The sequence below is a fragment of the Scyliorhinus torazame genome, chromosome 11, assembly GCF_047496885.1.
Source record: "Scyliorhinus torazame isolate Kashiwa2021f chromosome 11, sScyTor2.1, whole genome shotgun sequence".
Lineage (NCBI taxonomy): Eukaryota > Metazoa > Chordata > Chondrichthyes > Carcharhiniformes > Scyliorhinidae > Scyliorhinus > Scyliorhinus torazame.
In genome coordinates this window covers 127863090-127935178 of record NC_092717.1, presented here as the reverse complement: position 1 = coordinate 127935178, position 72089 = coordinate 127863090, and the positions used below count along the sequence as shown (strand labels likewise).

Sequence of the window (72089 nt, the reverse complement as noted above, 5' to 3'; positions counted from 1 at the left end):
AACTCTCATTATAGCACTCAAATGCACCCAAATTAAGCACTCATATATAGACAAAGTCAATGATGCAAGCCGATACTTTGAATGGGAGTCTTTGCAGTTATTAAGTATTTACAGGTCCAGACGGTGCAACTGAAGAGAGGGATAATCACAGATTAAAGAGGTGTGAACTGTCTCAAGCCAGGTCAATTGGTAGGATTTCACAAGCCCAGGCTAGATGGTGGGGGGTGAATGTAGTGAGACATAAATCCAAGGTCCCGGTTGAGGCTGTACTCATGTGTGCGGAACTTGGCTATCAGTTTCTCCTTGGCGATTCTGCGTTGTCGTGCATCCTGAAGGCCACCTTGGAGAATGCTTACCCGAAGATCAGAGGCTGAATGCCCTTGACTGCTGAAGTGTTCCCTGACTGGAAGGGTTCATTCCTGCCTGGTGTTGTAATACTTCTTACTGTATTGAGTCCCAATATTGACTGGGACTCACTTAGTGCTAGGGCTTAGACGGGGCAGAGTTTGTAAGGAGCATCCAGGAGGGCTTCTTAAAACAATATGTAGATAGTCCAATTAGGGAAGTGGGTGTACTGGACCTGGTATTGGGGAATAAGCCCAGCCAGGTGGTAGAAGTTTCAGTAGGGGAGCATTTCGGGAAGAGTGACCACAATTCAGTCAGTTTTAAAGTGCTGGTGGACAAGGATAAGAGTGGTCTTAGGGTGAATGTGTTAAATTGGGTGAAGGCTAATCATAACAATATTGGGTGGGAACTGAAGAATCTACATTGGGGGTGGATGTTTGAGGGTAAATCAACATCTGACATGTGGGAGGCTTTCAAATGTCAGTTGAAAGCAATTCAGGACCGGCATGTTCCTATGTGGAAGAAGGATAAATACGGCAAATTTTGGGAACCTTGGATAACAAGAGATATTGTAGACTTCGTCAAAAAGAAAAAGGAGGCATTTGTCAGGGCTGGAAGGCTGGGAACAGACGAAGCCTGTGTGGAATGTAAGCAAAGTAGGAAGGAACTTAAGCAAAGAGTCAGGGGGGCTAGAAGGGGTCACGAAAAGTCATTCGCAAATAGGGTTAAGGAAAATCCCAAGGCATTCTACACGTACATAAAAAGCAAAAGGGTAGCCAGGGAAAGGGTTGGCCCACTGAAGGATAGGCGAGGGAATCTATGTGTGGAGCCAGAGGAAATGGGTGAGGTACTAAATGAATACTTTGCATCAGTATTCACCAAAGAGAAGGAATTGGTGGATGTTGAGTCTGGAGAAGGGTGTGTAGATAGCCTGGGTCACATTGACATCCAAAAAGATGAGGTGTTGGGCGTCTTGAAAAATCTTAAGGTAGATAAGCCCCCAGGGCCTGATGGGATCTACCCCAGAATACTGAAGGAGGCTAGAGAGGAAATTGCTGAGGTCTTGACAGAAATCTTTGGACCCTCGCTGTCTTCAGGTGATGTCCCGGAGGACTGGAGAATAGCCAATGTTGTTCCTTTGTTTAAGAAGAGTAGCAAGGATAATCCAGGGAACTACAGGCTGATGAGCCTTTCGTCAGTGGTAGGGAAATTACTGGAGAGAATTCTTCGAGACAGGATCTACTCTCATTTGGAAGCAAATGGACATATTAGCGAGAGGCAGCATGGTTTTGTGAAGGGGAGGTTGTGTCTCACTAACTTGATAGAGTTTTTCGAAGTGGCCACAAAGATGATTGACACAGGTAGGGCAGTGGATGTTGTCTATATGGACTTCAGTAAGGCCTTTGACAAGGTCCCTCATGGTAGACTGGTACAAAAGGTGAAGTTACACGGGACCAGGGGTGAGCTGGCAAGATGGATACAGAACTGGCTAGGTCATAGAAGGCAGAGAGTAGCAATGGAAGGGTGCTTTTCTAATTGGAGGGCTGTGACTAGTGGTGTTCCGCAGGGATCAGTGATGGGACCTTTGCTGTTCGTCGTATATATAAATGATTTGGAGGAAAATGTAACTGGTCTGATTAGTAAGTTTGCAGACGACACAAAGGTTGGTGGAATTGTGGATAGCGGTGAGGACTGTTAGAGGATACAGCAGGATTTAGATTGTTTGGAGACTTGGGCGGAGAGATGGCAGATGGAGTTTAATCCAGACAAATGTGAGGTAATGCATTTTGGAAGGTCTAATGCAGGTAGGGAGTATACAGTGAATGGTAGGACCCTCAAGAGCATTGAAAGTCAGAGAGATCTAGGTGTACAGGTCCACAGGTCACTGAAAGGGGCAACACAGGTGGAGAAGGTAGTCAAGAAGGCATATGGCATGCTTGCCTTCATTGGCCGGGGCATTGAGTATAAGAATTGGCAAGTCATATTGCAGCTGTATGGAACGTTAGTTAGGCCACACTTGGAGTATAGTGTTCAATTCTGGTTGCCACACTACCAGAAGGATGTGGAGGCTTTAGAGAGGGTGCAGAAGAGATTTACCAGGATGTTGCCTGGTATGGAGGGCATTAGCTATGAGGAGTGGTTAAATAAACTTGGTTTGTTCTCACTGGAATGACGGAGGTTGAGGGGCGACCTGATAGAGGTCTACAAAATTATGAGGGGCATAGACAGAGTGGATAGTCAGAGACTTTTTCCCAGGGTAGAGGGGTCAATTACTAGGGGGCATAGGTTTAAGGTGCGAGGGGCAAGGTTTAGAGGAGATGTACGAGGCAAGTCTTTTACACAGAAGGTAGTGGATGCCCGGCATTCACTGCCGGAGGAGGTGGTGGAAGCAGGGATGATAGTGACATTTAAGGGGCGTCTTGACAAATACATGAATAGGATGCGAATAGAGGGATACGGACCCAGGAAGATTTTAGTTTAGATGGGCAGCATGGTCGGCACAGACTTGGAGGGCTGAAGGGCCTGTTCCTGTACTGTACTTTTCTTTGTTCTTTGTACTATACCTAAACGAAGCACTGTCGAAACCCACCAAGGCTCTTTCGATAGCACCTTCCACACCTGTGACCTCTGCCACATAGTCGCACAAATTGGCAGCAGGCGCATGGGAACACCATCACCTCCAGGTCACGCACCTACCTGACTTGGAACTTGGGTTCAAACACGCCTCCAAAATACATCTTGTTAGAGAGCTGAGATGTGAGAAAAAGGTGAAATTATCCCAGATCTCTCCCTGCTGGTAACACCTTCATGATTGCGTGTGCAAAGCAAAGGAGCTGATTTGTTGACATCCACAGAAACAATTTGGAAAGAACCAGGGTTATAAAGGTTAAAAACCACAATGACCTTCATTGGCTCAGACTGTGTAGTACAAACCGTGGTTTTGGACTTCTATTCTCACTCCAATAGCTGGCACAGGTCTTACACAATATTCCTCTCTGAGGTTCAGGCATGATGTTATTCTCAGGAATTCCCACATGGAATTGAACCCTACCTTCTTTCATTCTCTTCTTGCAGGCAATGGTGGTCGTTGCTGCCTTTCTTGCTGCTGCTCCTTGTTGGGAGCCTCAAGGCTGGACCCACATTCAACAACTGAGAACACCTAAATCATAGAATCATAGAATTTACAGTGCAGAAGGAGGCCATTCGGCCCATCGAGTCTACACCAGCTCCTGGAAAGAGCACCCTACCCAAGCCCACACTTCCACCCTATCCCCATAACCCAGTAACCCAACACAACACCAAGGGCAATTTTGAACACTAAGGGCAATTTATCATGGCCAATCCACCTAACCTGCACATCTTTGGACTGTGGGAGGAAACCGGAGCACCCGGAGGAAACCCACACACACACGGGGAGGATGTGCAGACTCCGCACAGACAGTGACCCAAGCCGGAATCGAACCTGGGACCCTGGAGCTGTGAAGCAATTGTGCTATCCACAATGCTACCGGCTGCCCACTCATGAAATCATGTGACACAGATCTGAATCTCTCACTCTGCAAACCTATTGGACAGACCAACATGCTAAATCAGCCAAAAACCTGAACCTAAAGCAACCTATAATCCTAAAACACCTAAGCAGAGACTTACCTTAATGGAGATAAAGATCCTGTGGTTGGGGGGCAAAGGTAGTGATATTTGAGCAGCTCATAGACAATAATTTCACAAGTTTCAACCACATGATATTTATTAATACATTTAAATGATGCTTGCATTTATTACAAGCAGACATCAGAGATATTTATTGAGCATCTTTGAGCCAACATGGTTTCAGGCACCATTCCGATGAGAAACATTTGTTTGCTAAATTCCACTTACTGGTGCCCTATTTTGGATCTAGAAAATGTGTGAATGCCAACTCACTGAATTAAAAATAATTGCATCATTTTGCACTATTTTGTTACTTTAAGAAATTAATTTATTTTGAATTGCTGCTAGAATTATTGAATTTCTTTTTCAGAACTCAAGATATATATTAAGGATATATATATAACTGAAGTTACTTCCCCAAAGATGGCTTATGTTTTTACACTAAATGAGTAAGTAAGATTTTCAATGTACATTATGTTAATGCAGCACTGAAGGAGGACATTCAATGCTTAATTTATGGGTTTTTTAAGTTCATTTATGGGATGTTAGCTTCGCTGCACATCCCTAATTGCCCTTGAGAAGTTGGTGGTGAGCTGCCTTCTTGACCTTTTGCCGTTCATGTGGTGTAGGTACAACCACAGTGCTGTTAGCAAAAGAATTCTGAGATTTTGACGCATCAACATCGAAGGAACAGTGATATATTTCCAAGTCAGGATGGTGAGTAGCTTGGAGGGGAACCTCCACGAGGTGGTGTTCCAATGTACCTGCCATCCTTGTCCTTCTACATGGTTGTGGCCATAGGTGTAGTGATATGCATAAGCAATTGTACATGTAAAAAGGTTTGACCTCCAACAACTAGGTGGCAGGCAAGTTAGACTGTGTGACACTGTAACCTAGGGGGAGCCTGTAGGAGAAGTCCTCATGGTTAGTTGTGTTTGTGATTGTTCCAGTTTGTTAGTATTAGTTTCCAACCCACAGTTTGTTATACAATAATAAATTTGACTAGTTTAGAACTAGATATTCTTTGGTGCACTGACTCAATCATTGTCCATGCACTAGAATATAACATGGTACCAGAAGTGATGATTTACAAAACTGAAGATCTTAAGTGTGAACATTTGAAAGACATGGGGCGGGAGTCTCAGACAGCCGACCCCAAAATTTGGAAAGGCAATTGGGCGGAGAATCGGTTCCGATGCCATAATCACAGCAGGTGCCAATTTGACGCCAGATTGCAATGCTCCAGCATCTGGACAGCGAGGATACAAGGATCCTACAGCATGATCTGGACAGGTTGGGCGAATGGGCAAATCAATGACAGGTGCAGTATAATTTGGATAAGTGTGAAATTATTAACTTTGGAAGCAAAAACAGAAAAGCAGATTACTACCTGAATGGTTGTAAATTGGGAGAGGGGAGTGTGCAGTGGGACCTGGGTGTCCTTGTGCAACAGTCGCTGAAGGTAAGCATGCAGGTGCAGCAGGCGGTAAAGAAGGCTAATGGTATGTTGGCCTTCATTGCGAGAAGTTTCGAGTACAGAATGTGTTGCTGCAATTATACAGGGCCTTGGTGAGGCCACACCTAGAATATTGTGTGCAGTTTTCGTCTCCTTGTCTGAGGAAAGATGTTCTTGCTCTCATGGGAGTGCAGCGAAGTTTAACCAGACTGATTCCAGGGATGACAGGACTATCATATGAGGAGAGATTGACTAGGTTAGGATTGTTCTCGCTGGAGTTCAGAAGAATGAGGGGGGATTTCATAGAGACTTATACAATTCTAACAGGACTAGACAGGGTAGATGCAGGGAAGATGTTCCCGATGGTGGGTGTGTCCAGAACCAGGGGTCACAGTCTGAGGATTCAGAGTAAACCATTTCGGACAGAGATGAGGAGACATTTCTTCACCCAAAGAGTGGCGAGCCTGTGGAATTCATTACCACAGGAAGTACTTGATGCTAAAACATTGAATATATTCAAGAGGCAGCTGGATAAAGCACTTGGGGAGAATGGGATCAAAGGCAATGGGGAGAAAGCAGGATTAGGCTATTGAGTTGGATGATCAGTCATGATCGTGATAAATGGCGGAGCAGGCTCGAAGGGCCAAAACCCCTCCTCCTGCTCCTATCTTCTATGTATCTATGTATCATACTGGAGGGCCCCTCCAGAGCAGTCCAAGCACCTGAATCACACTCCTGGTCGCTGTATGGGCGTTTTTGTAGTGAGCCTCTGCGCGGTCTATGGCCTCCGGATAGGTGTCATCAGCCACGGCGGCAGTGGTTAACCCTAGTCACCCAGAAGCCAACAACTGGGGGGGGGTGGGGGGGGAGATGCCGGTGCCCCCCGAACATGTCAGGAATCACGGAGTGGAGGGGGGCGGACCCACGAACGTGTCAGGAATCACGAATGTGCCAGGATGAAGGAGTCGTGCACAGTGCCTGGGTATCAGGCGCAGACATGCATAATGCGCAGCTGATGGTTCCAGACCAGCTGAACGTTCATTGAGTGGTACCCCCTTCAGTTAATGTAGAGCGGCCTGTTGTCCGCCGGTGCCCGTAGGGCAACATTCATCCCATCTATCGCCCCCTGGACCTGGGGCATCCCAGTGATGGCAGCGAACCCTGCTGCCCGGACACCTGGTGGGCCGGTTCAAATGGAAATGGATGTTTTGCTCCACCTGGGCATATAGGGCCTCCGTGACAGCGTGGAGGCACCTGTGCGCTGAGGTCTGTGAGATCCCGGAGAGATCCCCATTCGGCGCCTGGAAGGACCCTGTGGCGTAGGGCGACCATCACCTCGACGGCCACTGGGAGCAGATGTCCTCCCCATACCCTCACAATGCCAGGTATGCCATCATCTGGCAGATATGTCGCAATGTCTCCCTGCTCATCCAGATTCTCCGACGGCATGCCCCATCAGGCAAGTCCTCGAATGACAGGCGCCATGGGTGCACACGAGGCCTCATGCAGCACTTCCCTGGCATCTCCTCCTCCTTGGCTTGTTGGGTGGCCAGTCCTCCAGCCTGTGTGGCCGCCACCTGCCCCTCTGTAGCCCGTTTCTCTGCAGCCCGTTTCTCTGCTGCAGCTCGCTCTGCTGCTATAGCTTCCCCCACTTCTTCGAGCTGCTCCCGCTCACGCGGCCACAGGGCATCTTGCAGAGCTCCAACCATCACCACGGCAGCCAGCATTGCTGGTTGATGGCTAAATGCCATTGTCTGCAGGGAGTGGAAGTCCAACATGTTAGCATAGCGCATACTCCCGTGCACAACCAAATTTGATGGTCTACACGGTGGCCCTGGTTGGCACTGTGAGCTCAACCTTGGCATGTCCTTCCCTCAACCCCACACCCCTGCCCCGTCGGTTTCCGGCCCTAACGGTGCCCCCGGTCCTGGCGCCCACCCTGCTGCCAGGGGTACCGTTGGCTGGCACTGCCCTCACTGGGGGCTGCCATGTGTGTGGCCCTGGGTGGTCCCCCGGTGGGTGGGTGCCGGTTGGGTGGGGTGTTTGGGGGTGGGAGGGGCCATGCTGTGGCGGGGAGGTGGGGTGCGGTGGTGTGCGCACCCAAATGGCCGGTGTCACTGTGTAGAACCAAGGGCAGGGGTGGGTGGTCAGTGGGTGCGCAGCAAGATGGCCGCCATAATGGAGGTCAGTGCGTGGGCACCACCCCAGTCCTGTGGGGGGGCACTCCACCTGCTTTGCCTGCCACCTCCCTTCCCCCGGCCCGGGAAGGGGACCCCCCCCCCACCGCAGCCAGCACGGCCGGTGTCCGGGCCGGCAGCCCACAATCACTCCACGCCATTTCCTACCTCCTCTCTCTCGCTCAGCAACCTCAGCCAGGTTCATGATTTTTAAAACCACAAGTGAATGATGCCGTCGGGAACTCAGCCCATCGGAGGCGCTGAATCTCGGAAGCCCCGGAGAATTGTGGGCAGGATTCTCTGATCCTGAGGCAAAGTGTTGACGGCGTCATGAACACCGTCGCGTTTCTCGATGGCGTCAATATGCCCTCAGGAGCAGCGATTCTGACCCCTACAGGGGGCCAGCACGACAGATGGGCGCCGCTGTTCTGCGCATGCGCAGTGGAACCGACGCCAACGCGCGCATGCGCAATGTCTCCCTTCCCGCGCCGGCCCTGACGCAACATGGCGTAGGGCTACAGGGGATGGCGCGGAACAAAAGAGGTCTCCAGCCCGAGAGGCCGGCCAGCCGATCGGTAGGCCCCGATCGCGGGCCAGGCTCCAGCGGAGGCCCCCCCCGGATCGGATCCCTCCTCCCACCCCGCCAGGCCGCCCCGAGGTGCATGCTGAGATCCCGCCGGGTGAGAGCACACGTGGATGGCGCCGGCGGGACTTGGATTTTTTTTACAACCGCTCGGCCCATCTTGGGCGGTGAATCGCCCGGGGGGGGGGCCGTGTAGAGCGGCCCCCAACCGGCGCCATGCCGACTGCGCCAGCGCCAATGGTGCCAATTCTCCACTCTCCAGAGAATCGGCTGACCAGCGTCGGGGCGGAGTCGCGCGATTCTCCGGCCCAGCCTGGGGCTGAGAGAATCCCGCCCAGGGTGTCAGACCCACTAATGATATGCCTACTGTACTTTAGCCCCGCGCGGCGAGCGGCGCATTTACACCATTTCCGGGGTGCCGGAGCATCCCGATTTGGCGTCAAACTGACACTCACCGCGATTTTTGCGTCGGAAGCTATTCCGCCCATTCACGTGTTGCAATTTTGGCGTCGTCAAACGGAGAATCCCACCTTTAGTCTCAGAAACGGAGAATCCTGCCCACAGTCTTCAAATTCGGAAACGGTCATACAAAGAAAACAAATGGGGAACATCGAAATAAATCTCTCAGAATGCTAAACCGGTGAAAGAAGAAGATGCAAAGTTTGAAAACGCCTCAGTATGTTCGAGTAACTGGTAATGTGGATGGCAATTAGCATGCATTTAAGCAACAGTTCACACTGTATGCGGCATCATTAGATTATAAGCGCAGCCAGATGAATAAAAAATAGCATTATTGCTAACTGTAGCAGGCCCCCAGGCGATAGAGATTTACAACACATTTTTTTGAATGGGAGGAAGATAGTGAAAGCTTCGGTGTCATCATTAAGAAGTTCGATGAGCATTGTACACCGAAAAAGAATGAAACTTTTGAGCGGTACATATTTAGAATGCGCATGCAGAAGACGGGCGAGTCCTTTGATAGCTTTCTTACCGACCTCAAGTTGAAAGCACAAACTTGTAACTTCACGACGTTAAAATCCTTGATGATTCAAGATCAGACTGTCTTCGGAATTAATAATGATACAGGAGAATGGGCTTCAGTTAGAAGACGCAATCAAGATTTGCCATGCGAGTGAATTAGCTGCACAGCATATAAATGCGCTCTGGATCCGTGGAACACATACAGGTCACCAACACTTGAACTAGTGCAACACTATTTTATTGAGTCATTAACTGTTTAACATACTCTCACTGTGGGTTAACACGATATTAGTTTTAACTAAAGACCTTTGCCTTGTCCTAACCAGTCGATGCACTCAGCACATGGTGAATGTCAGTGCTGCAGGCTGTGAGCTCTGTCCTACTAGGAAGCTGCAGCTCGAATGAGCGGGATCTCTGATGCCCCCTGTCTTTATAGTGTGTGTGCTCTAACTGGTGATTGACTGCGGTGTTGTGTGTGTTGATTGGTCCCACTGTGTGTCCATCAGTGTGTGTGGCTGCACCATGATATACTGGTGTATATTATGACAATAAACACATTGAATGCACAGAGTTTTGGTGCAATAATCAGGAGCGATGCCGACGCCATTGATGTTGTGATGCACTCGAAGGTATAACGTGGTCTGAGCATTGGTGGCCATTTTAAACACTTGCCAGAAGCAGCCATTACATGTAAAAGATGTGCAAACAGGCACCTACCGAGGCAATGTCCAGCATATGTAAAACTTTGCACGGAGCACAAAGGTAAAAAGCATTTTGCCAAACAATGTTTCACAAACAAGAAAGTTAATCTGGAAAAGTCCATCAATACTATTGATGATATTAACTTAGAGGACACATTTTTCATCGATGTAGTCTCAAATGAAGACAGGGCCAGCGAAGCCAAACAGAGTAAAATGATGCCTATAGAAACAAAAAGTTATAAAAATGATATTGCAACAGCAACAAAAGATAACTGGACAGTTCTGTTGATAAATAAATCACTCATCAATTGTAACTGGACATAGGAGCGAGCGTGAATCTCATCAGCATCAGTGATATTGAAGCTATGAAATTTAAACACAGAATATTAAACAAGCCAGTCTTCTTAAAGGACGAGAATGGTCAGAAAATGACACATTAGGCATGTGTGACCTTGAAGTCCAAGTAAAAGATAAAGTTCACAAAGACAAATCCTCCATAGTAGTTAAAGAACACGGGCGAAATTCTCCGGAAATGGCGCGATGTCCGCCGACTGGCGCCCAAAACGGCGCAAACCAGACGGGCATCGCGCCGCCCCAAAGGTGCGGAATGCTCCGCATCTTTGTGGGCCGAGCCCCAACCTTGAGGGGCTAGGTCGGCGCCGGACGAATTTCCGCCCCGCCAGCTGGCGGAAAAGGCCTTTGGTGCCCCGCCAGCTGGCGCGGAAATGACATCTCCGGGCAGCACATGCGCGGGAGCGTCAGCGGCCGCTGACGGCATTCCCGCGCATGCGCAGTGGAGGGAGTCTCTTCCGCGTCCGCCATGGTGGAGACCGTGGCGGAGGCGGAAGGGAAAGAGTGCCCCCACGGCACAAGCCCGCCCGCGGATCGGTTGGCACCGATCACGGGCTAGGCCACCGTGGGGGCACCCCCCGGGGCCAGATCGCCCCGCACCCCCCCCAGGACCCCGGAGCCCGCCCGCGTCGCCTTGTCCCGCCGGTAAGGTAGGTGGTTTAATTTACGCCGGCGGGACAGGCATTTTAGCGGCGGGACTTCGGCCCATCCGGGACGGAGAATCGAGCGGGGGGGCCCGCCAACCGGCGCGGCGCGATTCCCGCCCCCGCTGAATATCTGGTGCCGGAGACTTCGGCAACCGGCGGGGGCGGGATTCACGCCAGCCCCCGGCGATTCTCCGACCCGGCGGGGGGTTGGAGAATCTCACCCCACGAGTCGCTGCTAGGCATTGAAGCGTGTGAAGCACTGGAACTGGTAAAAAGAGTGTATAGCACTGACTGTGCACTGCACACACCCAGTGGATTGGTGGAGTCCATTGTGCAGACTTTTCCAGAAGATTTTCAGGATTTTGGTGCTTTGCCTTTCACCTACAAGATTCAACTCAAAAGTAATGCTCAATCAGTGATACATGCTCTGAGAAGAGTTCCAACACCCTTACATGACTGTCTGAAAGCTGAATTAGACAGAATGACACATCTTGGTGTGATCTAAAAGATCGAAGCGCAGACAGATTGGGTCAATTTGATGGTCTGTGATAAAAAAATGAAATAATGATCTCAGGATGTGCATGGATCCTAAAGACCTCAATGCAAACATAAAAAGGGAACACTATCCGATACCTGAGCGAGAGGAGATCAAAAGTGAGATCAGCTGGTGCAACATATTTCAGCAAACTTGATGCTTCACAGGGATTCTGGCAACTCAAGTTAGATGAAGAGTGTACTAAGTATTGTACATTCAATACTCCGTTTGGTAATTATTGCTTTCTTCGTATGCCCTTAGGCAGAATCTCAGCGTCAGAAATTTTCCACAGAGCAACATATTGTTGAAGGCATTCAGGGTGTTGCGAGTATATGTCGATGACATCATCATTTGGGATTCCACACAAGAGGAACACAATGACCAGGCTAATAAGAGTATTGCAGAATGTCAAGAAAAATGGGCTATATCTTAACAAGGCCAAATGTCAGTTTGGTGTGAAGGAAATAACATTCCTAGGAGATAGGTTGTCTGCTCAAGGAATAAAGCCTGATGACATGAAAATGCAAACCATTATGAATATGCCTCAACCTACAGATAAAAAGGCAGTACAGAGAGTGCTAGGCATGATTAATTGTATTGGTAAATTTATTCCAAACCTCTCAGCGAAGACAGCGTGTCCTAGAGAAGTTCTAAAAAACAGTGAATAGCTTCACTTGGACAGACAAACATGAACAAGAGTGGATCACATTGAAAACAGCTCTAACGACAACTCCAGTTCTAACATTCTTCGACCCGACCAAGAACGCCAAGATTTCGACAGATGCATCGAAGGATGGTTTAGGTGCAGTTTCGATGAAACAGGAAAATGGTAGTGATTGGAAACCAGTAGCATCTGCTTCCAGATCAATGACAAGAGTCTGAGTGTCACTATGCTCAAATTGAAAAAGAATGTTGAGGATTAGTCAACGGATTAGAGAAATTCCGCAGTTACGTGTATGGTCTACCTACTTTCATTGTAGAGACTGATCGTTGGTAGCCATCGTCAAGAAAAATCTTAGTGAGATGTCACCTTGCATTCAAAAGATGATGATGAAACTTCAGAGGTATGACTTTGAATTGATCTATACACCGGGCAAGCACATTGTAGAAGCAGATACGCTATCGAGAGCTACAGCAGCACTAGATGGCAATTCCATGGGAGAGGATGTGGATATGATCACAAAGACACCATCAGTGTCAGATTGTTGCAGAAACAGAAAAAGATGAAGCTCTGCAAATGATGATACATAATCTCAACAATGGATGGCCGAAAGTTTCATGCTCCAAGTATCATAATATACGATCAGAGCTAAGTGTAGCAAATGGCTTGTTACTAAGACAACAGAGAATTGTTATTCCATAGTCTCTGCGCAAGCACAGCACTGGAGCGACTCACGCAGCTCCAGCTGCCAATACCGGTGTCAAACGGGCGCCGCGGGTCTGCGCATGCGCGCTGCGGCTGGACGAATTTGTGCATGCGCGCTGTGACCGGTGCGAGCTCGTGCATGCGCACTAGTTTCCTTCTCCGCACCGGCAGCAACATGGTATAGAGCTAAAGGGGCCCAGCGCGGAGTAAAAGTGGCCCCTGCCAGGAGAGGCCAGCCCGCCGATCGGTTGGCCGTGGGGTCGGAACCCCCTCCCCCCCACCAGGCTGCCCCCGGCAGGATGGACGGCGAGGTCCCACTGAGTAAGACCACATGTGAATGGCGGCGGCGAGACTCGGCCTATCTCGGCGGCCACTCGGCCCATCCCACGCAGAGAATCGCCGGGGTGGGAGGTGCGTAGAGCAGCCCCCGACCGGCACTGCGCCGACCGCGCTGGCGCCAATGTCGCCGATTCTCTGGTGACCGGAGAATCGGTGGACCGGCATCGGGGTGGCTTTGCGTGAATCGCGCCCAGCCCGGCGATTCTCTGACCCGGTCCGGGGTCAGCGAATCCCACCCCCAATCTCTGGTACCATTCCAATAAATCTCCTCTGCACCTATCCAAAACCTTCTGAAACAGCACTGTCTAGAATTGGACACCAAACACTAGCTAACCATGACCAAGAATTTATAAAGGTTCAGCATAACATCCTTGTTTTTAAACGTTCATATGTTCTCTTTTTAACAACTTTACCAACTCTCATTCTGAACCTTTAAAGATTTGTGCATGTCAACCTCTTTAAAATTGTACCATTTAGTTTATATTTCCTCTCCTCATCCTTGCTTCCAAAATGCATCAGTTCATATTTCCCTTTGCCTTAAATCTTTGTTTTACCATTTCAGCACATACCAAAGACTCCTGAAGACTGCTGCTACCCTCCTAAATCTTCACGGCGCTTCCAAGTTTTTTGTCATTGACAAACTTTGAAATTGTGCCCTCCATCCCATCAAAAAGAGCAGTGGTCTTAATGATGACCCCTCGAAATATCACTATGTAATCCCCTGTGGTATTAGATCTAGTATTTAGCACAACACTTTGATTTATGGCCTTTAACCACTTCTGCATTCATGCTGTAACTGCCTCATTAATACCAAGCACTTTCTGGCATCGACCGAGGCATAGTTAAATTACTGTCGACCCTGCAAAGCCCTCGTTACTGAGATTTGGAGGATTGTGCAAAAATTAGTAGAGTTGTCCCATAGACTAGCCTAGCAGCAGCTTGACATAAGCACTCTCACAGAATCACACAGACAATGTTCCAGACACCACCATCACCATCCCTGTGCATATCCTGCCCCAGGGAGAAGACAGATGCATCAGAGGTGGTAGCACAGTGATATATAATCAGGAGAAAGTTACCCTGTAAGTCCTCAACACTGACTCCAGACCCCATGAATCTCAAGGCATCAGGTTACATAAACATGGACAAGGAAACCTCCAGCTGATTACCACCTACCACAGCCCCTCAGCTGATGAATCGTGTTGGGAAGAAACACAGAGGATGGCATGGCCACAGAATGTACTCTGGGTGAGGGGACTTCAATGTTCATCACTGAGAGGGATTCAGTCGCTCCATTACTGGTCGAGCTGGTTGAGTCCGAAAGAACATAACTGTTAGACTGGGTTCAGCAAAAGCAGAAGGGCTTCCCGATGGCCTTTGGCAGCAATGGTGATCCGCCACATTTGTTCCCACTGTTGATTCCTGCCATTGGGAAACTGACTTTGCAGAACCTGGGTGATTGTCTACGCCCACCTGCCATGACTCATGCCAGTTACAGGGAATGGTCAATTCCACCTAATGTCCCAGCCAACACCATCACCATCCCTGGGCTTGTCCTGTCCCATCAGGACAGACCCCGCAGAGCTGGCGGCACAGTGGTACGCAGCTGGGCAGAAGTTGGCTTGAAAATCCTTACGATTCACTGTGGACCCTATGTAGTCTCTTGGCATCAGATCAAACATGAGCAAGGAAACCTCCTGCTGATTATTACCTAATGTGCCTCTCAGCTGATGAATCAGTACTCCCCGATGTTGAATAATTGGCAGAAGCACTGAGCGTGGCAAAGGTGCAGAATGTACTCTGGGTGGGGGACTTCAATGTCCATCAGCAAGAGTGGCTCAGTAGCTCTGCTACTGACTGAGTTTGCCAATTCCTAAAGGACAGACCTGCTAAACTGGGACTGCGACAGGTGGTGAGGGAACCAACATGAGCGAAAACATACTTAACATCACCCTTATCAACCTGCTTGTCACAGATACGTCTGTCCAACACAGTATCAGTACAGTCCTTTTGGAGACAAAGTTCGACCTTCATATTGAGGATACAATCCATTGTGTTGGGTGGCATTCCCAGTGTGCTAAATGGGATAGACTTTGAATAGATCTAGCAACTCAAGATTGTGCATCCATGTGCACAATTCGATAAAGATAGATAGTTTTTTAAGAATACAGGGATTAAGGGTTATGGTGTTCGGGCCGGAACGTGGAGCTGAGTCCACAAAAGATCAGCCATGATCTCATTGAATGGTGGAGCAGGCTCGAGGGGCCAGATGGCCTACTCCTGCTTCTAGTTCTTATGTTCTTATGTGGCATTCAATGATATTAGCATCGCTAAATCCCACACTATCAACATCCTTTGGGATATCATTGACCAGAAACTGAACGGGACTAGCCATATAAACACTGTGACTAAAATGCAGGTCAGAAGCCAGGAGTTCTGCACCAAGTAACTCACCTCCGGATTTGCCAGATCATCATCTGCAACGCACATGTCAGGAGTGCAATGGAATACTCTTCATTTGCCTGGATGAGTGCAGCTCCAACAACACTCAAGAAGCTCAACATCATCCAGGACAAACCAGCCCGCTTGATTGGCACACCATCCATCAGCTCAAACATTCACTCTCTCCACCACCAACGCACAGTGTGTACCATCTACAAGCTGCACTACAACAATTCACCAAAGCTCCTTCAACAGCACATTCCAGACCCAGGACCTCAACTTCCAGCAAAGGACAAGGGCTGCAAATACATGAGAACACCACCAGCTGCAAGTTCCCCTCCAAACCACTCACCATCCAGAATTGGAATTACATCGCTGTTCCTTCCGTGTTGCTGGATCAGGATACTGGAACTCCCTTCCTGACAACATTGTGGGTGTACCTACACCACATGGACTGCAGCTGTTCAAGATGGTGTCTCACAATCGCCTTCTCAAGAGCAATTAGGGATGGACAATAAATTCTGAGTCAGCCAGTGACACTCACATCCTGTAAAAGACTAAATACAGACTAAGACCCCTGGAGATCATCATAGGTTTTTAAAAAAAATTTAGAGTACCCAATTATTTTTTTCCAATTAAGGGGCAATTTAGCGTGGCCAATGCACCTTCCCTGCACATCATTGGGTTGTGGGGGTGAAACCCACACAAACATGGGGAGAATGTGCAAACTTCACACGGACAGTGACCCAGGGCCGGGATTCAAACCTGGGTCCTCAGCGCCGTAGGCTACAGTGCTAACCACTGTGCCACGTGCCACCCAATCATCACAGGCTTGAGCTGATAAGCTACAAGGTACATTTGCATCACACAAGTACCAGGCAACAAAAGTCCAACGATTTCCCCGAGACGTTTAGCAGAATTCCCATCACTGAATCCCCAACTATGAACATACTGGGTATTGCTCTTGATCAGAAGGTTAGCTGTTCCAGCCATATACACATTGTAGCTGCAAGGGCAGGTCAGAGACTGGGTGTTCTTTGGCGAGTAACTCAACTCCTAACTCCCCAAAGCCTTCCCACAATCTAAAAGGCACAAGTCAGGAGTGTGATGGAATACTTTTCACTTACTCGGGTATGCTCTGTGGAATTGCAACAACACTCAAGAAGCTCAGCACCATCCAGGGCATAGCAGTTTGTTTGATTGACACCCCTAATACCACCTTAAATGTAGTTCTCAACCTTTTTTATGTCATGGCTCACCTTCATACAATAAAAAGATTTTGAGGCACAGTTCCTAATTTATCCAACTGAACTGTCCTCTAGTAAAAGCCATTTATCTCTAAAACCTCCTCAAAATAGATGAAGCCACCATCTAATACAGTTTTCATTACTTAAGCAGTTTACAATAAAAATCTTATCAGCAGTTGCCTGCCAAATGTTTTTTCTGGATAGTGTACACAATTTAAAGTGTTTCCCCATCAAAAATTGCAATTGGTTTCAGTTTATTTTTCCTGGTCCTCTCTTCCATGTTTGACAGCACACCCTGTCCCTTCGCTTGCCCCTGGATTTTTGCATCCTTTTAGAGATTTTGCTCTTTGTACAGGTACATGGGACCATTGTCTTCAGCTCTAAGCTTGGCACCTCGAAGGTCCAATGAACCTGTGGCCTCCCATGCATGTGTGCTAACCTGACAACCATCAAGAATAGAAGCGCGCGGCAGCATGGTGACGCAGCGGTTAGCACTGCCACCTCATGGCGCCGAGGTCCCAGTTTCGATCCCGGCTCCGGAGCACTGTCCTTGTGGACATTCTCCCCATGTTTGCGTGGGTTTCCCCCCCCACAACCCAAAGATGTGCAGGGTAGGTGGATTGGCCATGCTAAATTGGCCCTAATTGGAAAAAGTGAATTGGGTACTCTAAATGTATATTAAAGAAAGAATAGAAGCGCGCATTTGCAGCCTGTTCCTGCCTGGTGCACGCATGGGAGGCCCAAAGTTCATCTGGGCTTGTAAATGCCGACCTCGGAGCTGGAGATGAAAGTTAGTTGGATTTCATAAAAACATACAAGCATTAATAATTTTGACCTTCATGGCATATCAGTGTGACACAGCATGCCGGTTGGACACCACTGCTCTGCAACATGCAATGCAGCAACCACCAAGGTTCCTTAAAGTGCACCTTTCAAACCCATGACGTTTACCACCGAAAAGGACAAGGACAGCCAACATTTGGAAAAACCAAAACCTGCAAGTTCTCTTCCACGCTACACACCATCCAGACTTGGAACACATCACTGTTCATCACTGTCACTGGGTCAAAATCCCAAAACTGGCTTCCGAGCTCTGGGTGTGCACAAATCAGATGAACTGTTGTGATTCAAGTTGGTACCCACGTGGCCAAAATGTTGGAGAAGCTGATGGGGCGGGGGGGGGGGGGGCTTTGACCGGCCTCTGGAGGTCGACCGAGCACACAGGGCGCTGATGAGGCCGCAGGCGGATATGCTGCCAGGGCGATGGTGGTGCAGTTCCACCGCTTTCTGGATAAGGGGAAGATTCTCCAATGGGCGAGGCAAACTAGGAACTACACATGGGAAAGGAACGAGCTGAGGGTGTACAAGGACCCGGGAGGAGAACTGGTGAAGAGGAGGGCCAGGTTTAACTAGGTCAAGGCTGCCCTCTTTAAAAAGGGGATAAAGTTCAGAGTACTGTGCCCGGCCCACCTCTGGGTGACTTACCAGATGCGGGAGTACTATTTCGGCATGCCAGAAGAGGCGATGGAGTTCATAAGGGTCAATGGAATGGGAGGAGAGTGATGACATAGAATTTTAGAGGGGTTTGAGCATGTGTTTGTTTCTGAAAAGATTTTTCTTCAAAGAGTTTTTGATGACGGGCTTCCTGGACGGCAGGCTTTTCATGGCGGAACGTCGAGGGCGTGTGTAGTTTTTATTGCTCTATAGAGGGGTATGGATGGAGGGAAGGGGAATTGGGGGTACCAGGGAAGTTAGAGGCCTTGGGCAGGGGCCGCCATGCTAGCTGAGCGGGCTAGTTAATGGGAGTGAAGTAAGGGGTTGTCAGGAGGTAGGCGCAGGAGGGGGAATGGGGCTGATGTCTTGTTTAAGTGTGGGGGGAGGATTGCTGACAAGGGTTTGGTTGATGTGGCACAGTTGGGAAAGGATCGATGATGGTGGACATCCGAGGGTGGGCCTGGAGGGTCGACTGACGCGGGCCGGGGAGCTGGCCCAAAAAGGGATATGGTTGATCAGCAGGAGAGGGGCTGGTCAGGCGGAACGTGAGGAAGCTGAATGGGCCGGTCAAATGGTCACTTTCGTTCGCACACCTGAGGAGACAGGGGTGTCCGCTCTCCCTGTTGCTCTTTACTTTAGTGATAGAGCCACTGGCGATGGCGCTTAGGGCGTCGAGAGACTGGAGAGGGATTGTGCAGGGGGGCACCAAGCACAGGGTCTCGCTGTCTGCGGACGACCTGCTGCTGTATATTTCAGACCCATTGGTTAGTATCGGGGACATTATGACTGTGCTGCCAAGGTTTCTGTTTGTGTTTCAAAACCTCCCTATCTTAGTCCCAAAGTCGATTTTCAAAAAGGTGAATGCGGTAATACTCTGGGTTTGTGTGGGCGGATTAGGAGGGTTTTCCTGGAGCAGGAGTGAGGAGTCGGGGGGGAGGGGGGGGGGGGGGGGGGGGGGGTGGTGCTGGCGTGCCGAACATGATGAGCTACTACTGGGTGGCGAACATCACCATGGTTAGGAAATAGGTCGTGGGGTAGGGGTTGGCATGGGGTCGGATGGAAACAGCATCGTGTGGGGAACGGGTTTATGGGCTTTGTTGTCAGCGCCTCTGCCATTCTCGCCAGCTAGGTACTCAGTGAGCCCAGAGCCTTGTGGTGGTATCGTTATGAAGGGTGTGGGGCCATTGGAGGCAGCATTGGGAATGGAGAGTGCCTCAGTTGGGCACAAATCTGCAACTATATATTTTTGCATTTGGGGGAGTGTGGTTTGAATTGAGGTTTCATGGGTGGTGGCAAGCGGGGATTGAGCCATTTGGTGACCTGTTCATCGGGGGCAAGTTTGCAAGGTTGGAGGACCTGGAGGAAGAGTACGAGCTTCCCAGGGGGAACGGTTTTAGGTACCTGCAGGTCTGGGATTTTGTAAAGAGGGAGGTGTCGCCCTTCCCTGGGTTGCAGGACAAGGTACTGTCGAGGGATGAGATAGGGGAGGAGAGGGTGTCCGAGGTCTACAAGGAGTTGATGGATTGGGAAGGGGTCCTGGTGGGGGGCATAAAGCGTAAGTGGGAGGTGGAGCTGGAGTGGAGGTGGAGGCCGGCACATGGGCAGAGTCCCTGAGGAGGGTGAATGCATCCTCATCGTGTGCGAAATTAAGCCTCATCCAGTTTAAAGTAGTCCACAGGGCACATATTACAGTAGCAAGGATGAGTTGTTTTTTTGAGGGGGTAGAGGGTAGATGTGGGCATTGCTCGGGGAAGCCTACGAATCACATCCACATGTTTTGGGCATGCCTGAAGCTGAAGGGGTTCTGGCAGGATTTCACAGACTGTGGCCCGAGTCCAGAGGTGGCGATATTCGGGGTATCGGAAGACCCATGAGTCCAGGGGATGAGAGAGGCTGATGTTTTGGCCTTTGCCTTCCTGATGGCCCGGAGATGGATCTTGCTCGGGCGGAAGGACTCGGAGCCACCAAAAGCGGGAGTGTGGGTGAGCAACCCGGTGGAATTCCTAAGGCTGGAGAGGGTCAAGTTCGTATTGAGGGGGTCGGTCAATGGGTTCACTCGGAGTTGGAAGCCATTTATTGATTTCTTTAAGGAGGTTTGAGGGTTCAGCAAGGGGAGGGGATGAGAAGGTAAGGAGGTTAAAATGGGGAAGGCAGGATGTGGAGGTATTGGGGGGAGTGGGGTGGGGGGGGGGGAGAGTGGTGTTGGTTGTTTATAATGTTACATGGTTGTTCTTCTGCTTTTGTCTGTATATATGAAAATGCCTTGAATAAAATATTTTCATAAAAAAAGAAAAGAATGACCTGGAGTTATAGAGCACTTCTTCCCAAAGCATTTTACAGGCAATTAACTACTTCTGAAGTTTAATCACTATTGTTTCGGAGGCAAACAACCTACAATCTGCACACAGGTTCCTTTCAAGATGTCACTCTCACTTAATTTAATTGTGTCTTGTGTTTTCTAGGAATGTTGCTATTCAGTCCAAGAAGCCTCCCATTGTGAAGAAAATTCCATTATCTGGCATGCTTAACCATGAGCGCAAAAGCACACCTTCTCTACACTCAGTAAAGGATCCAAATAGTAGAGAAGCACTAAAAGAGTTAGATGAATACTTGGTCGAAATTTACACTGGAGACGAGTTTGGAGACAGTACAAATGCTAATGTTTATATTGTCTTATTTGGTGACAAAGCACATTCAGACAAGATTCTTTTAACAGAATCGCTTGATCATGTGAATCTGTTTCAAAAAGGACAGGTAGGGAAACACCTCAAACTGGTCAAAGAATAAAAATGTGCTGTTTCTACTTTGTCCTAATTTAACCTTCCATTATGTATTCCTCTGATAATTATTTAGGTTGACAAGTTCAAAATCAAAACAGATCTATTGGGGAGCCTGTATAAAATTGAAATTGGTCACGATACAGGGATACCTGGTGAGTAGAGCATGGAAGGAAAACATAATCCCAATTGGTGTGCTAAAGCCTAGGGAAACCATTACATTTGTTATATGGTTCTCAACATTTATCTACTTGCTCAAGTTTCTAAAGTATATATTTCCTTACAGGAAGTGGCTGGTTCCTTGAAAAGATTGAGATAACTAATACAGTCACCAAAGAAAACCTTATCTTTCCATGTAACAGGTGTGTTAATAATACTATATATCTTTAGATTGCTTGACTTTTGGTTCCAGTTGAACTTTGACAAGATTTTTGACTATTAAAAAAATATGAAATTATTTTTAACCAGGAGAAAATTCAGCATAGCAGCCTTTCTGTGATACCACTGTTTACAGGGACTAGCTCTGGGAACTCAGTTAAATTATATTGCTGAAAGCCAATGTGATACTTTAGATCATTGGTTCAATAGTTTGGAGTCCAGAAAAAAAACAGGCTTCTCAATTTGGTACCCCGGCCTCGACAGCATTATCTATAGAGCACAGACTACACTTGGGACTTCTACACATACCCTGGAATCATGGGCCGGGTTTCTCCCCTACCCGGCGGGGCAGGGGGTCCCGGCGGGATGGAGTGGCGTGAACCACTCCGGCTTCAGGCTGCCCAAAGGTGTGGATTTCTCCGCACCTTTAGGGGCCAAGCCCTCACCTTGAGAAGTTAGGCCCACGCCGGAGTGGTTGGTGCGCCGCCGGCTGGCGGGAAAGGCTTTTGGCGCCACGCCACACGGTTGGCGGAAGTCCGCGCATGAGCGGGAGCTTCAGCGGCTGCTGACGCCATCCCCGCGCATGCGCAGGGGGGGGTCACTTCCACATCAGCCATCGCGGAGGCTATGGCCGAGGCGGAAGGAAAAGAGTGCCCCCACGGCACAGGCCCGCCCGGGGATCGGTGTGCCCTGATCGCGGGCCAGGCCACCGTGGGGACACCCCCGGGGCCAGATCGCTCCTCGCCCCCCCCCCGAGGACCCCGGAGACCGCCTGCACCGCCAGTCCCGCCGGTAAGGTAGGTGGTTTGATTCACGCCGGCGGAACTGGCATGACAGCAGCGGGACTTCGGCCCATCATGGGCCGGAGAATTGCCGGGGGGGGGGGCCCGCCGACCAGCGCGGCGCGATTCTTGCCCCCGCAAAATTTTCGGTGCCGGAGCATTCGGCGGCCGTCGGAGGGGGGATTCACTCCGCCCCCCCCGGCGATTCTACGACACAGGGTGGGGGTTGGAGAATCCTCCCCATGATTCTGGCTAGTGATCATGACTCCAGGTTTATACCTTGAAGATTTTGCATCCTTAAATACACCTCCCCATCACCATTTCCATTGTGAAATTTACTCAAACTCAAAAGTAATAAAACTTACTGCTATAAAAATCATAATTTCAGGAGAAATTTAAAACACTCAGCCGCACAAAGGGCACTATTCTAAAAAATTGGGAAAAGAGACCCGTAGTACGCAAGATTAGCTGGGTGATTCCCGGCGCTCAGAACGCCGGGAAACACCATGCATCGAACGGCCATTCGGGTAGATTGGAGTCTCAGCAGGAAACACCTGGCCGAGGCCGCACTCAGCTCCATCTCCTGTACTGAGGAGCTCCACTCACCAGACCTCCTCAGTGCAGGATGAGATCTGAACACCATTTTCTCTCGACCACCCAATGTGACCCCCAACCCCACCAAAGCCCCAACTCACATATAGGAAAGTCCTCAGACCCCCCCCCCACCCATCCCCGCACCCACCTGCACCCGCGCAGGGCATCCCCGAGCCCTAACCCTGTTGCGGGGAAAATGCCAACCTAGCACCTTGCTAGGTTGCCCACCTAGTACCTTGGTAGCACCTCTGCCAGCTGGCCGTGCCACCTGGGAACCTTGGCAATGCCAGTCTGGCATACCAGTGGCACTGCCAGGATGGCAGGCCAGAAGTGCCAAGGTGCCTGGGTGGCAAGCAGTGCACGTTTACAAAGAAACAAAAAGGCAACTTAAAGGCCCGGGACCTCAAGGTCTTCTTTCTTCAAGGTACCTCTTGAATCAACTGTAAGTAGGAAATCAAAAAAAGTGAATGTTAAAAGTGCAACATGCTAACTTCAGACAAAATCTAAACTCAACAGCAGCCTCACACATCATGGAAGAGGACTGTCCATATCTCTTACACCCTCAGAACAGAAACACATTTTTTTTGACAGTCCATGTTGTCATAACATCTTTCTCATTAACATCAATTAATAAACGAATACAGCTTTCAAAAAAACATTAAACAACCAACTGTTTTAAAACCAGGTACAAAACCAACCACAAGTGGTTGAAGAACTTTTAAGTGACACAGACACTGGATTGCAAAAGCACAGAGAAATCAAAGAGACAACTCACTCAACAGAACAGTACGAACTATTGGGTTTAACACTTCCAACATTGACTCAGTGACAGACACTGGAGCACAGACATACAAAATCAAACAGGACACTTTTAATAACACAAAGAGAAACTGAACCCACTCACATACACACAAGTATTATTTTACTGAACACACAGCATTTGAAAACCTAACGTGTGATTCTTCCGATTTAACTTAACTCTAGCCATTATCTCTCAATCCGATACGTTTCCTTTTTTTTAGCCCCTTCCCAATAAGTGCCTGTTATCAGAATGAGTGCTTTTTCATTTTTTTGTTTTGTTTACCCCATGTCCCACATTTTCCCTGATCAGCGAGTGAGTCAATTGGTTTCCAATTGTTCCTTATCATTTAGTCTATCAAATTCTTATTTTTGCCGGCCAAATGCGGTGTCAGTGATCCCTCCAATCCCCACTCAAGTTCCTCACTACTGGCCATCTCCGGGTAAGACAGTCAAGGTATAGGTGTCATTGGCAGTATGGTTTTACCGGGTCTCCTTGGACGAACTCCTCACTTGCAACTAAAACTGAATGTCATTATAACAATGTACAATAGAAGCGTTTCCACTCCAACCCTTGAAGCATTGCCTGGAATCTAAGTTTTGAATTCAAGAGACACTTCCTGGGCGGGGACGGATTCAGATTTAGTATTAAGAGAAATGTACTCACAGTGACTCGAGCCGGTTCCCCATTGGTGTCCTGTGTCTGTTGTATCTCCCTGACTACGCAAATTGAAAGGTCCGAGAAATTGTAAAATTCCAACACTCGGAGTTCAGATGCAGGTTTTATTACATATGTGGGAGCAAGCCCGGGACATCCAGACACTTCTCTACTGGGGTTCAAATGAGCATACTTCATATATGTTTTCATTATCAGTTACAACGTAATGGTATTAAATATACAAAGGCCACAGCACAATGGCCTCTTGTGGACTGATAACTGTATTCCGGTACAGTAATTGCCATGCAGAGACTTGAAGCATGGTCTAGTGGAAACGGTTGTCATTTCAGGTGGATTTGGCTGGGAGTTACTCCCCAGCTCTGACGGCGTGTTCCCCACCACTATCTAACCACACTCAGTCATTTTTTGGGCCCTGGGGAGCCTGATCCAGCCCACACTTTAAATTTTTAAATCACTGGCTAACTGAACTTGCTCCTTTTGAAAGGGTGCCCCGATCTCTAAGTGAGCTTGAGGGTTCCCCCATAACACCCCAACCATGGGCAATGTCAACCCCCACACACATGGGCTTTACCCCACAACCCCCCCCCCCCCCCAAGTAAGAACACCCCTCCCCCTTTTCAGATCTTCCCACACACCCTTTTAGGCCCCCCCTTTTCAGGACCCTCTTCATCCCTCTGTCGTCCAGAGGCCACTTCAACCCCCCAACCCTCCATCCCCCTTTTCATGGCATGGTCCTCCTCAGGCCCTGACCTTTGGCAATGCCACCCAGGTACCTGGGTAACCTGGCACTGCCACCCTGGCAGTGCTCCTGCTCACCTGGCAGTGCCACCCAGGCACGTCGGCAGTGCCAGTATGACAGTGCCAAGTGGCAGCCTGGAAGTGCCAAGATGCCTGGAGACCGGGGGAGAGCCAGGCTGCCACCCTACTCTGTTCCTGACCACCCAGTTGCCTACAATAACCTAGAAAGCCTTCCAGGTGCCTTTCCACCAGGTCCACATTTGCATGGACCCGTGCTAATCAGCGCCAGGCTGGGGTCTCTCCGGGGAGGCCAGTAGATGCAAGGAGCCAGTTAGATCCGGAGTCAACGCGGTTAAGTGGATTCACTGTGTGAGACAGTGTCCTATCCATTGTGGGCAGGGCCAGATCACAATGCCTCATGAGATCCGGTTAAATTTCGCAAGATGCAATGGCTGTGGGGAATCCCAGAGGTGGCCTCTCCTGGCATCTACCAGCCTCATCGCGCCCCTGTTCGGGTGCAATGCGGCTGGTTGATCGCGCCCATAGTAAAGAATGTCTGTATCCAGTATAACAGTCTTATGGGGGTGAATTAATATACTTTGAGACCATGAGACAATGTGACAATGGCCTTTCCCATTTCTTGATTAGGCTATCCTGTACATTGTTTGTATGCCTCCTGTTTCTTAACTGCAACTGCTTTCATGTAAAGCTGTGATTGTTTGTGTATATTTCAGCACTCTAGTTGCTGATCCAGACTGGCATTCTAAGATAAATTAAAATTAATAAATCCAAATGTTTCACACAAGAGTAGACCTTACGGCCCATTGACCTGGATCTGCCAGTCAGTACTATCGTGGCTGTCTATCCACTTCAACTTCATTGTCTGCTCCACTCCCTTGATTCCCTGAAAAAAAATCTGCTTATCTCAACTTTAAGTTTAGTCAACGATGGAGTATCTACAACCCTCTAGAGGTAAAGAATTTCAAAGATTCACAACCCTTTAAGTGAAGAAATTTCTCCTCATCTCAATCCTAAATGATTGACCCCCCTACACTGATACTGTGCACCTGTGTACCAGCCAGGGGGAACCGTCTTTTGTGGGCTATCCTGTTAAGTCCCTTCAGAATTTTGTATGTTTCATTGAGTTCATACTCATCCTTTGAGGGAGTATAGACCACATCAACAATGGGAATGTCCACCATGAACTGCCTGAACGTGCCACACATTCAGTGATAGTGTGCTGTGCAGCAATGCCACCGTAAGTGGGTGGAAAATGTAAACGAGAGTGAACATTGATGTGTTGGGTGCTTTGGATCCGTGGAATACATACAGGCCACCAACACTTAAAATAGAACAACACTATTTTATTAAGCTAGAAACTGTTGAACATACTTTCACTGTGGGTTAACACGATGTTAGATTAAACTAAGGACCTATGCCTATCCTAACCAGTCTATGCACTCAGCACATGGTGAAGATCTGTGCTGTAAGCTCTGTCCTTCTGAGAGGCTGCATCCCGAATGAGCGGGAAAACTGATGCCCTCTGTCTTTATAGTGAGTGTGCTCTAACTGGTGATTGGTTAGGGTTAGGGTGCGGTGTGTGTGTTGATTGGTCTTGCTGTGTGTCCATCAGTGTGTGTGTGGCTGCACGATGATATACTGGTGTATATTATGATATCCTCTCTTTTATAAAAAAATGTATGTGTGTGGCAATAAATAATGTGTGGTGAGAATGTTCCGAACTATGTGTGGTGTGCGAAGACATATTTACAGGACTATGTACATGAGAACTAAACTATTTACATGGGAAGGTGCCTGGTGCAGAGAAGCAGTATGCAACAAGAGTAACGAGATCAACACTATATACAAACCAGGGAAACGATCAAACAAAGCAACAAAACAATTCAGAGAGTCTATAAATTCGAAAAGTTCATAAATTTAGTCTCTGAGGTGGGTGACAAATTCTGGTTGACCGTAAGGGTGGCACACCACTCATTGTCCGGATCGATGCTGTATAACGATAGAGGCTGGATTCTTTGCTCCGGGGGCACCCAGTTTTTTGTAATGATACCGACTGGAAAAGGCACCTTGGGGTCCTTGGTGTCAATATCGGGTAGCAGGTCCGAATCGGGCTCGGTGACCGTGGGTTGAATGGCCCGGACATTCCTGCGAGGCTGGCTGGAGCGACGAGAGTTGGCAGGCTGAGCTGATCTGCATAAAGCAGCATAGTGGCCAAGTTTGCCACATCGCAGGCATCGTCGGGATTTGGCAGGACATTGCCACTTTAAGTGGGTGGAGCCACAGTTGCCACACGGTGCAGCGTCAGTATGTTCGTTGCGCCACCGCGCATGCGCGGTGCAGTCGTTCATGGTGCGCAACTGCGCAGTACGTTCGTTGACGTCGCTGTCCCCTCGTTCGGTGCGCACAAGCGCGGGAGTCCGCGAAAAGCACGCGAAATGGCCGCCCTCATCCAGGCTGAGGCCCTGGAATTGCTCGATTGCTTGGACCCGTTCTGCCTCGTGGGGACCTTGCCGCGCCATTTCAGCCGCATGGATGTGGGAATACCGACTAGTGGCGTGTTCATGTAACACGCAGGTCTCAATGGCAATCGCTAGGGTGAGCTGCTTTACCTTGAGGAGCTGCTGGTGTAGGGGGTCCGACTGAACACCAAAAATGATCTGGTCGCGTATCATAGAGTCGGAGGTGGACCCGTAATTACAGGACTGCGCAAGGATGCGGAGGTGGGTGAGAAAGGACTGGAAAGGTTCATCCTTACCCTGCAAACGCTGTTGGAATACACAGCGCTTGAAACTTTCATTCACCTCGATGTCGCAGTGACTTTCAAACTTATGGAGGACCGTCTTGAATTTTGATTTATCTTCATCATCAGCAAAGGTGAGAGAATTGAAAATGTGGATGGCATGGCCCTCGGCCGTGGATAGGAAGAGAGCAATCTTCCTGGTGTCTGAGGCAGCTTCCCGGTCTGTGGCTTCCAGATAGAGCTGGAAGCGTTGTTTGAATATCTTCCAGTTGGCTCCTAGGTTACCGGTGATGCGGAGCGGCGGCGGCGGCGGGCGGCACTGTCCATTTTGCAGGATGGCTGTATGCTGGTGGAAGGCAGATCACTTGCAGGTAGGTCTAAGGCGTTCTAACATCCCTCTACTGGTACCATGATGTGCTGGGTGCTCTGGATCCGTGGAACACATTCAGGCTGCCAACACTTGAAATAGAACAACACTATTTTATTAAGCTAGAAACTGTTGAACATACTTTCACTGTGGGTTAACACGATGTTAGATTAAACTAAAGACCTATGCCTGTCCTAACCAGTCAATGAACTCAGCACATGGTGAAAATCTGTGCTGTAAGCTGTAAGCTCTGTCCTTCTGAGAGGCTGCATCCTGAATGAGCGGGAAAACTGATGCCCTCTCTCTTTATAGTGAGTGTGCTCTAACTGGTGATTGGCTGCGGTGTTGTGTGTGTTGATTGGTCTTGCTGTGTGTCCATCAGTGTGTGTGTCTGCACCACAATATACTGGTGTATATTATGACAAACGTCTCCATTTGTCCTGCCACTACATTAAAATCCTGCAAGACCAGACCACCTCACCACCTGATGGTTAAGTTTGGAAAGCATCCTTCTTTTAAGTGTTCTTTTATGTGTTATCAATCAACACATAATTGATGAAAACCTGGCCTTACCAGGTATTCTTCGGGGCTCCCGTTGTCATGATAGGCAAACATGCAGCCAATGAACACATAGAATCGGACACGACCAATGAGCAGTCAGGACACTCAGGGGTGGTATCTCACTATAAAAGAGATGAGGCACTCACATCCCGCCTCTTTCCACAGACCAAATCTACAGAGTGAGACAGGGAGTATCCTCAGCATCACACCCAGCACGTGGCTTAGAGCAAGGCTGGTTCAGTTAGACTGAGTTACTACATTTAGATTAGCAGAGAGTTGAACTCATTGAGAACAGTGCTAATAGTTCAATAAAACACATTGAACTCACTTCAAAGTCTGGAGCATCTTTTACTCAAAACTGCAACAAGTGGCAGCTTGTGTTATTCCAAATTACATAACACAACACCCGCAATGCGCCTCCACCCAGGAAGAATTACCGACAGCGAGTTTCACTTGTGGTTCTAAAAATCAGGAAGTAGGTGTCAGGGCTGCTGAGGCACAGAGAGGAGGTAGGACATATTCCCAGACCTGCCGTTGGCAGGGTTGGGTCGAGCAGCGGAGGGGGGGGTGACCTGCGGATGGGCCGTGGGGTCAGCATTACACCCGGGATTGGCGTGTCCAAGCGTGGGCCGCCATTGCTGCAACCTGATTTGTTATGTTGTAGGTGTAACATAAGCGGCTTCCTTGTGGTGCACTTGAGAAAGGAAGTTTCAGATGTGGAGATAACTTCAACACGTTTATTAAACTATTTATACTTCTATTACTCGGGTTCGACACTACTGCTAATCCTACTATAGCCACCCAGACTGACTAACCAGTTGCTGCATTCCACGTGGTGGGTGTAATATTGAATCAACCCTGTGTCTGTACTCACTGACTGTCTCCACTGGAAAGAGGCAGATCATGTGTGTGGTGTCCTTTATATATGAGTTGGTGTAATGCCCCCCTGTGGTCGTGTTACCTCCTTGTGTATCGTGAATGTCTATTGGTTATGTCCTGTCTACTTGATCTATTGGTTGAGTGTGTGTGTGTGATGTCTTTGGTGCTCCCTCTAGCGAGCCTACATGCATTTACATTGATGCACATCACCACACAGCCTGCAAGGCAGCCATCTTGCTGCACACCCAGTGACCACCCACAGTGACCTATGGTTGCGCACAGTGACATGGGTCATATGAGTGGCCCCACTCCACCATCCCTTCAATCCACATCCCAGCATCCCACCAAACCATGACACCCCCCCCCCCCCAATCCAGCATCCCACCAAACCACAAGCCCCCTCCCCCCACCCCCCAGCCAATTACACGCAAACCTGCCGAAGGGGCAGCACACGGCCCACCCAAGGGGGGCGTCCACAGTAGCCCCTACAGTGGGGCTCCGGAGGGAGGACGCGATGCCTCCATTGGCATGGATAGGGCCAGTCATCAGTAGCCCTGCCTGCAACGACAGGTGCAGGGCTAGAGGCTGCCTCCCAACGGGCTGAGGAAGAGGTGAGAAGGAGGCGTCGCATTATGCCTCATGTGTACTGGCACCGGCCGTCATTCAAGGACCTTCCTGACCAGGCATGCTGTCAAAGACCCCAGCTGAGCAGGCTGACCGTACAGCAGATCTGCCAGATCATTGCGCACTTGGCATTACGGGGGTACGGGGGAGGACACCTGCTCCCGGTGGCCGTCAAGGTGATAGTTGCCCTGAACGTTTATGTCACGGGGTCATTCCAGGTGTCGAATGGGTACCTGTCTGGGATCTCACAGACTTCGGTACACAGGTGCATTTGCGCCATCACGGAGGCCCTATATGCCCAGTCACCACTTCAATGTGGGTCAAGCCCACCAGGATGTCCGGGAAGCGAAGTGCTCAAGGTCCAGAAGTGTTGCATGTCGCCCTATGAGCACCGGTCCATGACAGGCTGGTCTTCACAAACCGAAAGAGGTTCCAATTGATGAACGTGCAGCTGTTTTGTGACCATGAGATGCACATCATGCACACCTGTGCCCGATACCCAGGTAATGTGCACGACGCCTTAATCCTGGCACACGGTTCCTGACATGTTCGAGGCATACCCCTGGGTAAGGAGTTGGCTCTTGGCGAACAGGGATTATTTGCTGCATTCACGACGTAGTGGGTCGGATCTCAAACAATGATGAGTCAAAATACAGGAGGGAGATAGAGAACCTAGTGGAGTGGTATAACGACAACAACCCCTCCCTTAATGTCAGCAAAACAAAAGAACTGGTCATTGACTTCAGGAAAAAAAGTATTGCAGATACCCATGTCTGCATCAACGGAGCCAAGATGGAGATGGTTGACAGCTTCAAATTCCTAAGTGTGCACATCACCAACAATCTGTCCTGGTCCACCCACATCGCGCTACGACCAAGAGCGCCTATACTTTCTCAGGTAACTAAGGAAATTCAGCATGTCCACACTGACTACCAACTTTTACAGAAGCACCGTAGAAAGCATCCTATCTGGCTGCATCACAGCCTGGCATGGCAACTGCTCAGCCCAGAACCGTAAGAAACTACAGAGTCGTGAACACAGCCCAGTCCATCACACAAACCCGCCTCCCAACCATTGACTCTCTGCACCTCCCTCTATCTTGAGAAAGCGGGCAGTATAATCAAAGACCCCTCCCACCCAGCTTATTCACTCTTCCAACTTCTTCCATTGGGCAGGAAATACAAAAATCTGAGAACAGACACTAACAGATTCAAAAACAGCTTCTTCCCCGCTGTTACCAGACTCCTAAACGACCCTCTTATGGACTGATCTGATCTCGTCACTCATCTTCTCTACTGAGTAGTACGACACTCCTGTATGCTTCACTCGATTCCTGTGTCTATATATTTACATTGTGTATTTTATGTTTGCCCTATGAATTTTCTTTTCATGTACGGAATGAGCTGCCTGAACTGTACGCAGAACAATTCTTTTCAATGTCCCTCGGTATATGTGACAATAAGCAAATCCAACCCATGGCTGATGACGCCTATCCAGAGACCACAGACCAACACAGAGACCAGCTGCAACCAAATCTATGCAGCGATGTGGGTGCTTGACCAAGCGGTGCTTCGGCGTCCTTAGATGTGGTACAGGCACCTGGACCGCTCCGGAGCGGTCCTCCAGTATTGCACTAGGAGTGTCTTCCACATTGTGGTCGCTTTCTGCGTCCTCCACAACATCGTGCAGCAGAGTGGCAATGTGCTGGAGGAGGAGAATGAATGCCCGGCCTCATCCGATGAGGACGACCCAGGGGAGGGTGAGGATAAGCAGGACATGGGGCCCAGTCAGCCACAAGAGGCCACGCAACGTGTGCGCCTGGGTTGGCACGCACAGGTCGTCCTAATCACCTTAAGGTTCACCAACTAGGAAGCCTGGTCTGCGGCACAAACACCCCTTCTCCCACCCTTCCCCTCCAAGCCGACCACCCCCTCCCATCTCCCATGACCACACTCAATGCGCCACCTGCGCACCCCCCCCCCCCTTCAGGATTCCTTCAGGATTCACCAGTGTCGTGATTGATACTCAGGAGGCTGACAAGCTGCAGCCGCATATACACACTTCACTCTCCACACACAACATCCCAGCCAACAAGATGGCAGCAAGACACGCGGCCACACGCTTCAAGGATACTGAGCTGGAGACCCTCCTGGACGCGGTGGAGTAGAAGTGGATGACCCTGTACCCCGGCCCGGAAGGAGGCTGCCAGCCACCGCCAATCGGCGTGCCTGGGCGTAGGTGGTAGAGGCGGTCAGCGTCGTGAGCAACACTGTCCGGACCGACCAGCAGTGACGGAAGAACTGCACAACCTCCTGAGGACGGTCAGGGCCAGTAGGCAGCACTGTGCCCCTGGCACCAACCCCGTATCACACACCCGTAACCTTATGCACCCCCACCCCCACCCAGAAGGTGGCAGAACCCCCACCCTGCAGCACATGCCGGCACTTATACCGGCCACCATTGCCGGATGCCCTGGCCACTGAGTGTAATGATAGCAGACATGTAAGCAATGGGTAATCAGAACAAGACACAACCAATAGGTAATCAGAACACCCAGCAGTGGCATCACCACAAGAGGCTATCACACAACCACTATAAATGACAAGACACACAGGCCCTCTGCCCCTTCCACTGGCAGAAACCTAGAAAGCAAGACGTGTGTAGTAAGCAGCACCGTCACACCACTACATGTGGCCTAGAGTAAGTTCATATAGTTAGTAGGGTGTACTGTGTTACTAAAGTCAGATCAGTTGAGTGTAGAACTCATTCAGGAGCTTTGTTAATGGCTTAATAAATACGTTCAACTTACCTCGAGATCTGGAGTATTCTTCAACAGCGCCTACAACAAGTAGCGGCTTATGTTACTCAAAGTAACATAACAACACACTGAGACCACCAGATAGCCACCCCGTGGGCTGCATGCGTTGGACTGTCTAACACTGTCACTTTCTGTTTGCCCCCCCCTCAGGAGAAGGCTGGCCACAATCGCGGCAGCACATTCATTTTAACTGCCTGTACCCGACCCGCCAATGACAGAGGGAGACCATCCCACATTGCCAGATCAGCTTTCACCCTCCCCACCAAACTAGAAATATTGTACCTACGGAGCCCCCCCCCCCCCACAATCCCAAGCAACCTGTACCCCCAGGTATCGAAAGTGAGTCCCTGCCCTACGTAATGGCAGCCCCCCTCCCCCCCCCCCCCCCCCCTCCCCCCACCACCACCCCTGCCACCACTCCTGGCCGAGACACCGCAAAATATTCACTCTTGTCTAGATTTAATTTGTACCCCGAGAAAGACCCAAACACCCAAAGAAAATAGCAGGGGGAACATAGGACATCCCGGCCTAGACCCATGGTGGAGAGGAAAGTATTCTGAGCTGATGTTATTTGTGCAGACACTGGCCCTCGGCTCGTTATATAGTAGCTTTACCCAGTCCACAAATCTGGATCCAATCCCAAACCGCCCCAGAACTGCATTCAAGTAGCCCCATTTTACCCGGTCAAACGCTTTCTCGGCGTCCATTGCCACAACCACCTCTGTTTCATTCCCCTCCGCCGGTGCCACATTCAATACCCTCCTAATGTTCGAAAAGAGATGCCCCCCTCTCACAAACCCCGTCTGATCTTCACCTATCACCTTTGGGAGGCACTCCTGTAGCCTACCTGCCAGTAGCTTCGCCAATATACCACTTTAAAAGTGGTATGGGCCTGTATGACCCACACTCCGTCGGATCCTTATCTTTCTTAAGTAACAGGGAAATCAATGCCTGCCCCAAAGTTTGTGTAACACCCCCTTCCCTATCGCCTCGTCAAACATCCCCACCATCAGTGGTACCAGCTTATTTTTGAATTTTTAATAATATTCCACTGGAAACCCATCCGGCCCTGCCACCTTCCCCGACTGCATCCTCCCAATCGCATCTTTTATCTCCTGCTCCACTATCACCCACTCTAATGTAGCCCTGTCTCCCTCCCATAACCTTGGGTACTCCAGCCCATCTAGAAATTCCTGCATGTCCCAGCCTCCCCAGGTGGCTCTGACCTGTACAACCTCTAATAGAATTCCTCAAAAACCTTGTTAATCAGATCCAAAGCCACCACCAACTTCCCTGCCCTGTCCCGCACCTGGACAATTTCCCTTACCGCTGCCTCCCTCCGGAGCTGACCCGCCAACATACCCGCCTTCTCTCCATGCTCGTAAACTGCCCCCCTTGCTTGCCTCAATTGATGTACCACCTTTTTGGTAGATAGTCGGTCAAAGCTCGCCTGGAATTCCTTCCTCATTTCCAACTTCACTGGGTCTCTATCTTCTGCATACCACCTGTCTACCTCCAGTAACTCATCTGTTACCCTCTGACGTTCTAACCTCTCCTCTTTGTCTAGCCTAGCCTTGAACAAGATCACCTCACCACCGCCCTTAAAGCCTCCCAGACAACCTCACCTGTCCAGTTAAAACTTACATATTCCTCAACTACTTTTTCAATTTTGTCACAGAACTCTCAGTCCCCCAACAGTCCCACATCTGACTTCCACCCTGGTCTCTGTACCACCCCCTTCTCCAGTACCATATCCACCCAATGCAGAGCATGATCTGATATTGCAATTGCCGAGTACTCCAACCTTTTAACCCCAGCCAGCAGCGCCTTCCCCACCATGAAAAAGTCAATTTGTGAGTACATCTTATGGACCGCTGGGAATAACGAGTACTCCTGCTCCCTCGGGTACAGAAACTTCAAGGGTCCACCCTTCCCATTTCCACCATTAGCCCAGCCAGCGCCTTCGCCCCCCCCCCCCCCCCCGACAGGACCGGCAAGCGCGGCCGTGACCTGTCCAATCTTGGTCCTGCACCAAGTTTCACTTTCTCCCACTGCCCCCCCCCCTATCAGTTTGCGTGTGTCCAAGTCGGGAATGGCCCCAAACACCTTATTCGCGAATCCCACATCATCCCAATTGGGGCCATATACACTTACCAGTGCCACCAGCCTCCCCTTCAGTGCCCCTATCACAATCACATACCTACCCCCCCTGATCTGCAACCACCTTCTCCATCTGGCACTGTACCCTTTTACTGACCATTACCGCTACCCCTCGAGCCCTTCCGTCAAATCCAGAGTGAAACACTTGACTAACCCAGCCCTTTTTAAGTCTCACTTGGTCCTTCACCCTCAAGTGAGTCTCCTGCAGCATTGTTACATCGGCCTTCAAACGTTGAAGATGCGCAAGCACCCTTGACCACTTGACTGGACCTCCCAACCCCCTCAGATTCCATGTGACTATCCTAACTGTGTGTCTCTCACCCCCCCTTCTTAGCCACCATCATCATACCACCGGGCCCTGCCCCATGAGCCTGACCCATCTATTTCCATTACAGTCAGACCATCAATCGGTACACACAGCTCGATGCAGAACCTCTCCCACGCATATCTGACATGGTCAATCAAGATTGCGCAATATCGAGTCTTCTCCACAGTTGACTTGAAGTCCGCCTACCACCAGCTCCCCATCCGCCCAGAGGATCGCCAATACACTGCATTCGAAGCAGATGGCCGCTTCTATCACTTCCTTAGAGTTCCCTTTGGCGTCACCAATGGGGTCTCGGTCTTCCAGCGCGAGATGGACCGAATGGTTGACCAGTACGGGCTGCGGGCCACGTTCCCGTACCTAGATAATGTCACCATCTGCGGCCACATTCAGCAGGACCACGACGCAAACCTCCAAAAGTTCCTCCATACCGCCAAACTCTTTAACCTCACCTACAATAAGGAGAAATGCGTTTTCCGCACCAACCGCTTAGCCATCCTTGGCTACGTCGTGGAAAATAGAGTCCTAGGGCCCGACCGCATGCGCCCCCTCCTGGAACTCCCCCCCCCCCCCCCCCCCGCCCCCCCACCCACTGCCCAAAGGCCCTGAAACGATGCCTGGGGTTTTTCTCATATTACGCCCAGTGGGTCCCCAATTATGCAGACAAGGCCCGCCCACTCATCAAGTTCACAGTTTTTCACCTGACGGCTGAGGCCCGCCGGGCCTTCAACCACATCAAGGTGGACATTTCCAAAGCCACGATGCACGCAGTTGACGAGTCCCTCCCCTTCCAGGTGGAGAGCGATGCATCGAACGTGGCTCTGGCCGCCACCCTCAACTAGGAGGGCAGGCCCGTGGCTTTCTTTTCCCGCACCCTTCATGCCCCCGAAATTCGGCACTCCTCTGTCGAAAAGGAGGCCAAGCCATTGTGGAAGCTGTGCGACATTGGTGGCATTACCTGGCCGGCAGGAGATTCACTCTCCTCACTGACCAATGGTAGGTTGTCTTCATGTTTAGCAATACACAGCGGGGCAAGATCAAGAATGACAAGATCTTGAGGTGGAGGATCGAGCTCTCCACCTACAACTATGAGATCTTGTATCACCCAGGGAAGCTCAATGAGCCCCGAGATGCCCTATCCCGAGGAACATGTGCCAGTGAACAAGTGGACCGACTCCGGGCTCTCCATAATGACCTCTGCCACCCGGGGGTCACCCGGTTCTTCCATTTTATCAAGGCCCGCAACCTGTCTACTCCATCGAGGCGGTCAGGACCGTGACCAGGGACTGCCCAGTCTGCACTTCTACCGGCCAGATAAAACGCACCTGGTGAAGGCCTCCCACCCCTTTGAGCGCTTCAGCATGGACTTCAAAGGGCCCCTCCCCTCCACCGATCGCAACGTGTACTTTCTCAATGTTATTGATGAGTACTCCTGTTTCCCGATCGCCTTCCCATGCCCCAACATGACTTCTGCCACGGTCATCAAGGCACAGCATTTTCACCATATTCGGTTTCCTCACCTACACCCACAGTGATCGGGGATCCCCCTTTATGAGTGATGAGCTGCATCAGTTCTGCTCAGCAAGGGCATCGCCTCAATGATCGCTACAACCCCCGGGGAAACGGGCAGGTGGAGAGGGAGAACGGGACGGTCTGGAGGGCCGTCCTGCTGGCCCTTCAGTCTAGGAATCTCCCAGTCTCCCGCTGGCAGGAGGTCCTCCCCTGCATGCTCCACTCCATCCGGTCGCTCCTGTGCACCACTACTAATGAGACCCCTCACGAATGTGTGTTTGCCTTCCCTAGGAAGTCCACCTCCGGGGTCTCGCTCCCAACATTGCTGACAGTTCCTGGACCCGTCCTCCTCCGGAAGCATGTGAGGAGCCATAAATCGGATCCCTTGGTTGAGAAAGTCCACCTCCTCCATGCGAACCCACAGTACGCCTACGTGGCACACCCCGACGGGCGACAGGACACAGTCTCCCTCCGGGACCTGGCACCTGCTGGGTCCCCACCCACAACCCCCGACCTGGTACCGCTTCTCCCCCCTCTGGTTGCCTCCCTCACCCCTGCGCCACCCACCCTCCCGCCAGCGAACCTCACTGCAGCCCCCACCTCAGTAGTATTCGTTCCCTCACTGGATCCACTACGGAGTGATGATGGAGAGGACAACACTCTCCCGGAGTCGCAGGTGACCATATCGGCGCCCACACCACCACCAGGACTGAGGCAATCGCAGCGGAGGGTCAAAGCCCCCGACAGACTAAACCTGTAATGTTGTTCTTCACCCCCACTAGACTCTTTTTTTAAACAGGGGGTGAATGTGGTAAACACCACTTGTAACACACTACGCGTATTACGGTACTGCCACTGTATTACAGGTACCACAGTTATCCCAGCCTGCTGGCTCCTCCCAGCAGGCGCCGTATAAAAGTGTATGCTCTCCTGCGCTGCTCCCATTCTGGTTCTGGCTCAACATCTTGTGCAATAAAGCCTCAATTGTTTCACCAATCTCGTCTCGTGGTCATTGATGGTACATCAACAGGTCAGTGAAAAGAAAGTTCTATCATTTATACATTTTCCAGCTCCCCAGTCACAGTGCACGATCTCTCTTCCAGCTCCATTCCTCACTTCTGTCCCAAGCCTTCTGCCTCCATGAACGTCTCAGACGCCTCCACCGTTTCAAAATAAAAATCTTTGGCGTTGTACGTCACCCTCAGCTTTGCCGGGTATCACATACCAAATCCCTCCCCCTTGTTGTACAGCGCCGCCTTCACTCGGCTGAACGCCGCTCGTCTCTTTGCCAACTCCACCGTCAAGTCCTGGTAAATCCGAACTCTAGCACCATCCCACTGCCCCTCGCGCTTCTGCTTCACCCAGTTTAACACCTTCTTCTTCATGTGGTATTGATGGAAGCAGATAATTACTGCTCTCGGCGGCTCATTTACTTTGGGCTTCGGCCTTAACGACCAATGCACTCGGTCCAGCTCATACCGGGAGGGGTTGTCACCCTCCCTCATCAACTCCGCCAGCATCTTAGCGAAGTGCTCTGTTGGCCTCGAGCCCTCCGTCCCTTCGGGCAAGCCCACAATTCTCAGATTGTGGCGCCTCGAGCGGTTCTCCAAGTCCTCGAGCTTTGCTCGGAGTCCTCTGTTGACCTCCACCACTCTCCGCAGCTTGTCCCCCATCGAGGAGAGCTGGCTGCTGTGCTGCGACACGGCCTCCGCCACTTCCTTCATCTTCTCACCCTGCTCTCTCACCTCGGCCGAAGTCTTTGCACGCTACCTTCACCAGGGTGATTGCCTCCTCGACTAGTGACTTCAGTGTGATCGCCATCTGCTTCCTCAATGCCTCCATGTGCCTCGCAAACTGCTTCTCCAGTTCCACAGCCATCACCTTGTTCATCTTTTCCACTGTAAGCAGTGTGGCTCCACCATGCGGTCCGGCATCCGCCATCTTGGCAGCGCTTTTGTTGGTCTTCTCATTCGACGGCGAACCCGCGTTTCCTCTCTTCTTCACAGCTGTTTTTCGCAGCCTTTAACAACTTATTATTTTTCTCTTTCTTTCTACAATCTTTAAAAAATAAATTTCATAAACATTTTTTTTAAAAAACAACTTCCCCCGGGACTGGTCTTCAGACTTCTTAAACACACTTTTTAAGCGGGAGCTGCATGATGTGCAGCATCTCCACTACATTGCACGCTGACTTCGGGCCTGCTGCTTCTACAGCCTCGTCTTCAGTTCGGATCTGCCACCGCTGCTTCAAATGCCGCGCGTCTCGGGCTCAATGCCTCAGCTCCAGCCGCCCGACACTTGCGCGGGGTTCGTCGCCGGTTCTCAAACTGGCCCGTCCTGGTGCCCGGGACGGCCCCAAAGGCTGACATAATTCAGGGGGGAGAAAAAAAACGGGGAAACCCTCTAAAGCACCGTAAACAGCGGCAACTGCCGGGAGCTCCTCTCGATGCGGCCGACCCGCTCGCGAACACCACCGGAGGTCCTCTCTGTCCTCCTTTGAGATACTCAGAAGTTCAACCTTTTTGGGAAACTTTTTCTCATCTGCCCGAGGATCACATTATATCACACTGTGTCAAACCTTGTGTAATTAGACACCCTGAAACGACTTGGGATCTACTATATGTCAAAGAAGCTATATAAATGCAGTTATAGTAGGTAAAAAAGGTAAAAGCGCCATAGCCCCAGATGACCATAGACTGCTTTCCTCTTTGAGGGGGAAAGCTGACTGGTGGTGATTTAACCTGATTTCACCACACCTCAGATGAAGGCAAGGTTGAGAAGGCGGGCCTTCATGAATAACCTCAGTTGAATGTCATTAGCCTTCATCTGTTTCTGTATAACTATATGGTAGTTAAGCCAATCCTCCTCAACTGTACCTGTCTAAATTTCTCTTAAATCCCAAACAGGGCCTCCTCCATACCAGTGAGATTTTCAAGCCCCACAGACGTAGGCATCATTCTGAACGAGATGGGAACATTTAGAGAGTGGCCGAAAGACAACAGTCCGTCACTCTCCAAATTTCCCTTCTCACGATGTTCGCCGCTGGTATGACCAAAAATTCCCACCTTGTTTTGATCCACAGTAAATTCTTTATCAGAACCAAAACTGAAGTGACTCTGCAGCCAGCAATTAAACTTTGTTAACTTCAGCAAAGATTTCTCCCCCAATGCAATTCTGTTTTCAAAGATGTCTAACTGCTGTCAGTGTGTAAGTTCTGAAGCAGCATGTAGTTCTGCTTCGTCACCAATAGTCAACCCTTAATCATTTGTGGCAAGACCCCCAGGAGACAATAAGGGGGAAGAAGATGAGGGAAGCACGGTAGCATAGTGATTAGCTCAGTTGCTTCACAGCTCCAGGGTCCCATATTCGATTCCCGGCTGGGTCACTGTCTGTGCGGAGTCTGCACGTTCTCCCCGTGACTGCGTGGATTTTCCCCGGGTGCTCCGGTTTCCTCCCACAGTCCAAAGGTGTGCGGGTTAGGTGGATTGGCCGTGCTAAATTGCCCTTTGTGTCCAAAACATGTTAAGTGGGGGTTACTGGGTTATTGGGATAGGGGAGATACGTGGGCTTCAGTATGATGTTCTTTGTAAGGGCCGGTGCAGACTCGATGGGCCAAATGACCTCCTTCTGCACTGTAAATTCTATGATTCTATGAAGATGAAATATGAGTGCAAGCTAACTAGTAATATAAAAGATAGGAAGAGTTTTTTCAATATATCAAAGGCAAAAATAGACATTGGACCACTGGAAAATTTGGTTGGAGAAGTAATAATAGGAAACAAAGAAATGGCAGAGGAACTGAATAGTTACTTTGCATCAGTCTTCATAGTGGAAGACTCCAGTGGGATGCTAGAGCTCCAGGAGAATCAGGGGGCAGAGGTGAGATCAGTGGCCATCCCTAAGGAGGAGCTTCTGGGGAAACTGAAACGTCTGAAAGTGGATAAATCACCTGGACCGGATGGACTACACGCCAGGATTCTAAAAGATATAGCTGAGGAGATTGTAGAGGCATTGGTGATGATCTTTCAGGAATCACTGGAGGCAGGGAGGGTCCCAGAGGACTGGACAGTGGCTAATGTAACACCGTTGTTTAAGAAGGGAGGGAGGCAGAAGATGGGAAATTATAAGCCGGTTAGCCTGACTTCAGTCATTTGTAAGATTTTAGAGTCCATTATTAAAGATGAGATCGCCGAAGAGCATGATAAAATAGGACTGAGTCAACACGGCTTCGTCAAGGGGAGGTCAGGTCTGACAAATCTGTTAGAGTTCTTTGAGGAGGTAACAAGGAAGTTAGACAAAGGAGAACCAGTGGACATGATTTATTTAGATTTCCAAAACGCCTTTGATAAGGTGCCGCATAGGAGTCTGTTAAATACGTTAAGAGCCCATGGTGTTAAGGGTAAGATCCTGGCATGGATAGACGATTGGGTGACTGGAAGAAGGCAGAGAGTAGGGATAAAGAGGCTTTTTCAACATGCCAGCCGGTGACGAGTGGTGTGCCTCAGGGGTTGGTGCTGGGACCACAACTTTTTACAATATACATTAATGATCTCGAAGAAGGAACTGAAGGCACTGTTGCTAAGTTTGCAGATGATACAAAGATCTGTAGAGGGACAGGTAGTATTGAGGAAGCAGGTGGGCTGCAGAAGGACTTGGCCAGGCTAGGAGGGTGGGCAAAGAAGTGGCAGATGGAATACAATGTGGAAAAGTGTGAGGTTATGCACTTTGGAAGGAGGAATGGAGGCACAGATTATTTTCAAAATGGAGAAATGCTGAGGAAGTCAGAAGTACAGGGGGACTTTGGAGTCCTTGTTCAAGATTCTCTGAAGGTTAATGTGCAGGTTCAGTCAGAGGTTAAGAAGGCAAATGCAATGTTAGCATTCATGTCGAGAGTGCTAGAATACAAGTCCAGGGATGATATACTTCTGAGGCTGTATAAGGCTCTTGTCAGACCCCATTTGGAGTTATTGTTGGACCCCATACCTAAGGCAGGATGTGCTGGCCTTGGAAAGGGTCCAGTTGAGGTTCACAAGAATGATCCTTGGAATGAAGAGCTTGTCATATGAGGAGCGATGGAGGACTCTGGGTCTGTACTCGTTGGAGTTTAGAAGGCTGAGAGGGGATCTTATTAAAACTTACAGGATACTGCGAGGCCTGGATAGACTGGACGTGGAGAGGATGTTTCCACTTGTAGGAAAAACTAGAGCCACAGGACACAATCTCAGACTAAAAGGACGATACTTTAAAACAGAGATGAGGAGGAATTTCTTCAGCCAGAGGGTGGTGAATCTGTGGAACTCTTTACCGCAGAAAGCTGTGGAAGCCAAATCACTGAGTGTCTTTAAAACAGAGATAGATAGGTTCTTGATTAATAAGAGGATCAGGGGTTATGAGGAAAAGGCAGGAGAATGGGGATGAGAAAAATATCAGCCATGATTGAATTACGGAGCAGACTTCATGGGCCGAGTGGCTAATTCTGCTCCTATGTCTAGGTCTTATGAGACTGCTTATAATATTCAAACAAATCTGCTCACGTAGTGCTGAACTGATCAGGCCTCAGATGAGCCTTCACACTAAACTTTCATAAGCCATGGTAACTGACAGGTTTGACTGTGGAAATTCAATTGAAAGTATCTAATGGCACATAGTCATATTATGGTATAATTTTCAATTTACCACTAGAGTTCCATAGAATCCCTGTGTTGCCGAAAGAAGCCATTTAGCCCATCAAATCTTCACCGCCCCTCCAAAAGAGGACCCCACCTAGGCCCATTCCCCCTCCCTAACAACGTAACCCCACCTAACCTGCACACCTTTTGATACAAAGGGGCAGCTTAGCATGGCCAATTCACCTAACCTGCACATCTTTGGAATGTGGGGAGTAAACCGGAGCACCCGGAGGAAACCCATGCAGACACGGGGAGAACGTGCAAACTCCATACCGACATTCACCCAAGGCTGAAATCGAACCCCAATCCTAGCACTGTTACTGTTCAGTAGTTACTCAAGATAAAAATTCATCACTGGCTAGTCTAAAGATGGTCAGAAAGAAAGAAAATACATCAGCAAGACCTTCCATGTTCTTTCCTATTTAACTTTAACAGATGGAGCACTTTCCAACATTATTGGCCATGTGAGATAGTAACATAACAACATGAGAAATAGAAACAGGAGTACACAATGCATCCCTCAAGCTTGTTCCTCATTCAGTAAGATATTGCCTGATCTTTGACCTCAGCACCACTTCCCTGCATTATCCTCATACAGTGGTTAGCACTGCTGCCTCACAGGTCCAGGGACCCGGGTTCACTTCTGGCTTCGGGGGGTGACTGTCTGTGTGGAGTTTGCACTTTCTCCTCGTGTCTGCATGGGTTTCCTCCGGGTGCTCCAGTTTCCTCCCACAGCTCAAAGAAGTGCAAGTTAGGTGGATTGGCCATGATAAATTGTCCCTTAGAGTCCTAGGAGGAGTTATGGGGATAGGGTGAAGGTGTGGGCTTACGTAGGGTGCTCTTCCCAAGGGCTGGTGCAGACTCGATGGGCCGAATGGCCTCCTTATGCACTGTAAATTCTATGATCTGTTGTTTCTTTTTTGAATTGTCCATTCATGAGATGTGGGCATCACTGGCTAGACCAACATTTATTGCACATCCCTAATTGCACTTGAGAAGTTAATTGCCTTCTTAAGCCACTTCAATGAATGTGTCGTAGGAACACCCACAGTGCTATTAGGGAGTGAGTTGCAGGATTTTTAACCCAGCGACAGTGGAGGAACGGCAATATCTTTCCAAGTCAGGATGGTGTCTGGCCTGGAGGGGAACTTCCATGTGGTGGTGTTTGTATGCACCTGCTGCCTTTGTCCTTCTAGATGGTAGTAGTTATGGGTTTTGGAGGTATTGACGAAGGAGCCGAGGTGAGTTGCTGCGGTGCATGTTGTAGATGGTACACACTGCTGTCACTATGCATCGGTGGTGGAGGGAGTCAATGTTTAAGGTGGTGGATGGGGTGCTACTCAAGTGGCCTGCTTTATCCTGGATGGTGTTGATTCTCTGTGGCGTTGTTGCAGCTGCAGTCGTCCAGGCAAGTGAAGAGTATTGCTTCACACTCCTAACTTGTGCTGTAGATGGTGGACAGACTTTGGGGAATCAAGCGGTGAGTTACACATTGTAGAATTCCCAGCCTCTGAGCTGCTCTTGTAGCCACAAGTGATTATCTGGCTAGTCCAATTCAGTTTCTGATCAATGGTAACCCGTCTGATGTTGAGAGTGGGAATTTAGCAATGGTCAGATCAATGAATGTCAAGGGGAGATTGTTAGATTCTCTCTTGCTGGACATATTCATTGCCTGGGACTTGTATTCTGCAAATGTTAATTGCCACTTAGCAGCACAAGCCTGAATTTTGCCCAGGTCATTTCTGCATATGCTTACGGACTACTTGAGCATCTGAGGAGTCATGAGTGGTGCTGAACATTGTGCAATCATCAGCGAACAGCCCCACATCTGGCCTTATGATGGTAGGGAGGTCATTGGTGAAGCAGCTGAAGATGATGGGGCTGAGGACATTACCCTGAGGTACTCCTGCAGCATTGTCCTAGGGCTGAGATAATTGACCTCTAACAACAAAAATAACTGCTTTGTGCTGGATATTCAACCAGTGGAGAGTTTTCCCTCTGATTCCAAATTACTTCAGTTTTTTATAATAATTATAATATTTATTATTGTCACAAGTAGGCTGACATTAACACTGCAATGAAGTTACTGTAAAAGTCCCCTAATTGCCATACTCTGGCACCTGTTCGGGACACAGAGAGAGAATTCAGAATGCCCAATTCACCTAACAAGCATGTATTTCAGGACTTGTGGGAGGAAACCTGAGCACTTGGAGGAAACCCATGCAGACACGGGGAGAACATGCAGACTCTGCACAGACAGTGACCTAAAGCGGAAATCGAACCCGTGACCCTGGCGCTGTGAAGCAACAATGCTAACCACTGTTACCGTGACGACCATTCTTGGCTCTTTGAAGACGCATTCGGTCAAAGTCAGCCTTGATGTCACAGACAGTGACTCTCACCTCACCTCGTGAGTTCAGCTCTTTTGTCCAGGTTTTGCTGAATGTTCTAATGAGGTCAGAAGCTGAGTAGCCCTGGCAGAACCCAAACTAAGCACCAGTGAGCAGGCTATTGTTAAGCAAGTGCTGTTTGATAGCACTGTTGATGAAATTTTCCAAAGTAACATTGATGACACTTCTGTTGACGATCAAGAGTAGACTGATGGGACAGTACGTGACAGGTCGGATGTGTCCTGCTTTTTGTGGACAGACATTCCTGGACCATTTTCTATATTGCCAGGTAGGTCTTGCTGGGTTGTAGCTGTACTGGAATGTTTGGGCTAGTTCTGGAGCACAGGCCGGGATACTGTCAGGGCCAATAGTTTTTGCAGTGCCCTCAGCTGTTCCATTTTTAAAAATAAATTTAGAGAACCTAATTCATTTTTTCCAATTAAGGGGCAATTTGGCATGGCCAATCTACCTACCCTGCACATCTTTGGGTTGTGGGGGCGAAACCCACGCAGACACAGGGAGAATGTGCAAACTCCACACGGACAGTGACCCAGAGCCGGGATTGAACCTGGGACCTTGGCGCCGTGAGACAGCAATGCTAACTACTGCGCCACCATGCTACCCTCCTCAGCTGTTTCTTGAGATCACATGGAGTGAATCATATTGGTTGAAGATTGGCAGTTGTAATTTTTTATAATCTTTATAATCTTTCGAGGGCAGCACGGTAGCATGGTGGTTAGCACAGTTGCTTCATAGCTCCAGGGTCCCAGGTTCGATTCCCGCCTTGAGTCACTGTCTGTGTGGAGTCTGTACGTTCTCCCCGAGTGTGCATGGGTTTTTTCCGGGTGCTCCGGTTTCCTCCCACTGTCCAAAGATGTGCAGGTTAGGTGGATTGGCTATTCTAAATTGCCTTTAGTGTTGAAAAAGGTTAGGTGGGGTTAATGGGTTACAGGGGTAAAGGGGGATAGGGTGGAGTTGTGGGACTTAAGTGGGGTGCTCTTTGCAAGGGCCGGACTCACTGGGCTGAATGGCCTCCTTCTGCACTGTAAATTCTATGATTCTAATCTTTAGTGCCGCAAGTAGGCTTACATTAACACTGCAATGAAGTTACTGTGAAATTCCCCTCGTCACCACATTCCGGCACCTGTTCGGGTACACTTAGGGAGAATTCAGAATGTCCAATTCACCCAAGAGCACATCTTTCGGGACTTGTGGGCGGAAACCGGAGCATCCGGAAGAAACCCACGCAGACACAAGGAGAATGTGCAGACTCCGCTCAGAGATCCAAGCGGGGAATTGAACCTGGGACCTTGCCGCTGTGAAGAAACAGTGCTAACCATTGTGCTTCCGTAATGCTGCAGATGTCAGGAGAAGGCCAAGATGGACCATCCATCCAGCATTTCTGGCTAAAGATAGCCGCTAATGCTTCAGCCTTGTCTTTGCACTGATGTGCTGGGCTCCCCTATCATTGAGGATGGGATATTAATGGAGCGTCCTCTTCCTTTTGTTTAATTGCCCATCACCATTCATGACTGGATGTGTCAAGACTGCTTAGTTTTGATCTGTTTGTGGAATTGCTTAGCTCAGTCTGTCGCTTGCTGCTTACACTGTTTGGCATGCAAGTGGTCTTTTGTTGTAGCTTCACCAAGTTGACACCTCATTTTTAGGGATGTCTGGTGCTGCTCCTGGCATGCTCTCCAGCACTCTTCATTGAACCAGGGTTGATCCCCTGGCTTGATGGTAATGGTAGAGTGGAGGATACACATGAGGTTCCAGATTGTGGTCAAATACAATTTTGTTGATGGTCCACCTCATGGATACCCAGTTTTGTGTTTTCTATTTGAAGTCTATTACAGTTAGCATGGTGCCACACAACAAATGGAGGGTAGCCTCAGTGTGAAGGTGGGACTTTGTTTCCGAAAGGACTGCGAGGTGTTCACTCCCACTGAAACTGTCCTGGAGAGATGCTTCTGTAACAGATAAATTGATGGTGAGGTCAAGTAGGTTTTTCCCTTTTGGTGGTTCTATCACCACCTGCCACAAACACGGCTGAGCAGCTTTGTCCTTCAGGACCGAGCCAGCACAATCAATAGAAGGTTTCCTTGCCCATGTTTAACCTGATGCCATGAGACTTAATGAGGTTCAGAGTGAATGTTGAATATTTACAGGCCAACTCCCTCCCAACTGTATACCACCATCCACCATGCTACCACGCCTGGTGGTTCTGTCACGTCAGTGGGACAGGACATGCACGGTGTTTTGATGGTGATATCTGGGACACTGGGCTGCATTTTCTTATGCCCTGTATGTGTGTGTGTGTGGGGGGGGGAGAGTGTACATGATTTCAAAGTTTGTAGATGACGCAAAACTTAGAAATGAAGATTGAGGAGGATAGCAGCAGCTTTCAGGGGGACTTTGCTATGTAGTGAAATGGCAAGACAAAAATTTACTGCAAAAGGAAATGTGAAGTGATGCATTTTGGAAGGAAGGATGAGGAGAGGAAATATTAACTAAATGGTACAGTTTTTAAGGGGTTGATATGCACAAATCTTTGAAGGTTTAGAATAAGTTGATACGGTTGTTAAATAAAGAAAATATGTGATCATTGTGCAAAAATAGAGGCACAAAGTTTATAAAGAAGGATGTTATGCTGAACCTTTATAAATTATGGTTATGGTTAGCTAGTGTTTGGTGTCCAATTCTAGACAATGCTGTTTCAGAAGATTTTGGATAGGTGCAGAGGAAATTTACTGGAATGGTAGCAGAGATTAGATTCTTCAGTCTGTGGAGAGGCTGTAGAAGCTGGGATTGCTCTGCCGAAAGCAGACAAGATTAAGATAAGATTTAATACAATAATTCAACGTAGTGAAGAGTTTTGATAGAGTAATATGAAGAAGCTGTTTTCACTGGGAGAAGAATCAGGACACAATTTAAGCTAATTGGTAAAAAAAGAACAAGAGGGGAGATGAGAAGAACTTTCTCAGGCTCTGAGGTGTTATTAGCTGGAAGACAGCACCTGCAAGAGGGGTAAAAGCAAATTCAATGGTAGCTTTGAGAAGGAAACATTTACAGGGCTATGGATGAGAATGTAAGTGGGACTAATTTGATCACTTTTTCAAAGGATTTGAAAAAGGCCGAGGACAAAGGGCAAGTAATAATTACACCACACAAGTGGCAGGCAATGACCATCTCCAAAATAGAGCAGCTAACCATCGCCTCTTGATATTCAATGGCATTACCATCACTAAATCCCCAACAGTCAACGTCCAGGGGTTTACTGTTCACCAGAAACAGAATTGAACCAGTCATAAAAATACTGTGGTTATAGCAGCAGGTCAGAGGCTAAAAATCATGCAACATTTAGCTCACCTCCTGACTCCTCAAAGTCTGCCCACCATCTACAAGGCACAAGTCAGGAGTATGATGGAATACGCTCCACTTGTTTGGATGAATGCAGCTCCAAAAACACTCAAGACACCAGCCAGGACAAAGCAACCAGTTTGATTAATACCTCTTCCACCGCTGACTCACAGTAGCAGCAGTCTGTACCATCTACAAGATGCACTGCAGGAAATCATCAGGCAGGGAGGTAGACCTAGGTAGGGTGCTCTTTTAGAGGATTGGTGCAGACTTGATGGGCTTATTGTCCTCCTTTTATATTGTAGGGTTTCTGTGATTCAATGAATCGATGAATGGGACATATTGGATTATTTTTCTTTTTTCGGCCTTTATTAATTAAGGGCAATTTAGTCTGGCCAATCCACATACCCTGCACATCTTTTGGGTTATGGAGGTGAGACCCATGCAGACACAGGGAGAATGTGCAAACTCCACATGGGTAGTGACCGAGGACTAGGATTGAACCCAGGTCCTCGGTGCCGTGAGGCAACAGTGCTAACCACTGCACCATCGTGCCGCTTGGATTACTTTTTCAAAGGGCATGTTGCGTTGAATGTCCTCCTTCAGTGCTGCATTAATCTAATGTACATAGAAAATCTTACTTACTCATTTAATGTAAAAACATGAACTATTTTGGGGAGAGTAACTTCAGTTACATATATTTCCTTAATATATATCTTGATATCTGAAAACGAAAATTCAATAATTCTAACAATTCAAAATTAATTAATTTCTTAAAGCAATAAAATAGTGTGACATTATGCAGTTATTTTTAATTCAGTGGAGTTGGCATTCACACATTTTCTAGATTGAAAGAAGGGCACCAGTAAGTGAAAATATGCAGCCAAATTTTCACATTGGAATGGTGCCTGAAACCATGTTGGCTCAAAGATGCTCAATAAACATCTTTGATGTCTGCTTGTAACAAATGCAAGCATCATTTGAATTTATTAGTAAATATCATGTGGCTGAATCAAGTCCTAGCCCCACCCCCCATCTGCCCAACCAGAGGATCTTTATCTCCATTAAGGTAAGTCTCTGCTTAGGTGTTGTTTTTGGTTCAGGTTTTTGGCTGATTTAGCATGTTGGTCTGTCCAATAGGTTTGCAGAGTGAGAGATTCAGATCTGTTTCACATGATTTAGGTGTTCTCAGTTGTTGAATGTGGGCCCAGCCTTGAGGCTCCCAACAAGGAGCAGCAGCAAGAAAGGCAGCAACGACCACCATTGCCTGCAAGAAGGGAATGAAAGAAGGCAGGGTTCAATTCCATGTGGGAATTCATGAGAATAGCAGCATGGCTGAACCTCACAGAGGAATATTGTGTAAGACCAGTGCCAGCTATTGGAGTGAGAATAGAAGTCCAAAACCACGGTTTGTACTACACAGTCTGAGCCAATGAAGGTCATTGTGGTTTTTAACCTTTATAACCCTGGTTCTTTCCAAACTGTTTCTGTGGACTCAACAAATCAGCTCCTTTGCTTTGCACACGCAATCATGAAGGTGTTACCAGCAGGGAGAGATCTGGGATAATTTCACCCTTTTCTCACCCCTCGATTGACCTCAACATCATGTATTTTTGAGGTGTGTTTGAACCCAAGTTTCAAGTCAGGGTGGTGTACGACTTGGAGCGGAACCTGCAGGTAGTGGGTGTTCCCATGCGCCTGCTGCCTGTGTCCTACTATGTGGTTGTCATGGGAATGTCACTTTAAGAAATGTTTGTCTTCTCAAGTGGCTGCAGTGATGTCATTGTGTGGGTGGAGCTGGGTTCTGCTCTGCTTTTTACTTTCGCTTTGAGCTGGAAGCTGTTTTTGGCTCTGAGTTTAGTTTTGTTTTCAGTTGGGGAGCTGCATTCAAACCAAGGAGGTGTTCTCTCTCTCTCTCTCTCTGCCAACTAAAGAATGTCTCCAGATCATTTGATGATTTCAAAGTAACACCTCTTTCTGTAAGGAATGCAAACCTACTGTCTTTGTTAAAAAGGGCTTTGACTTATGGATGTTGTTAGGAAAGTTATTAAGGATTACCTATAGAGTATTGTATCTGTGGGGATTATCAGTGTTGGTAGTTTACTGTGTGTTTATAAAATGGTATCTGGATTCATAGAATAAACATTGTTTTTGTTTAAACATACTTTAGATCTCTGTTGCATCACACCTGTAAAGTGGGCCCTTGTGCTCCCCATAACCAAAATCTATTAAAAGTTGTGGGTCACGTGAACTCCATGATATACTTTGGTGTTCTCTAAACCCTGGCCCATAATAGTGGTAAAAATCATGGATTTTGGAAGGTGGGTTTCTACAATACATCTTGTAGGTGGTACACAATGGGCGGAGTTTTCCTAGAAAATGGCAATGTTTCAGGTTCTGACTGAAAACCAGTGTGTTTCTCCCCAGAAACAGAGCCAGGTTTTCATTCCAGATCTTCTGACACTACAAAATAGCAGGAGGGTGTGTTTTGCACTGAGTCTCTGGTGGGATGAGGCCTTATGGAGCCAGCAAGCCTGGCTCCACTAGAGCATCTGATTTCACAGTGCAGTTAAAGTCTCCCTTTCCCTGACATTGGGACCCCCGGCAGACAAGGGGAATGCACCCAACCTTCCAACACAGAGGGCCAACCTCCCCCACGCTTCTCAATGGTTGAAGCACCTCCATTGCACTCCCCCACACCCCAACACCACACCGGCATCAGGATGACCTGAACCCCCTTTCCCCCTCCCATCCACTCTTGCATCATCCTCCCTCCATCATCTCTGGCATTGGAGTATTATCTCCCACTCCCACCCATCATCGCCAGCATTCCCACATAATGGAAACCCCCCGACCCCATAGTGTTCCCTCGAGGCCATGCCCCTGGCACCACTCCTGACACTGCCAGGTTGGCATGCCAGTGGGCCAGGTGGCTGTGTTAGGCACTGCCCGGTCATGTTCCTCACCATCCAGGGGCTATACTCCCTACTGAGCCCCCAGTTATGATCCCCGCCAGCATTACTTCACGCCGACGGGTCGGAACATCTGACGACCCCGGAAGCTATGGAGTTAAGCCGTTTATGAATATTTAAAATCACTTAAATTCATGGTAATCAGGTGCACGCCCTCACTGGACGTAAACCTGATTATGTCGCTTGGCGGTGGGGGGTGGGGGGGTGGGGTGTGGGGGTGGCGGGGGAGAGTGTATCTCAAACTGAGAGTTAGCGTGTATAACGGGATTTGCGCCCGAGAAATACGGGCCCAGAAACCCTCACCCACTGTTATTGGAGCTGCACTCATCAAGGGGGAGTATTGCATAACACTCCTAACTTGTGTCTGTCGGTGATGGGCAGCCTTTCAGGAGTCACAAAGTGAGTTACTGCAGAATATTTAGTCCCTGGCGTGTTATGTAACCACAGTATTTATGTGACTTATCCATTTAAGTTACTGGTTAATGCTATCCCCCAGGATATTGATGATGGGAATTTGACAATGATAATGTTCTTGAACATCAAAGGGAGGTGGCGGTAGTTTTTTTGTTCGAGATGATAATCGCTTACCATTCTTGGGGTGTAAATGCTCTGTAGCATCTATTAGTTGATGCCTGAATGTTGAAAGTTGTCGAAGATTTGCCTCATGTTAGTGTTGTCCATTCTCTAAAATTGGTAGTGTCAGTGTCAGGCATTTCCAGACTAAGAAGTGCCACCACTCTGAGCTGTCTTAACTCAAAAGCACGGTGTTCAACACACACACACACAACGGGCTGCATTTTCCAGAGGGGGGTGCGTTCGGGGGTTGGGGGGGGGGCCTTGTTGTTGGACGACCCGCACTCCAAGAAGGAAACTTGTGAGCCCAGCTCACAGCCTAATACACCACCAGTGACATTGTCTGTAAGTAATGATTGTGAGTACAAAATGTCAGGCTGTTGCTTGACTAATGTGTGGGACAGTGCTGCCAATTTTGATGTTAGCCCCAGTTGTTAGTAAGGAGGACTTTGCAAGGTCGACAGGACTGGCTTTGCTTTGCCATTTCAGATGCCTAGACCAATGCCAGGTAGTCCAGCCAGTTTCATTCCTTTTAGGCCTCATAGTGGTTTTGACACAACTGAGTGTCTTGCTAGGCCATTTAAGAGAATATTTGAGAGTCAACAGCATTGTTATGGGTCTGAAGTTACATGTAGGCCACATCAGGTATAAGGGCAGCATATTACCTTCCCTGAATCACATTCATGAACTTGACGGGTTTTTTCAACAATTGACACTAATTTCATGGTCACCAAGACTAGCTTTGTATTACAGATTTATTACTTGAATTTAAATTTTTCAGCTGCCATAGTGGGACTTGAATCTGTGTTCCCAAAGTATTACTTTGGGCCTCTGGATTACCAGTCCACTGACATGCTATGCAGCCACCTCCCTTAAGTTTTTCACTGGATAAAAGCAAATTACTGCGGATGCTGGAATCTGAAACGAAAGAGAAAATGCTGGAAAATCTCAGCAAGTCTGGCAGCATCTGTAGGGAGAGAAAAGAGCTAACGTTTTGAGTCCGATGACAAAGCTTTGACAAAGAGTCATCGGACTCGAAACGTTAGCTCTTTTCTCTCCCTTCAGATGCTGCCAGACTTGCTGAGATTTTCCAGCATTTTCTCTTTCATCCCTTAAATTTTTGCCCAGCTTTGACAAAGGGTCATATGGACTTGAAACATTAACTCTTTCTCTCCTTACAGATGCTGCCAGACCTGCTGAGATTTTCCAGCAATTTCTCTTTTGGTTTCACCTCTCTTAAGATTTATTTCAAGATTATGTATGTTATGATCCTAATTGATGTCATAATTGGACAGGAAGATACCAGAATGGAACCCTGGCACAAAAAATGTGACTTTTATTTTTTTAATATAAAATGTGGAGGGACAGAGTCACAGGACCAGCAATTAGTTTTAACAAGAGAAAAACATTTACTAAACATGGAAAAATTGGATTATAATATAGTCCTTTACCCCCCCCCCTCCCCTTAGCTTAATAAATACACACAGTTTTAAAGATTAACATTGATTACAAAGTACATCTTAAGTTACAATGGCCTCATTAACACAAAGCCCCTTTTAAGCACACCAAATGACTGTGGCCAAATACACAGTCACCTCTAAACCCAAGTTAGTATCTGTGGATTTCTCCTCAAAATCTGCCCAGATGATTGTCATATGAGAATTTCCAAACTCCACTTCCAAAGACATGCTTTAAAATCTTCTCTCATGATAATCCTTTCCCTTAGTGATTTGCATTCTGAACTCCAGTCTAGGTTTTAAAAATAGGTCTTCTAACACACGCTTTTTTTCCACTTTTAACAGTGAATGCAGTCCAGGATTTTACACCACCCCTTTAAGATTTACTTTGTCCTAACTGCTTTGACATAAACTCTGAAATTCAGCCACTGATTTCCAGTTATTTCAATTCATGTTCCAGAGGCTATAGCAAAATCTCGCAAACCATGAAAATCACGTCAGATATCTTTCTGTCATCTCAGCCTTCTTCTCAAATGTGTGCTTTTACTGAATAGTGCTCTGTTCTAGAACCTTTAACCTCAGACTGCTTGGAAACTTCTCTTCATTTCTCTAGTTTTCTTAACCAGCTGCTCTTCAGATCTTTGCATAGTTTCTTAACCTTTACTCCATAGTATGGCTTTTCTTCTAGCAAGGCTGAGAGAGATGTTCCCTCTATAGCCTTCTAAGCCAACTGCTTCCAGCAGAGCTGTGAGAGCTGCCTTCTTTCTCATGACCCATCTCCAACTGAAATCAAATTAGCTATCTAAAACTTAAAAGCTTCTCTACCTTTCAAGCCACAGGTTGCTAAGTAACTCCTACATGCTTATGCCATTTAGTTATTCTTCATGCTGTAGCCCTCCCTAAGCACAATAGAAACACAGTCGGAACTTAACCAATCCCCCACACATACAAACACCTTTACCCTTCCACTCACAGAAACATTGAATGAAACCCACTTAAAACTATGCCTTATTTTAATGTTTGCTTACAGAAAATCTCTTAAAACTACCTTTGTTTTCCTAACATGTACTTGTAATTATTTTGATTTGGCATACTGTAACCTTCACTCATAATGTGAGCTGCTATATTTGTGGAAACTGGGTGGTCACTTTGTAAACATTTTTTCCAGGTCCAGGCAGAATTTGTACCTCCATGTTCCTCAAAGCTTCAACTCTGCCCCTATTTTCATTCCAATCACCGTTCCATCCCCCGACCGCACTTTGGGAAATCAGACCATAAGACGGTGCTCCTTCTCCCAGCATACAAGCAAAAACTCAAGCGGGAGAATCCAGCTAAGAAGGTTGTGCAGTGCTGGTCCGAGGAGACAGAAGAGCTCTTACGTGACTGCTTAGAGACAGTGGACTGGTCCATATTTAAGAACTCAGCAACCAACTTAAATGAGTATGCCACCACCATCACAGACTTCATCAGCAAATGTGTGGACGACTGCGTGCCAAAGAAAGCAGTACATGCGTTCCCCAACCGGAAACCATGGCTCAATCGCGAGATTGACTCCCTACTGAAGGACAGATCTGAGGCGTTCAAGGCCAACGACCCTGACCTATACAAGAAATCCAGGTATGACCTCCACAAAGCCATCCGGAATGCCAAGAGAGAATATCAAACCAAGCTAGAGTCACAGACAGAGTCTCGGCGGTTGTGGCAAGGACTAAACAACATAACGGGCTACAAAGCGAAGCCGAACAGTATCTCTGGCAGCAGCGCACCACTCCCCAATGAACTCAATGCATTCTATGCTCGGTTCGAGCAGGTAACCAACAATCCGCTGACGAGTGCCCCAACAGCCCATAATTCACCCATACCCACCATCACAGCTTCCGAAGTCAGATTGGCCTTCCTGAAAGTGAACCCTCGGAAGGCGACGGGCCCAGACGGGATCCCTGGTCGTGCACAAAGAGCCTGCACGGACCAGCTGGCAGAGGTATTCACGGACATCTTTAACCTGTCCCTACTCCACTCCGAGGTCCCCACCTGCTTCAAGAAGACCACCATCATACCGGTACCAAAGAAGAACCAGGCAACGTACCTCAATGACTACCGACCAGTGGCCCGGACTTCAGTCGTAATTAAGTGCTTCGAGAGGTTGATCATGAAGCGCATCACCTCCATACTCCCAGAACGCCTTGATCCACTGCAATTCGCATACCACTGCAACCGGTCCACATCAGACACCATTTCCCTGGCCCTACACTCATCCCTAGAGCATCTTGAAAACAAGGACTCCTACATTAGACTCCTATTTATTGACTACAGCTCCGCCTTCAACACCATAATCCCAGCCAAGCTCATATCAAAGCTCCAAAACCTAGGACTTGGCTCCCCACTCTGCAACTGGATCCTCGATTTTCTGACCAACAGACCACAATCAGTAAGAATGAACAACAAAACCTCCTCCACAATAGTCCTCAACACCGGCGCCCCGCAAGGCTGCGTACTTAGCCCCCTACTCTACTCCCTGTACACACACGACTGCGTGGCAAAACTTGGTTCCAACTCCATCTACAAGTTTTCTGACGATACAACCATAGTGGGCCGGATTTCGATTTAATGATGAGTCCGAATACAGGAGGGAGATAGATAACCTAGTGGAGTGGTGTAGCGACAACAATCTCTCCCTCAATGCCAGCAAAACTAAAGAGCTGGTAATTGACTTCAGGAAGCAAAGTACTGTACACACCCCTGCCAGCATCAACGGGGCCGAGGTGGAGGTGGTTAGCAGTCTCAAATTCCTAGGGGTGCACATCTCCAAAAATCTGTCCTGGTCCACCCAGGTCGACGCTACCATCAAGAAAGCACAACAGCGCCTATTCTTCCTCAGGAAACTAAGGAAATTCAGCATGCCCACATTGACTCTTACCAACTTTTACAGATGCACCATAGAAAGCATCCTATCAGGCTGCATCACAGCCTGGTATGGCAACTGTTGGGCCCAGGATCGCAAGAAACTTCAGAGAGTAGTGAACACCGCCCAGTCCATCACACGAACCTGCCTCCCATCCATTGACTCCATCTGCACCTCTCACTGCCTGGGGAAAGCGGGCAGTATAACCAAAGATCCCTCCCACCCTGCTTACTCAACCTTCCAACTTCTTCCATCGGGCAGGAGATACAGAAGTCTGAGAACACGCACGAACAGACTCAAAAACAGCTTCTTCCCCACTGTCACCAGACTCCTAAATTACCTTCTTATGGACTGATTTCATTAACACTACACCCCGTATGCATCATCCGATGCCAGTGCTTCTGTAGTTACATTGTATATGTTGTGTTGCCCTATTATGTATTTTCTTTTATTCCCTTTTCTTCTCATGTACTTAATGATCTGTTGAGCTGCTCGCAGAAAAATACTTTTCACTGTACATCGGTACACGTGACAATAAACAAATCCAATCCAATCCAATCATTCTGTCATTTGCCTCATATAATGTTTAAATCAGGCTACTGCAAACTTAAGAAGCAATTGCCTAAATTCTTCTCTCCCAGCCAAACAAAATCAGAGAACATTCCAATTCTGTATGCGATCGCAAGTATAAAACCTTGCCAATCAATGTGAAGTACCTTGATGCATTTCTTAGAAGAATCATTTCTACCAGCATTCTGCCGAACTAAAGGCAGGTTATTGGGTTTATTCTTTGAGATAAAGATTGCCCTCTTTAATCTGAGCTAATGATCAAACTTATGATTTGTTTCAGTAAAGCTGAGGAGAACGACATGTGGTTATTAGAGACAGAATAGAACACACCTTTGAAATACTAAAAGTATGATTCCATTGACTGGACAGTGTTATGGGTCAGGGTTTAGAGTACCCCAAAGTGTAAAATGGAGTTCACCTGACCCACAACTTTTAATAGATTGTGGTATGGGGAACACACGGCCCACTCTACAGGTGTGGTACAGCAGAAATGGAGAAGTATTTTTAAAAACTAAACAATGTTCATTCTATGAACTCAAGTTAACCTTTTTAAAACAAACAATGAACAACTTAGCAACTGAGGTGTTGGGTGCTCTGAGGTACAGACGAACCAACACGGTTGCGATTGGTACAACGCAGTTTTATTCCAACCAACTATTTATACATCTGACTTGGTACTCAGCACGTTGTGACTGTGTGAGTGTCTTGCTAATGAGGTCCTGGCCCTGTGCTGTCTCCAGATGGACTGACCAGGAAATGTCGTGTTTCTTGTCTTATACTGTGTCTGCTCTTGTCTGTGATTGGCTGTCGTGTAATGTGTGCTAATTGGTCTGTTGGTCTGTCTATCATTATGTATGTGTCATGATGTATGTTTGAATATCATGACATCCCCCCTTTTTTACAAGATTATGTGCCTACGTGGTTATAAATAGGAATGTGTCCTGAGTGCAGCTAAAGGTGTGTGTGCGTAATATTTACATCATGTACATGGGGCTTAACTATATACAAGGGGCGATGTCAGGTGTGACATGCTAACGAGGTTGTACCATAACAAAAGAAGAACAACGTTGAAATTTGGAATGATCAAACGAGGCCTGGAATGATAAAACAGTGACATGTTACAAAACAGTAGTTGCAAAAGTTTGACGTGTGACCAGTCATAAGTCCAGTCTAGTAGGTGGGCGACGGATTTGGGTAGACCGTTAGGGTGGCACTCCATTCATCGCCCGGATTGATGGTGTTGACCCGGTTCGCATCAATGACCGCAACCCGGAAGGCGTCTTGGTCATCTGTGTTGTCGGTTTGGATGTCGTGATGTGGAGGCTGAATGGTCCGCACGTTCCTGCGAGGTTGTCGGAGATGTGGAAGATCAACAGGTTGAGCCGCTCGACAGTAGGCAGCGTAGTGGCCCATCTTGCCACAGTGTAGGCATTGTCGGGTTTTTGCAGGACATTGCCCTTTTAAATGTGCAGCTCCACAGTTGCCGCACATCATGGCGTTCGTTACGCCACTGCGCATGCACAGTTCGGTCTTGCGTCGGGCGTGCCTGCGCAGCACGTCCCTCAATGTTGCCGTAGATTTTGGTGCGCACAAACCCGGGAGGCCTTAAAAAGCGCGCGAAACGGCCGCCCTCGTCCGGGCTGTGGGCCGGGAGAAACACGATTGCCTGGATGCGTTCGGCCTTGTGGGCGGCCTGGCTTGCCGATTCGATCGCGTGGGACCCCCTCCGTGCCGATTCGGTCGCCTGAAATTGGGCATAGCAGCTGGTCGTACTTTCATGTAGGACACAGGCTTCAACTGCAGATGCTAAGGTCAGGCCTTTAATTTTTAGAAGCTGCTGACGTAGGCCACTGGAGGCAACGCCAAAAACGATCTGGTCCCAGATCATGGACTCTGAGGTGGTGTCATAACCGCAGGACTGCGCGAGTATGCAGAAGTGCGTCAGGAAGGACTGAAAGAGCTCATCCTTACCTTGCAGGCGCTGCTGAAAGACATACCTCTCAAAGCTTTCGTTGACCTCAACGTTGAAGTGCTTGTCGAGCTTGAGGAGGACCGTGTCATACTTAGCTTTGTTCTTGCCTTCCGCGAACACCAAGGAGTTGTATACATTGATGGCATGCTGACCTGCGGTAGTGAGAAGCATGGCAATCTTTGTTTCGTCCGAGGCGCCCTGTTTTTCATTGGCTTGCATGAAGAGTTCGAATCGCTGCTTGAAGAGCTTCTAATTTGTGCCCAGATTCCCAGCGACTTGCAACGGCTGCGGTTTGTTGCGGGTGTCCATGGCTCAGGATGGCAGATTTGCCGGTAGTTATCAATTACTCCTGGTATCATGAGGTGTTGGGTGCTCTGAGGTACAGACGAACCAACACGGTTGCGATTGGTACAACGCAGTTTTATTCCAACCAACTATTTATACATCTGACTTGGTACTCAGCACATTGTGACTGTGTGAGTGTCTTGCTAATGAGGTCCTGGCCCTGTGCTGTCTCCAGATGGACTGACCAGGAAGTGTTGTGTTTCTTGTCTTATACTGTGTCTGCTCTTGTCTGAGATTGGCTGTCGTGTTATGTGTGCTAATTGGTCTGTTGGTCTGTCTATCATTATGTATGTGTTATGATGTATGCTTGAATATCATGACAGCAACCATTAATTCAAATACAACCTCGAAAGAGTACAACACTAAGTAATGCTTACGCTGTCCTTTTAACATCCAGAAGACGTTCAAAAAACATAACCTTTAACAGAAGCACATCAGGTTAAAGTCACTACTGAAATCATTTATAATTCTGAATTTACCAATTCTTTTGATGGCAGAGAGAACAGCAGTATACCTGCTTGGTCTGGCTTCAGCTCAAACACTGAAAATGAAACTAAAACACACCCTGCAGCAAACAGCCTAAAACGAAAGTAAAAAGCTGACAGACAACCCAGCTCCGCCCACTCTCTGACATCACTGCAGTAGTAAACACCCATTTCTTAAAGGTACTCTCACATGACACCTCCCCCCAAGAAAAAAAATGAAACCATCAACTTCAAGATGGTTTCATTTTTCACCTTTTCACTATAATTTAAGAAATGCACACAGTAAATATACTTATTCATTTCAAAAAACAATACACGCAAACAGGTATAATAATATAGTCCATTTTTTTCCCGTTCTTCTTCCAACTGAAATCTTTCTCGATTGACAGTCTCTTTGAACAAGAAGGTCTCTGCACGATCCGTCCATTTCTCTACGCCTCGGCATTTCTCTTTAAAGTCAGATGTCAGTTATTTTAGTTCTATCTGATCACAGAGTCCCTTGTAATTCTCCAACACATGAGCATTGGTTATCACAGCTTTCAGACCATCAAATGCCTGTTGAATGTACGTTGTCCACTGAAATTTTCGATGTTTCCTCAGCAAGTCCATCAATGGAGCAACCACGCTACAAAACTTTTTCACAAATGTTCAATCAAATCCACTCATGCCAAGAAATCGCATTATTTCCCTTTGTCTCGAGGGTATCGAAAACTCCTCAAGGAAAGTGATTGCGGCTTTTCCAAATTCACTTCTGGCTAGGTTTATCACCAAACCCGCCTCCTGAAGTTGATCGAATAACTCCATCAGATGTTTCAAATGTTCTTTCCATGTCTGGCTGAAAATTACCAGATTGTCGACATATACCGCACAATTGGGTAATCCTGAAACAACTTTGTTAGTTAACCGTTGAAATGTGACTGGGGCGTTTTTCATGTCAAATGGCATAACTTTGAATTGGTATATGCCATCTGGAGTCACAAAAGCTGAAATCTCCTTCGCCCTTTCGGATAAAGGTACCTGCCAGTAACCTTTAAGTAAATCCAGTTTGGAAATAAAAGCTGATTGTCCCACTTTCTCAATGCAATCCTCCAACCGTGGGATAGGATAACAGTCTGTTCTTGTAACTGCATTAACCTTTCTATAGTCCACACACAACTGTTGGGTACCGTCTGGTTTTTGTACCATCACTATGGATGAGCTCCATTGGCTGCAACCCACTTCAATTATGCCATTTTTAAGCATACTTTCAATCTCTTTGTTAACCTGTGCCAACTTTAAAGGGTTAAGTCTGTATGGATGTTGTTTGATTGGAACAGCATTTCCCACATCTACATCATGTCTGGTCATTTTAGTACTTCCCAATTTATCTCTACAAACTTGCCCACGTGATATCAATAACTCTTTCAGGTCAGTTTGTTTTTCCTCTGGAAGGTAACTCAACAATTTATCCCAATTTTTAAGAAAATCCTCGTTTTCCAATTTAATTTGAGGGATGCCAAATTCACAGTCACCTGGATTTGGTTCGTCGCTTTGAGTTAGAATCATTAAAACCTCCTCCTTTTCCTCTCTCTCGCTTTGTCTTTCTTTATCCTCTCTCTCTCTTTGATATTCAAGCTGCTTTAATGCTTTCTCATGTTCCATTTGTTTAATTTGTAACTGAATTTTTGCCATATCCAATGAGTCAAACTGTATCTCAGGCAACTTTAAATGCTTAGCCACCACCATAATTACCTCATCTTTTTGCATTTTATCGGGCAATGTTTTTGCCAGGGTTTAGAGAACCCCAAAGGGTATCATGGAGTTCACCTGACCCACAATTTTTAATAGATTGTGGTATGGGGAGCACACGGCCCACTCTACAGGTGTGGTACAGCAGAAATGGAAAAGTATTTTCTTAAACAAAACAATGTTTATTCTATGAACTCAAGTTAACCTTTTTAAAACAAACCGTGAACAACTTAGCAACCATTAATTCAAATACAACCCCCAAAGAGTATACACTAAGTATTGCTTACGCTGTCCTTTGAACATCCAGAAGACTTACAAAAAGCATAACCTATAACAGAAGCACATCAGGTTAAAGTCACTACTGAAAACATTTATAATTCTGAATTCTCCAAATGATCAAGAGATAGTCTTTTGATGGCAGAAAGAACAACAGTACACCTGCTTGGTCTGACTTCAACACTGAAAACGAAACTAAAACACACCCTACAGCAAACAGCCTAAAATGATAGTAAAAAGCTGACAGACAGCCCAGCTCCACCCACTCTCTGACATCACTGCAGTAGTAAACACCCATTTCTTAAATGTACTCTCACTACAGATATTTATATACACACCCATTTATAAACACCCATTTCTTAAAGGTACTCTCACATGACAACAGATCTTGGTAGCATGTTCCGACACAAGTATTGAGAATGGCCATTGGCTGTGACACAATTATGCAATCAAGAGAGAAATCAGTTGAAGGGAGGGGAGGAACCACTGGCTAAAGGGTAGCAGGTAACTACTGGTGGGGGAATATGGAAAGTGAGCCAATGATGTTGAAGAACGAGGACGAACTACAGGGTTATCCTGTCTGACCCAAGTAGTATCAAGAGTCCTGATGAAGCACATATTGAACTGAAAACCAAACAAAAATCTCCTCTATCTAACTAAAGACCTCAATGTGTGATTGAGACGCCTCCAACAAAACTACAAACTATGCCTTAAAATTTCTTGGAATTTCTCCATAACACACCAAACACATATCGTAGATCAGGTATACACGCAGCATAAATTCAGGTAAAAGCTCAGCACAATTTCACACTCATTAAAATGAAGATGTTGGGGCCTATGACTGATTGTTGATATCCTTAGGAAGAAATGTGAGACCACAGACTGCTCAAGGATCTACCTTGTACGTTACAGGGTGCTAGTTCTTTAAACCAATTACCCTTGTAGCGTCTAATTATTTCATCCAATGTGTGGTCCAGACTTTAAATTGTTTGATAGTCAATATCACTTTTCATCAATTTGAATTTCTTTCAGATGGCTCACTCTGGATATTGGAACTGTGGTACAGCTTTATTTGAGAGGTTTGAATATATTTAATTTACAGTCAGTCAATGTGAACAGCTCTGAAGCAAGTAAAATGTTTGTTTAACTATTCATTCCCCATCAAGTAAAATAAATAAATTTACACATTCACATTTCTGAATCAATACATCCTATAAATGCCCAGGAATTTACACCAATTTAAAATCATCGAATTGTAGAATGGTGCAGCATTGTTCAGCCCATCTGTGTCAGTTCTTAGGTAGAGATATCTGATCAATTGCAATCCGCTGCTCTTCCTTGAATCTTTGTTTTTTTTTAATATTCAATTATTTGGGCGTTACCATTGAATTTGCTTCTGCCATCATTTAAGGCAATGGTTTACTCATGTTCCCTCTGGCTCTGGTGCAAATCACCTCAAATCCATCCAGCACCTGCAAGTTTCCCTCCAAGCCAGACATTATCCTGACTTGGAACCATAACGCTACTCCTTAACTGTGGCTGGGTCAAAATCCTGGAACTCCCTCCCTAACAGTGCTGTTGGGTGTACCCTGCACCACGTGGACTGCAACAGTTTAAGAAGGCAGCTCACCACCACCTTCTTAAATGCAACTAAGGATGGACATTAGATGCTGGCCCAGCCAGCGAAGCCCACAAACCGTGAAAGAATAAATAAATGAACATTTTTGCAGATCCATATTAGTTAAGCACTAAAGCAACTATTTTTATTTAACTTCTCAATTTCTATCCATATGCAACTCAGCCAGTTATTCAAAATTCCATAACAAGCTTTACAAATTTACCAACACTTGGCTATTAGTACTCCAAGCCGCCATGCCAATTGTAGAAGCATATGTTTCACGCCTGCAGTTCCACGCAGTAATTTGCCAATCTTGTGTGTGCCACCAGAGTGAAAGCCATTTTATCATAGGAGAATATGTAGGTTCATGTCATGGACTTCCATTCTACTAGGTACAGCACAGTATTAAAATAAATACTTGCATTTATCTGTCAATTTTCACAAGCTCAGGACATCTCAGAGCCCTCTACAGCCAAAAAGTATGCATATAAATTAATATAAAAATAGTCATGATGTCTCCCTATCCATGTTCCCATTTAGAGAATGGTGACAGACATGAGCGATCAATAAAAATTAAACAGGAAAATTGTTTGATTAACTGTGTAAAAGTGATTTATATAGAAAACATACATCGGAGAAAATGACGAGTTCACCAGGTTTATTCACTGAATAGCTCAGTGTTACACAGGATGTCTTAGTTCAATCTCTATTTTGGACTGAGTTAGCTGATCTCTGTTTGGCTGCAGTAGGTGGTTTAGCACTCTTGATTACTATTCAGTGGCCTCTGCTGGAAATACATCTGTCTAAATGTTTAATGATGACAGAATTATTCTTGACTTTAATATCACACACACAATTAGCATGTGTCCATTTGCTGCAATACCTTTATTGGTCTTCATTTGGTGTGAAATACTTCCTGAGTACAACACTGATCCTCCTTTCCATTGTCCTTACTGTCAAAGTTTATAAATGGACAATGGCTGCTTGACTGACACCCTAACAAGAAACCTACTTCTTTGGAGTGAAACACACAGAGCAATAGTGACGGGTTGCCTCACATCCTTTAAAAAGTACCTGGATGAGCAATTGGCACATCTTAAACCTTCAAGACTTTGGGCCAAGTGCTGGCAAATGGGATTAGAATTGGCAGATCAGGTACCTATCATGCAGCGATGCAGACTCAATGGGCCAAAGGGCCTTTTCTGCACTGTATTTTTTCTGTGTTTCTGTGAAAAGTACACATGTTCATTCAAAAATAGATTCATTTGAGTATAGACAATAATGTCAACCAAACCTGCTTTGATATGATTTTCAGTACAACATATGAGGAACAAATGGGAGTTTGAGCAAATGTTAGCTTTAAATGATTGTTTTTATTAACTGACTACACATTATTCAATATGTAGATTGCAGTCATATATTTTTCAGTTAGCTATCAGTTTATCTAATGTACTGTTCATTAAAATTATGTTAATAAATTCTTTTCCAGAAATCTAGTCAGCAAAATAAAAGATCTGCAAATTATACAGCTAACAACCATAATGATATATCTACAAAACATTGATAATCAAGTACAAAACAGTGAAGTGATATACTTACGTGTCAAGACTTTTCAATGAACTTTTATAAATAAACTTGCAAAAGAAATCCAAATATCATTAAGTTCTGATTATTATGATAATCCCTTCTTGATGTTCTTTCCGGTAGATGTAGTTGGTTAGAAATAAGTTAAATTATGATGATACAAGGTCAGCAAGAAAACTTAAACTGCGGACTAAAATTCCACGTAGTGATTCTGAGGTTTGGCACACCCAGCATGGATTGGCATTTGCAGAGAATCCAATCTCAGGAAATCATATCCACTACCTGTGATTTTCTGAGCTCCGGGACTGGATTTTCAGCCCCTTCTAGACGTGGGAACAGGGAGGTGGGTAATGAATGTTACAGTTTCCTTGCTCCAATCTACCCTGGGACATGTTCTTGGAGGCGGGATGGGGAAACAACAGGATTACTCACCCGCAGGTGACAAGTTGCCATTTGAGGATATTGGCCACAAAGCTAATTTTTGAAGGCTGACTCGGATTTACCAGCCTGCTGGCAGCAGACCAGCAGCCCACGTACTGGCAGGCTCAGAGGTCTTCTTTCTTGCCTGGGTTCAGCAGCAGCTGAAGGCAGCCATGTGGAGGGGTTCATCCTCACCAGCCCCACCGTGGTGCCCAGCTTCAAAGACCTATTGTGGGTGTGATTTAATGAAAATGTTTCTCGGAGCCTGCAGTGCCAAGAATGGCCCACTTCCAAATGGGACTTTGTTTTTTAAGGGGGGGGGGCTTTGTGGGGAATGCCCTCCTGAGGCCACACTTACCTCACTTACCTTGCTCACGAGCTGACATTGTCAATGCAGGAAGAGATCGGGGCACAATTCTAATTGCCGTCCCGATCTCTCGACCCCCAACCATGACCTCCGGACACCCCCCCCCCAATGCCCCAACTTACCAATTCGGGGGTCCACAAACTCACCCCATTTCATAAGGGCAGGGTACTCCTGGGCCCAATCCCTGGCATGGGCAACCTGCCACCCAGATTCCTTGGCACTGCCAGCCTAGCAATGCCCAAGGTGGCACTTCCAGGGTGCACAAATGGCAGTGCCAAGGTGTCAGGCTGGCAGTGCCAAGGTGCCCTGGTGGTATTGGGATTGCCAGGGTACCACCCTGCCCAGTGTCCGACCACACTGGAGCCTCCAATCACCTGGGAGGCTCCTCCCCATGTGCCGCTAGGCCTGGTCCACGTTTGCGGAAACCAATGCTAAACAGTGCCACAGCGATGTCTCCCAGGCACAGTCGTTCGATCCCGGGCCTTGGGAGACTCCTGGGCAGACATATTTAAATGAAGCTAACTGCTTACTTAAACATGCGAATATGGATTCTGCCCAGTGAGGGTGAGATCCAGAACTTAACGCCCCAAGAAATCTCACGAGGTGTCCCATGTATCGCAAATCTTGCGAGAAGTCTCTCATGAGATATAACGGCCTCGTCACATCAACAGGTTGGAAAATGATGAGGCCATATGATCACACACTGAAGAGATGACACCTCTAACTTAGTGTGCCCACTCCCCAACTTCCTTGCTGTGGCTTCTTTTAAGTTGGATAGTCTCTTACTGTTCCTCCAGCTTTGAGAGCCTTCCCACCAACCTTAACTGGATGGTGAGCCAGCACTTTGACCATTAATGACCAATTCTGGGAAAATCACAGTTTTTTTCCCACATGGTGAAGTGCTACTGACCCCCATTTGCGACTAACCGCATGGTCTTGAAGCTTAGAGGGAAACTCTACACCTGCTTCCTGTGAGAACCTCTCCTCATTGGATCATGGAATCACACCTCTACTATATATTTTGAATACTTTTAAATGAAGCATTTTTAAATTTAAAGAAATGTATTGGCTCCACAGCAGAAAATAGACAATGCTACAGTCTCAGAAAACACGATGCTTGATAATAAACCATAAATTGTTTTTAAACTTTCTTTTAAAAGGTAGACATTTTAATTTTACAGATTTAAAGTATTTACTACAATTCCCTGTTGTCCTTGTAATTAAAATTTAAAAGAAATAATTGAATATAAATATGACCTGACAATGAGGTTTGATATTGTTAAAATCAATTCAGTGCTTAACCCTGTTAATATATTCATCAAAGAAAGATAATTGTAGTTCAAGTGTTATTATTCATGCCTAAAATGTATTTTGTTGAGAAATGTTGCCTTACTTTAGTAAACAAATAAATTGTGTTTATTTTCCTGTTGTTTCCAGCTGCTTTATTCCTTATTGCCCAGAAAATCAATTGGTGAAGGATGTAACTGGTACCAATCTTTGCACATTTCAATCAGCATTTATTCGCACAGTTTGGGTTAATAAACAAACACCTCCTATTCTGGCCACAGTTGGAACTTGTGTGTATTTGTAGGCGTACAAGTGAATTCTCAGTTAATGCCCACCATCTGCCTACAATTAAACACAGTTCATATACAATTGACAATATTTTGAATAATTTGTTTTCTCCTAATACTGCTACTCTGTCTCCTCATCCAAATGTAAAATGTGCAGATTTATGGGCATCTAGTTCTGCCATATCACCTATTCCTATTGCCCACCAAGCCCTGACTCCTGCAATGCAGTGGCCATAAAACCACATATTTCTCTAATTTCTGCCATATCCATGCTTAAAAGTAGACAAATCTCCAGGGTCAGAAGAAATGTATCCCAGATTGTTGAGTGCGGCAAGGGAGAAAATAGCAGGGATGCTGGCAATAATTTCAATTACTTTCTGGCCACATAAGAGGTGCCGAAGGATTGGGGGATAGCCAATGTGGTATCATTATTCAAGAAGGAGGAAGGAACGAACCAGGAAATTTCAGTACAGTCAGTCTAACCTCCGTGATGGGGAAACCATTGGAAGCTATTCTGAGAGACAGAATTAATCTGCTTTTGGAGAGGCAGGAATGAATTTTAAGAGGTGACTGGGTGTCTAGATGAGAGAAATGCATTTAATGTTGTCTACTTGGACTTCAGCCAGGCTTTTGATAAGGTCCCACATGGGAGACTGATAACTAAGATAACGGGCTGGATTCTCCATCCGGGATCCTGGGCTTTGCCGGAAGCGCACTCACGCCCGTGGATTTCCCGACAGCATGGGGGTGTCCACAATGGGAAAGCCCTTTGGCCGGCTGCCGGGACGGAGGATCCCGTTGCCGTCGGGAGTGTGCCGCACCCGAAAACAGGTGCGGCAGGGCGGATAACATGAAAATTGGTGGGGTTGTAAATAGTGAAGAGGAAAGCCTTCGATTACAGGAGGATTCGGAGAATAGTGTGGCACGATGGTGCAGTGGTTAGCACTGTTGCCTCACAGCGCCAGGGACCCAGGTTCAATTGCGGCCTTGGTTACCTGTCTGTTTGGAGTTTGCACGTTCTCCCCGTGTCAGCGTGGGTTTCCTCCGGGTGCTCTGGTTCCTCCTCCAGTCCAAAGATGTGCAGGTTAGGTGAATTGGTCATGATAAAATTGACCTATATGTTAGGTGGGGTTGCAGGGATGGGGTGGGGTAGTGGGCCTGGGTGGGATGCTTTTTCGGAGGGTTGATGCAGACTCGGTGGGCTCCGTCTGCACTGTAGGGATTCTATGGTTCTATATAGACGGGCTGGTCAGATGGGGAAATCAGTGACAAATGAAATTCCATCCGGAAAGGTGTGAGGTGATGCACTTGGGCAGGATGAACAAGGCAAGGGAATACATGATAAATGGCAGGACCCTGGTAAACACCAAGGATCAGAGGGAATTTGGTGTGCATGTATTCTGATCGCTTAAGATAGCAGGGCAGGTAGAGCGGTTAACAATGGTTAAGAAGGCATATGATATACTTGCCTTTATTAGCCAATTTATAGAATTTAAGAGCAGAGAGGTTATAATGGAACTATATAAAATGTTGGTTAGGCTACAGCTAGAGTATTATGCGCAGTTCTGGAATCCACATTATAGCAGGGATGTGATAGCACTGGAAAAGGTGCAGAGCAGATTTACCAGGATGGTGTCGGTTTGAGAATTATAGTTATGAAGTGAGATTGGATAGACTGGGATTATTTTTCTTGGAGCAGAGTAGACTGAGGGGGGACATGATTGAGATGCACAAAATTTTGAGGGGCATAGATGGACGGGAAGAAATGTTTCCCCTCGGTGGATGGATCAATGACCAGGGGGCATAGATATAAGGTAAGGGACAGGACGTTTAGAGAGGATGTGAGGAGAAACCTTTTTACCCAGGGAGTCGTGAGAGTCTGGAACTCACTGTCTGAAAGGGTGTTGGAGGCAGCGATCTTCATAACATTTAAGAAGTATTTAGATGTGCACTTGCGATGCCAAGGCATAGAAGGCTACGGGCCAAGTGCTGTAAAATGGGATTAGAATACTTAGGTGGTTGTTCTTGACTGGCGCAGATGCGATGGGCTGGAGGGCATTTTCTGTGTTTTCTGTAGACCGCTATGACTCTGAACTTCATGGACCGAATTTGCAACTGGATTTGGGGAAACCTGACGTGTGGACTTTTGCAGCTCGTATGATGCACACCATATGCAACTTTATGAAGCTTTTTCAGCTCTTCACAAAGGCGGTGAATTCACAGAGCATTTTGTGACCTGCGATGGAGTGTGGAAATGTGTGGGTGCAGACTCGACTCTCCAGTACAGTAGCCCAACTCCCAACATCGTTTAAAGGCCCACAAACCTCAACCCTCACCACATGCTAGTGCATGAGTCGCAAAACGTTGGTGTGCAGGTGCAACAGGTGATTAAGAAGGCAAATGGAATTTTGTCCTTCATTGCTAGAGGGATGGAGTTTAAGACTAGGGAGGTTCTGCTGCAACTGTATAAGGTGTTAGTGAGGCCACACCTGAAGTATTGTGTTCAGTTTTGGTCTCCTTACCTGAGAAATGACGTACTGGCGCTGGAGGGTGTGCAGGTGAGATTCACTAGGTTAATCCCAGAGCTGAAGGGGTTGTATTATGAGGAGAGGTTGAGAAGACTGGGACTGTACTCGTTGGAATTTAGAAGGATGAGGGGGGATCTTACAGAAACATATAAATTTATGAAGGGAATAGATAGGATAGATGCGGGCAGGTTGTTTCCACTGGCGGGTGAAAGCAGAACTAGGGGGGGCATAGCCTCAAAATAAGAGGAAGTAGATTTAGGACTGGGTTTAGGAGGAACTTCTTCACCCAAAGGGTTGTGAATCTATGGAATTTGTTGCCCAGTGAAGCAGTTGTGGCTCCTTCATTAAATGTTTTTAAGATAAAGATAGATAGTTTTTTGAAGAATAAAGGGATTAAGGGGTACGGTGCTCAGGACAGAAAGTGGAGCTGAGTCCACAAAAGATCAGTCATGACCTCATTGAATAGCGGAGCAGGCTTGAGGGGCCAGATGGCCTACTCCTAGTTCTTATGTTCTTATATTCTACCCATGCCACCTCACATACCTTGATGTTACTTCATGCCACCTCACTTTCTGCCATACCACTTCTATACCTTCAATGAACCCCATGCCCTCTCAAATTCTTCTGAGCCACTTCACATTTCCCATGCCCCCTCTAAACCACCATGTCACCCTACGCCTTCTCATATTACCCATGCTACCCTATTTTCCCCCTCACATCTTCCATAGTCACTCACCCAATATACACGATGTACACTTCTCAGGAGCCATTCAATAGCAATGGGAATCGTTTTAATGGGAAAAGCATTAAACCTCTAACAACCGATGGAAACCCTGATGTCAAACTCCCCAACATTGACACCAGACAAAAAAAACGCAAAGGAAAAATAAGTTGTAATCCGTTAAGTGGTGCAATGCTTCTGAAATAGAAAAGTTCGTATTAGGTTTGTAAACAAGCAAGAAAGCATATCAAAGCCTATTATAGGCTTGTAAAATTTCCAATAGTTATTGGTTAGAAATTGCCCCTGCTGAGATTTAGCTTTTGAAACCCAGCCAAGCATTCATAATGGAGCAGCTGTCATAACAAAATGTTTCAGCTCCAGACAGAACAGATATCTATTTCCATTTCAAAGCAGAATGCCTGTGAATCAATCCAGGAGGAGTGGATGCAGACCATATTTTCTATCCCAGAATACGTTTTTTAAAAATATGCCAGCACAATTAAATCAGCACAAACATGATAGTTGGGAAGTGTTATTTTTTTGACACTTTTTAACATAATACACCTTCCGTTAGAGAAAAACTGTAATGCATGTGAACAATTAACCCATTTGGTCAATGTGTTGGGATTCTCATGTTTCTCTTCTAATAGGAATCGTTAGTCCGGTTGGCGGGATGTGTCAAAAATATGACTTTATTGCTTATTACTCACTGGTATCAACTTGAATAAGAACTGAATAAAAACTTAAAAACAAACAATCAAACAATACATAAAAAAGTCAAGCACATGGCAAAAGCATTAAGCACAAAAGAAATCACTTTAAACACAAACAGACAGATAGATAATTCAAGAATCCAGGAACAAGGAGCTCAACCATGAGGTCCTACTTTTAAGGAAGTTCTGGGGCGGGATTTCCCGGTCGCCGATGCTAAAATCGCGTTCGGCGATAGGCTAGAGAATACTCTTTTACGACCAAATTGGGGGCGGCGCTATTTTCGCGATTCTCCGCCCCCTGCAAGAGCCGGGTGCTCTCTGCTGCCTGCATGCTAGCCCCCAGCCAAACGGAGGGTCGGTGGCCATTTTACTCCGTATTTGGATTGTAAAATGCCACCGTTCTCATGTCGGGGTGGGGACTTAGCCTCAAAATTGGAGAACCCAGCCCCTTATCTCTGGTTTAACCCCTCATTTACTTTTATTAGCTTCTAATTCTCAGTTGTGACCTCGTGGTTTGTTCAAATGTATGCCTGTTACCTATAGGATGATTTGTTAATCCAACATTGGACATTACATCAGATTGGCTGGTGCCTATCAAAGCTAGCTTAGTGTCTTACAAAAATTACTAGATATGTTTTCTCACACTTTGCTATGTTTTACAGCTTGACGGAGACCTTATTTGGTTAGTTCATTAGACAGAGAACAATACATTCTCAGTGCTGAATACACAGGAATACAATGGTTAATTCATTATATGAGACAATGACTGAGTTCCCACAGTCAAGACACTTTTAATA

At 47.3% G+C, this 72089-nt stretch overlaps 1 protein-coding gene across 1 annotated transcript; it reads left to right on the top strand.

Moving 5' to 3' along the window:
• Positions 1 to 12471: 12471 nt before the first annotated feature.
• LOC140385940 (lipoxygenase homology domain-containing protein 1-like) lies at positions 12472 to 64939 on the top strand. The gene is made up of 6 exons (XM_072468592.1): positions 12472 to 12623; positions 20778 to 21069; positions 21169 to 21247; positions 21379 to 21454; positions 62800 to 62846; positions 64875 to 64939. The coding sequence occupies exons 1-6, from the start codon at positions 12472 to 12474 to the stop codon at positions 64880 to 64882; spliced, it is 654 nt and encodes a 217-aa protein (XP_072324693.1). The 3' UTR covers positions 64883 to 64939.
• The last annotated feature ends 7150 nt before the right edge of the window (positions 64940 to 72089 follow it).

Coding starts and splice junctions, on each gene's coding strand:
- LOC140385940 (XM_072468592.1), top strand. CDS start 12,472: ATGATGATGAAACTTCAGAGGTATGACTTTGAATTGATCTATACACCG. Junction 12,624..20,777: donor ATCACAAAGACACCATCAGT/GTCAGATTGTTG, acceptor TGTGTTTTCTAG/GAATGTTGCTATTCAGTCCA. Junction 21,248..21,378: donor TCACGATACAGGGATACCTG/GTGAGTAGAGCA, acceptor ATTTCCTTACAG/GAAGTGGCTGGTTCCTTGAA.